Here is a 72,089-nt window from a genome sequence, read left to right as displayed (position 1 = left end):
ACAGCCAATACGCATTTGGCGTTGCCCATAGTTTCGGACGCTTGTGGAGAGAGAGAGGTTTTATGACATCGCATGGTACGAAGATTCAGCACGGACAGCTCGTGAATGATCTTTTGGATGCACTTACATTGCCCAAGCAGGTGGCGATCATTAAATGTAGTGCACACCGTAAGGTGACGGATGATGTTGGTCGTGGCAATGCGTTTGCGGATGAGATTGCTAAGGAGACTGCCCGGAATCTTAGTACTAGAATGTATGTGACGAGTTCGGTTAGGTGGCCTACAGAAACTAGTATGTGTGAGGACACCATCGAGAGTGTGAAAGCGATTCAGAACGAGGCCACTGAGTCTGAAAAGACGAAGTGGAAAGAGAGTACGGGAAAGTTGGATGCGAATGGCTGTTGGATTGATTTGTCGGAGAATAAGAGGTGGATGTTGCCGGATGCTTATGTACTAGCTGTTGTGACGATGGCACATGGCTTGGCACATATTAGTGTGAAAGGTATCTGCAAGTTGTTGTCCCCTGTATGGAAGAATGACGGTATTGCTAAGTGTGCTGAGAGATTGGTTAAGAATTGTATGATATGTATGATGTACAATCCTGGTAAGGGAACCCCTACACCTCCTGGCCATTTTGCTCCCCCTTCATGTCCCTTTGAGGTGATTCAGCTAGACTTCATCCATATGGAGCGATGCAATAACCTGAAGTACGTTTTAGTTGTGGTTTGCGCATTCTCCCGATGGATCGAAGCCTACCCTCTCAAAGATAACACTGCTTTGTCCACTGCGAAAATCTTACTGAAGGAATACTTCCCTCGGTATGAAATGCCACGGATTGTATGGTCTGATAACGGAAGTGAGTTTGTGGGGAGTGTGATGAAGAGTGTTTGTAAGGGCCTTGGAATTACACAGAAATTCCACAGCGCCAATCATCCCCAGTCAGCAGGTTTGGTTGAAGGGTATAATGGTACCCTTAAATTGAAGTTAGCGAAGATTCAGGCTACGACTGGTCTCTCGTGGCCTGACGCTTTGCCTCTAGCTCTTCTGTCAACTAGGGCGACTGTACACTCCCGAGTAGGGCTTAGCCCCTACGAGATTGTGTTCGGCCGCCCTGCAAATGTTTGGGGGGTCCCTAGACCAAGTGTGTATTCTGATCTTGAGTATCCAATGTTGATCGATTATCTGCATGATCTGACTGCTAAACTGAGGTTAATTCATCAACAGGTCTTTGAAGCACTGCCGACGCAGACGGAGGGTCCAGGCCACCAGCTCCAGCCTGGAGACTGGGTGGTGACAAGAAACTTTGGACGGAAGCGCAACCTTGAGCCCCGCTTCACCGGACCCTACCAAGTGCTCCTTGCCACGAGGACTGCTGTTCATTTGGAAGGACGCAAAAACTGGGTGCATGCCACCCATACTAAAAAGGTACCTATACCTTTACCAGCAGACTCGTGGGTGAGGAAGGGCATTGCCTCGTCCGAAGCAGAAACTGTGCCGACCTTCGTCCCTTTTAGCGACGCTCAGCCTGTTGGAGAGTCCTCAGTGCAGCAGAACGACATTGTTGAACATTTGTCATCGAAAAACTCAAGATCCGAACAATTGACTGATCAGCAGAACTCTGCCTCATCGTCGGATCAGTTGTTTGATGAACAGACACGTCCTGGGAGAAGCCGATATTTTCTGCGATCCAATATCAAAGACTAATAAAATTTTTGCTTACTCCCCTGACATCCACGTTACCCCATTGCTACCATTCAGTCTGAACACACTTGTATAATTGTGATTTTTGTAATTGTGAGCCTTTTTCCATATATGTGTTTTTGCTTCCACAGCTAGGAGACTTTTGTACATATTTGTAAATTAAAGATACCTTACATCCGGGTGGACCGTAGGGCCGCGCGGGTACTTCCTTCTGGGTAGTAGGTCTTGACACTAGGTCGGAGACCGTCGGTTCCTGGGAACTCCTGGGGATTGACTACTGCTACACAGAACGAAGTGTGTCAAAAACGTTGCGGACGGTTTTAGAGGATGGCTTTCTCTAAGCTGTTGGATTTGGAAAAAGCACAGGCCCAAAGATTCAAGTTGCAGCAAATTGCTCGTACAAAATGCTTCATGTTTCAGGTGTTCCTTCTGTTCTTAACTGTTTCCTCGTTATTGGTGGGTGGGGTGTATTACATGATACAGTCGTTCTTGCCTTCTGCCTCACCTACCCCTTCTTCTGAACCTAAACCTACCTCCACTGTTTCTCCTCATTCCTTCCACATCCTACCCCAACACGAGCAGGTTAGGCGTGCGGAATTCATGAATAATTCCTTCGTTCAGCTCCTTCATCAGCATCAGTTGGTGGTGAACACTACCAATTGTTGGGTGTGTGGGTTAATGCCACATACCACCGATAAGGGAATTCCGTACTTGGTCCTTCCTTATAGTTTCCAGGGTTCAGCTCGAGCATTCCAAACAATGTTTCGAAGCGCACTAGATTCTTACCCCAATCGAGAGCCACGTTCTCCACACTTTGGTCCCGGTCCGTACCATAAGCCTTTGGCAATAGCGATTGCTGATTTAGATAGGGATATCTATGAGCCGTCGCTCATCCCAGAGGAAGAGGTGCGAGCCTATAGGGATCTGAGTGAGGTTGAGTATAGTGCGCTCGTAGGCGAAAGACAGCTTAAAAGCTCGTCTCCAATATGGATCGTACCCCACCTTGGTAATTTCTGTCTAAAAGGTCGTGGCCGAAGCCCGAGAGCTCACCTTGGAGAGAGTGCTTGCTCTGAGACGTATGTCTTACCAATGCTCTCTTCCCCTGTTCTCCTGACTGCCAAGGGCACGTACTTTGTCTGTTATGACCGTGCATATACATGGTTGCCCCTTGACTTTGCGGGCACTTGTTATATTGCAAACTTGTTGCCACCGACTTTTACAGTCGCCTCCGATTACCACAAGACCAGAGTTGTGAGGGGCGTGATTAGCGAAGAGGACACTGCCGGTCAAGAGGCAGAAGACTTTTTCAAGGGTTTCTTTCCGTTTTGGGGACCTATGGTCAATAGTAGGAACCTGAGACAGTTGACTCGAGTAGTGGAATCGACAGCTAATATCACTGCCAGTGCCCTTGGTAATATCACAGCAGAGCTTCAGGCGGATAGGCTTATGACATTACAAAACCGTATGGTTTTAGACGTTGTCCTAGCAGATCGAGGTGGAGTATGTAAGGTGATCCATTCGAGCTGTTGTATTTTTATTCCAGACAACGCTCCGACTGTCTATCAAGCCATCTCAAAGTTGCATAAAATCTCTGAGTCCATACACGTGGACATAGGGGATTGGACGCTACTTGGGTGGTTTTGGGGCCTAATGTCGACTTGTGGTTGGAAAATTCTGATGATTATCCGGGCTGTTGTAGCATTTCTGTTCACGTGTTGCCTTTGTGTGCAGTGTGGTCCTGCCTTGTGTGGCCTATGTGCTACGACGTGTATGAGACAGCCGCCTGTTACCAAAGGAACTCTGATGGATAGAATTATGTTACAGCAGCATCTAGATCAGGGGTCTCCAACGAGTAGCTCGGGAGCTACTGGTAGCTCACCATTACCTTCAAAGTAGCTCTCAAAGATAAAGCCAAGCCCAGTTTCAAATTCAGAGAGTGAGCGCCTATTAAAGAAGGCAGCACTGCTGATCTCAAGATCCTAAGAGTGACAGCTAGCCAAACCTATGGCAGTAACTTATACTAAACACTCAAACACACAAAGTATCGGTCTTTAGGGCCTGCCACTTGACAGTCTGTATCTAATCTCAGTATAACTAAGCCACAAGAAGATTGACCATCTTGTAACCCTACTTTATTAGTCACAACATGTGTGTGACCAGTGGACCACAAAAGAAGTACAACAGTAGTAGCCTGAGCAGTAATGAGTGCTGACCCATCAAACTGTGGGACTGCAGGAGTCAGAGTTAAAATGTGGCAGTTGGGTGTATAACCAGCTCAAGACCTGAGGAGAACAGGGCAAGATTCAGACCAGAGAAAATGAAGAGACTCATCAGCATTTATGTGCGTCCCTAATAAACACTATTGCTTCTTGAATGCTACTAATGGTGTCAAGGACCACCAAATGTCTATGCTCGCCCCATCATAAGGGTGTTATCTCTGACATAATTGTGCCCATTCCTGGCATAATAGTGCCAATGGCATAATAATGGTCATCCTTGACTATTCGGGGTATTTTTGGTCTAGTTGTGGTATACTGGCAGCCATCATTTACATACTGGGAGAATTACTGGCCTACATTTACGTATTCCTGGTGTAATAATGGTCATGACTGATATATGGTCTCTGCCTTGACCCTTCTGGTTTCAAGCCTTGGCCCAACTGTGGCCCTAGTATAATGGTGGGCATTATTGGCATAATACAGACATCCGTGTTTCTGGTCCAGGGAGGACCTGGCTTGGCAGTTCGGTCTGGACTGTTCCCATGAGGCACAGGTTCAAGACTGATTTGCATATGGCTGGGTCTAATCTGGGGTGGCATGGTGAGCAAAAGAATGATGGATTTAACCCAGAACTCTTGACTGGGGGTGAATATATGATTCATTCAGCATTCCGTCCATCATTTGTTTGCGTAGCACTTTTCACTCTAAGTGGAATGGTTTTGCCCAGACGTGGGTCCCTTGCTCACTGTGCCACTGGATTCAAGTTAGCCTGGCTGATGAAGGGTGACATACCCTGAAACTGGTCCCAGGTTGCTTGTTTCTGGTCCAGGGAGGACCTGGCTTGGCAGTTCGGTCTGGACTGTTCCCATGAGGCACAGGGTCAAGACTGATTTGCATATGGCTGGGTCTAAACTGGGCTGGCATGGTGAGCAAAAGAACAATGGATTTGCCCAAGGTCTCTTGACTGGGGCGAATGTATGACTCATTCAGCATTCCGTCCAGCTTTTGTTTGCGTAGCACTTTTCACCCTAAGTGGGATGGCTATGCCCAGGCGTGGGTCCCTTGCTCATTGTGCCACTGGATGAAAGCTAGCCTGGCTGATAAAGGGTGATATACCCTGAAACCGGTCCCAGGATGCGTGTTTCTGGTCCAGGGAGGACTTGGCTTGGCAGTTCGGTCTGGACTGTTCCCATGAGGCACAGGGTCAAGACTGATTTGCATATGGCTGGGTCTAAACTGGGCTGGGATGGTGAGCAAAAGAACAATGGATTTAACCCAGATCTCTTGACTGGGGGTGAATGTATGATTCATTCAGCATTCCGTCCATCATTTGTTTGTGTGAGCATCTTTGGCACAAGACTGTAATACCTGGGTATTCAAAGTAGTCTGTCCAAATGGGGCATTTGTACATGGGAGTACTTGATGAAAATGATAAGCTGATGTTTTGGGACCGTGCATTTCCTAAAATATGAAAACGGATATTCTAAAGGCAGTTTCTGTTTTCAAAAATGTATTTTCTTCTGTTAAATTGAGTTTGTTTGCCCACAGTGGAAAGTGGTATTTGATAGAAAGAAGTGCACTTTCAGAAACTGATTAATAATAATTTAAGCTGAGCTGGGGAGACCTACTGCTGTATTTATATACTTTGTGCCATAGGGCATGTCTAGATTTGAATGTTACTTCATAAGTCAGGCGGAGGCATTTTATATTGATGAATGTTTTCCTGACATTTCTGATGGTAACCACACCAGGAATACTTGGGTGGTAACTACTGATAATCCTGCTTAGGTTGGTCATAGCGTAGTCACTATTTTACAGTTATAAAGTTTGATAGTAGCTCAGGAAGGCTTTCCTTGAGCAGAAGTAGCTCTCACTACAGAAATCTTTGGAGACCCCTGATCTAGATGGTCTGATGAATATCGAGATCGATTATGATTCCGACTAGTGCTTGCCTACATGAGGGCAAAAGGAGCGTCTGAGGTTCCGTGACGATCGTAAGTGGTTTTTTCGACTCGCACGAATATGGTCGAGTCTGGTATCTATGAACCGCAAATGACGAGTTTAGTGGGTGTACGCGTTTTCACTGTGCTAGCCTAAACCGTTCGTTTGTTTCGTGGGTTTCTTCATCCGAGCCCACGGGTTCCATCTTAGATACAGCATCCATTTTGTTTCTTGCCCTCAAGTAGCCAGCGAACGGACTCTGTCCGCTTCGCGACCCTGGGATTCCCAAGCTCTTGCGGAAGACACGTTTCCTTTTGAAAGTGTCTTTATGATGAGGGGGATGATACTGTAAGGCAGATGGCCCCGCTCGAGGCTCATCTTGCCGTGCCGGTCTATTGTTTTAGTTGTGCATTCATTAGGCACGTCCCCTTTGATGCCTGCAGCTCGTGTTTCCCTGATACCACCCCTTTTACACCTTTTCCGATCTGCTCACTGTTCCTGCCTTCCTCTGCACCTGTTTCTGTCTCTTCCTTGATTTGTTTACTGCTGATTGGAATGTACTAATGGTGGGAAGATGTGCTTTTACAGTTGAGAACTACCAAACGCTACTGTACTTATGTTCCGGGCCCTGAATACATGAAAGCGACCCCTTATGGTCTTTACAATGGGAACCAAGTTGTAAACCTTTGTGTACTATGTTATTCTATGCACGAAAACTGTATAAGAGGAGCGATCCACAGATACAAGTTGAAGCAGTCTCCTCGAACCTACACATGTTGTACTTCCTGTGACTTCTGTGTTCCCTGCAGTAATAAACCTCGAATCTTTGACGCCGAAGGAAGTGTCCCGTGTCTCTGTCATTTGTACGCCGGAACAGGTTACCCACGAAGGTTTTAGGTGTTATCCCTGGCACCACTGGGTCTTAGAAAAACCCAGTCCTTCAACGCTCCGCAGCAGATCGGTGCAGCTGGACTCTCTAAAGAGCTGGACTGCTTGGAGCATGCATGGGTCTTCAAGCACCGACATATCATGCTAAAACAACTCCATTACCAAAACAAATTCCTCTTCTTTCCCTAACTGCACGTACTACCAGCCACCGTGCCAGACCTAAAATGGTGGCTGGTAGCCCAACCTGTCTCTGTACATATATCCCCCATCAAAGTTTAGCCCTGAAGGTGGTGTCAGTTCAATTTGGACAAAACCACATGCTCAAACCTTCCCAAGGGGATAACTCATAACAAATGCTCCCAAGCCCGACAAGGATTCAGTTGTTTAGAGCCTCACCTCTATAAAGATGTATATTGCTGTACCCCAGACTTAACTGTTATTTTGTTTAAATATCCAGGTGTTCATTTAAAGTTTGGCTAAGCAAGTGGACCACAATAAATCAGTGATGCTCCCACCCCACCAAACTTGTGGAAGTCTTGGATTTACTTTAGCCAAGCCTCAGCGGCTCTTCCGGCATAAAGCTGTGATGGCACTCACTTGCGCTATTTATTTACCCAATTTCAGACTATGAAACCATCCTTCATTTTCTATACAAAGGACAGATATGTGAGTCAAGCATTCCTAGGTAAAGAAAAGCCACAATGGTCCACAAGCACAATGCAGGGACAGGAAGTCTTCTGCATGTCTCTGGACAGCGTGCCTCCCCCGGCCTTACGCTGATCATCAGGCAAGTCACTTAAAAGGGGCTGTTATGTTTTCTGGATCCCTACCTTAGTGAGCTTGACAGTGGTGGCACCAATTGATCTATAGTCAGGGGTGGGCTACTAGTTACCCTCCTGATCAAGTCTGTGCAGTCTCCCTTGCTTATGGTCCTGTTGACGGAGTCTGCCTGGGATGTGTGTTTGAGATCCAGTGAGTCTACTGGGGAAGGATGTTGAGTTGAGCCATTGTGTCTAATGTGAGCTGTTCTGCTGGACATTCCAGCTCCCCTGTGCCCCTTCCTATTCCTTGGAGAAGCTTGGTGGGCTGGGGTTAAACACTCATATCTGTTTTTAGCTGCAGTAACTCTGCTAGGAGGGACCCTCTCCCCCTTCCTGTTGATGGTAAGGGCCTCCTCACTAGGAGTTAATTAAAATTCCTCTCTGGGGTATAGCCTGGGCTGGCACAAAGAGCCGGTCCCAGGATGCTTGTTTCCGGTCAAGGAAAGACATGTCTGAACAGGGGTGGTGAAGTGAGCTAAAGAATGATGATGGATTTAACCCAGATCTGTGACTGGGAGTGAGTGTCTCAAAAGTTTCAGTGCTCTGTCCATCATCTCCTTGTGTTACTCCAGTCACGTGGAGGAAGTATTTAGAAGGAGAGTTTAATTACTGTGCTGCCCCGAGCTATATCACAAGTAAGAAGGCTGTTTGGATGCGTGATTGTGCGCTATTGTTTAACTAGTTACCTCATGACGGTTTTTTGTTTCATGACGTTTAGTAGTACCGCTTCTAGTTTCAGGCATAAGGACTCATCTCTTTGGCCCGTTATCGATTCTTTCTTTTGCGCACAGTATTATTTAAGCACGGCAGTGTTACCGCAATGTCGTTGATATTTTAAATAAACGTCCAGTGACTAAAATTTGGGCAGAGGGTACTTATGGCACGCCATTGCACTAACTATTACCCTAAAGTCATCAAGAAGTAAGATGGACTTAATTTAACTGGTCCATATTGATCGTTTTAGTTGCCTGTAACGTCAAGCTATTATAGCACGCCATTGCACTAAATGTTACCCGTAAGCCATCTAGAAGTAACATGGACTTAACTCGCCCATATTGATCTTTTTTTTTGCCCGTAATGTAATGCTATTATAGCAATATTGCCATTTTGACTGTATATGATATGATCATCTTCACAGAGGTAGGAACCGTAAACGAGTTTGGGTCTCTTTTCAGCTCCTGTTATCTATCAAAAGTCTGAATTTGTGCATTACCATTTGTTTGGGTTGGCGCACACATCTCGTTTCATCAGCCTGACTCAAGAAACTTTTAAATCATCTACACGTTTGTGGTTTTTAACTAAAAGTGTAAGTTTTAGATCTTGATAAATATAGCGAAGTATTTATATTAGATATTATGTGGTTCTTTCTTTCAGTATCCTCTCACGGTGTAGCATCAGCGTCTTTGGCTGTATTTCCCTGATGGTGATCTGAATTGAAAAGCTTCTGTGCAGGGGTGTAACAAACACCCCCGCAGCCCCTGCAGTGCGGGGGAGCGGTCTTCAGTACATGAAGGGGTGCCCCCTCAGCTCTTCAGTAGAGAGCTGTGAGACGCTCTAAAGCAGGTGCAGTCTGCAGCCTGCTCTGAGCTCCTCACACTGACCCAGGACTGAAGAGAAACAAAGTAACAACTTACATTGTTTCTCTTCATTCAGAGCCACGAGCCAGGCAGGAAAAGGGATGGGGTTGGGGTCCCCAGAGACAGCAGGATGCAGCACAGAGGAGAGCTGACAGGGGAAAGGTTGGGGTGGGGGCCCCAGAGACAGCTTTCACCACAGAGCACTGCTCCTCTGAGGCAGCACAGAGCTGACTTTGGCCAGAAAGTTTGCCGCTCCAGAAACAGGATCTGCAGGGACGCATTAGAAGGTGAGAGTAGGAGCTACTGATGTTGTTAATGTTAATGTTAATGTTAGTATGTATTTGTTAAGCGCTCGTACGCCCGGGGGCTTCATGGCGCTATAGGAAGGAACGAAGTGCATAGGTCACAGTAGAAAGTAAGCAGCTCAGCAATGCGCCTGAGAGAAGAGCCAGGTTTTCAGGGAGTGTCTAAAACTGAGAATGTTGTCATTCAGTTTCAGATGAAGGGGGAGAGAGTTCCAGAAGCCAGCTGCAAGATGGTCAAAACAGCTGCCTCCGAGACGTTTCCTCTTATAGGGGGGAACGATCAGAAGGGATTTGTGAATGGACCGGAGATTGCGGGAAGGGATGTATCTCTTAAACATGTCTCTAATGAATAGAGGGCCAGAGTCATGCAGAGATTTGAATAAAATGCACCCAGTTTTAAAAGCCACACGCTGCTCCACAGGCAGCCAGTGTAGCTGTTTCAAGCCAAGTCTAACAGACTGCCTCTTGGAGAGATTCAGGAGAAGTCTAGCTGCCTGATTCTGAACCAGCTGAAGGCGTTTAAGCTCTCCAGTTTGAAGCCCAAAATAAAGGCTGTTGGAAAAATCTAATCTGGACAAAACCAGGGAGATGACAATCTGTGTGAGGGCAGCCGGAGAGAAGAAGCAAGCAATTTTCTTGATTTTCTTCAACTGAAAAAAGCTAGCTGATACAACTGCTCCTACTTGTTTTTTTAGGGAGAGGTCCTCGCTGATATAGATTCCCAGGCTCTTAACCGAGGAAGACTTGGATGGAGGGGCTCCCATACTAGAAGGCCAAAAGCTGGGGTTCCAACTGAGTGTACTCTGTCCAGGCAAGACCAGTTCAGTCTTGCCTGGGTTAAGTTTCAAATGATTGCAGTTCATCCAGCTCAAAATGTGGGACATGGTGTTTTGGAATTCTACCACAGAGTCCTTGGTGTTCAAAGGGAAAATGAGCTGCAAATCATCTGCAAAGTTGAAGATGGTAACTTTGGCTTTTCTAAGGGAGTACAAAAGGGGGCGTAAATACAAATTAAAAAGCAAAGGTGATAACGAGGAGCCCTGAGGAACTCCACAGGTGGTAGGTATAGTGGGGGCAGTGAAGGGTCCCAATCTAACAGATTGAGTACGGCCAGTGATAAATGAGCGAATCCAGCTCAACGCAGGGCCCCTGAGACCTGCCTGCTCGACACGGTCGACCAAGATGGTATAGTCGACCGTGTCGAACGCAGCAGAGAGGTCCAGTAGCACCAGAGCCTGATGGATCCCTTCATCCGCATTCCGCCTCAAAGTATTCTGCACCGAAAGAATAACCGCCTCAGTAGAATGGCATGGGCGGAAGCCAGCCTGGTTAGGTGCAAGATACTCTGATTCTTCCAAAAATTTGGAGATGCTGTTACAGACATGAGCCTCCAGAAGTTTGGCACAGCAAGGCAGCAAGGATATGGGCCTATAATTTTGCGGGTCTAGCGGGTTGGCTCCTACTTTTTTTATCAGGGGGATAAGAAGGGCCTTCTTAAACTTGTCTGGGACTTTACCCTGAGTGAGCGTTCCATTCAGCATAGAAAGTATACCCACGGGAATGCTGGTTCCCACTTCTTTCAGAATGTGAGGGGGGCAGATGTCATCAGGGGAGCCTGATTTAACCTTGGCGAGGAGTTTGGATAAAATGGCATTGTCAAGAGGGGAAAGAGTTCCAGGGTCGCAGTGTTATAAAAGGTGTCAGCCAGAAGGAGGGGGGACTGAGTGGTGGGGATGCTTTGTTTTATGGTGCAGATTTTATCAAAGAAAAAGGAGTTTAATGAATTGCAGAGCTCCTGACTGGGGACCTCCGGGAGAGAAGTTCTATCACTGGCGCTCAGATTCTCCACAATGTTAAACAGTTCTTTAGATTTGTTGTGAGCGTTAAGGATTTTTTTAGAAAAATAATCAGTTTTATGTTTCTGAATGAGTTTTTGGTAATCCTTTCGGGCCTTGCAGTAGTTGGCTCTATCTTGTTCTGAGTACGCTGTTCGCCACTTACGCTCCATTTGACGGACTTCAAGTTTAAAAGTTTTCAAAAGAGGCGTAAACCACCTATGAGCGTCATTGGGGCGAGAGCGGGGAAAATTGGTGCAGGGAGCGTAAATGTCAGCTGCCTGAAGTAGCCACCTAGAGAAGGCTTCTTCCATTTCTTCAATGTCCTGATCTAATGGAGGGAGGGAAGAGGTTAAGGTGCCGATAAGAGCAGGGATGTCAACATTCTTCCAAATTCTGGTTTTACCTCCTATCTGAGACGGGGGCTTCCTACTACTTTCGATAGTCATGGTAAAGTTGATCAAAAAGTGATCTGACCAGATGCAGGGCGTGATGGAATTGATAGCCAGGGGGATGTTCTGAGACCAAATTTGATCGAGGCTATGCCCTTTTGCATGGGTTGGGAGGTGTATCTGTTGGGTGAGGTTCATGTCTGAAAGAGTCTCTTTCAGCGCAGCTGCCTGAGTGTCTAACTCGGCGGAGTCTAACCAAAGGTTGAGGTCACCCAGCAGCACAATTTTATTGTGAGAGATTATTAAAGGGGCAAGCTGTTCTGCTATGGATGCCGCGAAAGCGGGCATATTTTGGGGGGGGGGCGATATATGAGGATCATAAGTTATGATCCACTGTTATTATCCATTTTAAAAATCAAGTTGTCTGATCCTGTGAGGTCAAGGGACGGTAGAAGAGAGACTTTATGGGAATTGCGAATAATCGCAGCGACCCCCCCGCCCCTTTTATCAGCGGGTCTGTCAACATGCAGAATATAGTAGTCGAAGGGAACTGCTGCTAAAATGTCGGGCAAGGAGTCTGCATTGAGCCAAGTCTCCGTGAGGAGTAAAATGTCTGGTTGCTCGGTTTGAAGCAAAAGAAAGATGTCCGCGTGATGTTTAACCAGGGACCCAGTGTTTAGATAAATGCATTTAAGAGTAGTATTTAAGTCAGGAGAGGATGAGAGAGATAAGAGAGGGCTAGGCCTAGAGGTTTTGTCAGTAGTATACTCTGACTTCCAAATACCGTAGGTGGCAGCACGTTTTAAAGCATGAGCAGGTGGGGCGGGTCCCGTGTTGTTAGAGGGCCTAAGTAGCAATAACTCAGAGGAGGAGTATTTGTAATTTAGACCAGGGATTCTGGCCCCAGGCCCCGGACTGCCGCGGACGGGTGCAGACGGGCTTGACTTATGCGCGACTTCGGCTCGCATTCGTCGCGCCCGCTGCGCTCCTGTATGCACATTGGTTTTAAAGCCTGCCTCCCGGGAGAACTAGACCGCTAGATCCGGTCCAGCCCCACCCAATATGGCGGCTCGCCTCACCCTCCACACAAACGGCACCAGCCGCGATGGAACAGGGCGGGCTGCAAAGATTCAGTCTGTACAGTCGGTAGGTGAAGATAAAGACTTTTCACAATTTAAAATGAGCGTAACATATTCCTAAAGCGCTGGTGCCTTAATCGCGCCAGAGCTACAACAATATCTACCAGTGACTGCGCTTTTACCAGAAATTATTCACTGAGTTCCGAGAGAGCCAGGTTGCTGCCACCAACCAAGCGTTCTCGGAAGACTCTGTATCAGGAAGCGTTTTAAAGCCTGCCTCCCGGGAGAACTAGACCGCTAGATCCGGTCCAGCCCCACCCAAGATGGCGGCTCGCCTCACCCTCCACGCAAACGGCGCCAGCCGCGATGGAACAGGGCGGGCTGCAAGGATTCAGTCAGTACAGTCGGTAGGTGAAGATAAAGACTTTTCACAATTTAAAATGATCGTAAAATATTCCTAAAGCGCTGGCGCCTTAATCGCGCCAGAGCTACAACAATATCTACCAGTGACTGCGCTTTTACCAGAAATTATTCACTGAGTTGTAATGGACAATGTATTTTACCTATGCATTTTCTGTTTGGAGTGGAGGTAATGTGTTTGGTGTCAAGGGGACATATATGGTTTGGATCGGAATTGTTAGTTATGGAATTGTGTTGCGTGGATTGGATCTCTGTAGTGAAATAATGTGGCATGGTGGGCACTGTAATTATGTTGTATTGAGTTGAGTGGGATTGTGATTTTTGGAGAGGGATTATCTGGAATGGTATTTTGTGTTGTGGAGTGGTATGTAGTAGAGTTTATTTATGTGGTGTGCTGTTAAATATTGTAGCATGATGTGGAATTTTGTGGTGTAGATTGGATGTATGTGGTGTATTGTGCATTGGTGGTGTTAGTCTGAATTATGTAGTTTGTTGTGAATTATGTGGTGTGGAATGGAAATGTGTAGAGTTGAATTGTTCACCTTTTATGTGGTAATATTGGCAAGACGTGAAATATGTATGAAGAGGAAATCTGAAAAACCACCGACGTTTGCTGAGTGATTAAAGAGTGTCATATTAACAAGCGAATCGGACATGGCCTGTGATGTAGGAAGTAGTGATAAGATCTGGACTCTACTGTTGGAATGGAGAGAAAGGACAAGTGGGTCCAATGATTAAGCCAAACAGTGCTGGCGGCTCTGGTGTCTCCAGAATCCTTAAACCGGGCGCACAGTTAGAAGTGGAGATGGGATCAGAAACAGCATGTCTCTTAAAGAGTACTCTTTCTCCTCTCTGCTGGCCTTTACACCGAATATAGAGAGATAGCAAGAGAGTCTCAATATGAGAGTTGGCAAAATGAGGACAAAAAAAAGAAAGTTAACAAAAAAGAGTTGAATTGTGTGATGTGGAAGTTGCTGTGTTGAGTGAAATTATGTTGAGTGGTATTATGAGGCATGGTATGAAGTGTAGCCATGTGGAGTGTTGCTACGTGGCATAGACTGGATTTATGTGGAGTGTATGTAAGCAGTATGGAGTAGAGCATAATTATGGTGAGATTAATTATGTGGAGGTGAGTGGTATTATGTGGAGTGTTATTATGCTGTGTGATAAATTCTGTCGGGGTGAATTGTGTGATGTGTGAAATTATGTGGCATGGTGTGGTGTATAATTATGCGGAGTGGAATTATGCAACATGTGGCAGAGTTGTATTTTGTGGAGGGTAATTATGTGTTTTAGAGTTGAATGTAAATATGTTGTGTGAAGTGTACTTATATAGGTTGAAGTGGAATTATGTGTAGTTGAGTTGTGTGGAGTGTAATTATGTGGTTGGGAGTGGTATTAAGTTATGTGGAATGTTATTCTGTGATGTGGAATTATGTGGTATGGAGTGAAGTGGAAATATGTGGATTTTTAGGATTGTAATTATGTGGTATGGAATGTTGTAGGGTTAAATTATTTATAGTTGAATTGAGTGGCCTGGATTTATAAGGAGGAGCGTAACACAGGCCTCCGGGGCGTAACACAGGCCCCCGCAGCCCTCGCGTTGCGGGGGCCCCATTGCACAAGGGGCCCCCTCAGTGGTGCCACACGCACTACACATCCGTGACCGTCTGGGATAGGTAATTAATTAATATAGGTAGGTTATGTAACTTACTCTTGCTCTAGACTTTTCTTCATAAATTAAATGGTAACATTTTAAAAAGTGGCAATGGAGCACACTGTGCAGCGTGCAGATGTCTCCACCGCTGCATCTGCGCGGTCTTACTCTTCACCCTTAGGGTGGGGCTGGTGACCAATTGTCATGCGCATTGCTGACTGGTGAAGCGATGAGGCATCCCAGAGGCCAGAGTGGAGACAATTGAGAGGTAACGTGCGACTGCGACCACCTGCCATAATTTAATTATTTCTCTGGTTAGCTTTGTTTGCCCTGTCTTCTGCAGCCTGCGCAGGGGAGTCTGTCTGTTCCCCCAGTCTATGCCACCCCCGCATACAAGTGCACCTCACTCAAAATTAATTGCGATGACCTCTTGTGTGCGTAAGGTCTCCAGTTTAGAGTGAAGGCTTTTAGTAAAAGAAAAGTGCCTTGGTACTTGAAGGTTGTTTGGAAAAGAGGGTGGGGTTATGTTACGCATTAAAGATTAAAAGTGGGTGTCATCAGTTTCGCCTGCGATTTATTTTGATTTGCGGATTTTACAGAAAACACAAAAATCATCATTGAAGTTTGTGGGTGCAAGAAAATGTACCCTTCACCTACGAATTTACACCTTCATCTGTGACTTTGGGAGAAGTTTCCAAGTTTCGCCTGACTTTGTCAAGACAAAGTGGTACCCACTTCCCCCCAAAACTGACCCGATTTCTTGTAGCTGATTTCTAGTTGCCGAGTGATGTCAGTTCTGAAGGGGGGGGGGTCCAGCTGAACTGGACATCAGGGTGTGAGTGGGTGGAGTGGGGGGGTTGGGGAAGAGAGGCTGAGGATTGGGGCTGTGGTGGTAGTGGTGCTACATAAATTGCAGCTTGCAGAAAAAATGGGTTCTAGCTGAAACAGATAAAAGTTACTAAAATACAGCAACATGCATTGCTGCACAGTCGAATGCCCTTCGCTAAAACTGACAGGCCACCTTTCAGTTACTCTTTGCTGTTTGGTTGTTAAACTGAGACTGAGGTGAAACATTGTCCAGAACAGTCTTAAAAGGTGCAAAAATAAAAAATAATAAGTATAAGTATCACAAAATGTGCTGCATTAGACCGCATAATTTGCCTTTGCCGCTGCATAAATGAGTACCTGCAGCATAGTTCACATGGCACAACATACCATGTACTTCCCCTTGATTTACTGCTGTCGCAAAGAGCCACCAATCCTACCCAATTGATATGAAAGGAAAAAAATAAAATTTACAGTCTTTCTACGTTATGAAGCATGTTCTACCAGAGGTTGACCTTGACTTCCGTGGAAACAGGCACCAGTAAGTGTAACTCTCTTCTCTTTCTGAACTTCTTTTTTTAACACCAGCTCATCCTACCTCACTTGCGACCTTTGAACTGTGGGGTGCTCCATGTACTTTTCTGCCCTGAAGCAGTCCTACTCGGCTAAGTAGCCGTAAAAGGATCAATATTTCTGGTCCATAAATGGATCCAAATCCCTGACTCTGTGGGTGTGACAAGATCACCCAGCATCCTGCCCCAGAAACCTGCCAGCCCCACAGACCTCCCCAGACTGAAAAACCAGCCAGCCCACAGACCTCCCCAGGCACAGAAACCTGACGGCCCCACAGACCTCTCCGGGCTCAGAAACCTGCCAGCCCCACAGACCTCCCCAGGCACAGAACCCTGCCAGTCCTACAGACCTCCCCAAGCACAGAAACTTTCCAGCCCCACAGATCTCACCAAGTACAGAAACCTGCCAGTCCCACAGACCTCCACAGGCACAGAAACATGCCATCCCACAGACCTCTCCAGGCAGAGAAACCTGCCAGTGCCACATGTCTCCCCAGGCAGAGAAACCTGTCAGTCCCACAGACCTCCCCAGGCAGAGAAACATGTCAGTCCCACAGACCTCTCTGGGCACAGAGACCTGCCAGCGCCACAGACCTCTCTGGGCATAGAAACCTGCCAGCCCCACAGACCTCTCCGGGCATAGAATCCTACCAGCCTCACACACCTCCCGGAGCAGAGAAACCAGCCAGTCCCACAAGCCATCCCAGGCAGAGAAATCAGCCAGTCCCACTGGCCTCCCCAGGCACAGAAACCTGCCACATCCACAGACCTCCCCAAGCACAGAAACCTGCCAGCCTCACAGACCTCCCCAGGCAGAGAAACTTGCCATCCCCACAGACCTCTCCGGGCAAAGAAACCTGCCATCCCACAGAACTCCCAAGAACAGAATCCTGCCAGCCCCACAGACCTCCCGGACACAGAAACCTGCCAGTCCCACAGACCTCCTCAGGCAGATAATTCAGCCAGTCCCACTAACCTCCCCAGGCACAGAAACCTGTTAGCCCAACAGACCTCCTGGGGCACAGAAACCTGCCAGTCCCACAGACATACATGGGCACAGAATCCTGCCAGACCCACAGACCTCGCCAAGCACAGAAACTTGCCAGTCCCACAGACCTCCGCAGGCACAGAATCTGCCATCCCCACAGACCTCTCCAGGCTGAGAGTCCTGCCAGCCCCACAGAACTCCCCAAACACAGACTCCTGCTAGCCCCACAGACCTCCCCAGGCAGAGAAACCTGCCAGTTCCACAGAACTCCCCAGGCAGAGAAATCTGCCAGTCTCACAGACCTTTCCAGGCAGAGAATCCTGCCAGTCCCACAGACCTCACCAAGCACAGAAACCTGCCAGTCCCAAGACCTCCACAGGCACAGAATCTGCCATCCGCACAGACCTCCACAGGCAGAGAAACCTACCAGCCCCAAAGCCCTCCCCAAGCACAGAATCCTGCCAGCCCCACAGACCTCCCCAGGTAGAGAAACCTGCCAGTCCCACAGACCACCCCAGGAAGAAAAACCTGCCAGCCCCATAGACCTCCCCAGACACAGAAACTAGCCAGCCCCACAGACCTCCCCAGGCACAGAAACCTGTTAGCCCCACAGACCTCCCACGGCATAGAAACCTGCCAGTCCCCAGACCTCCCTGGGTACAGAAACCTGCCAGTTCCACAGACCGCCCCGGGCACAGACACCTGCCAGCCCCACAGACCTCCCCAAGCACCCAAAATTTGCCAGCCCCACAGACCTCCCCAAGCACAGAAACCTGCCGGTCCCACAGACCTCCACAGGGACAGAATCTGCCATCTCCACAGACCTATCCTGGCAGAGACACCTGCCAGCCCAACAGACCTCCCCAAGCACAGAATCTTGCCAGCCCCACAGACCTCCCCAGGCAGAGGAACCTGCCAGTACCACAGACCGCCACAGGCACAGAAACCTGCCAGCCACACAGACCTCCCCAGGCACAGAATTCTGCCAGTCCCACAGACCTCCCCAAGCACAGAAACCTGACAGTTCCATTGACCTCCCCGGGCACAGAAACCTGCCAGCCCCACAGACCTCCCCAGGCACAGAAACCTGCCAGCCCCACAGACCTCCCCAAGCACAGATTCCTGCCAGTCCCACAGACCTACACAGGCACAGAATCTGCTATCCCCACAGACCTCTCCAAGAAGAGAAACCTGCCAGCGCCACAGACCTCCCCAAGCACAGAATCCTGCCAGCCCCACAGACCTCCCCAGGCAGAGAAACCTGCCAGTCCCACCGTGCTCCCGGGGCACAAAAACCTGCTAGTCCCACAGACCTCACTCCCGGGGCACATGAGAACGTTTTTCTATTTTTGTGCTGTGGCCAAAATAGAATAAGCTTACTATGGGCTAATTATTGTTGCTATGTCAGTGCAAAATTAATTTGTTCTGTTTTTTAACTAGTGTTAAAGTGGATGTCTTATGGCCCGAAGGTGTAGGTCTGCTGTTTTTCTAATGAGATAGCTCCATAACTAAAATAAGAGGCATTTCTGGCATCTTCACAGAGGCGTAAGAAAAGCCCCCACTGCCCCTTTGGTACAGGGTGGGGCCTCAAGCTCCAGGGGGCCTCCTCTGCAAAAGTGGTAGGGGGCCCTCTCTGTGTACTTTGCAGGGGGATCCCCTCAACTTTTGTTATGCCACTGCTTCTGTGCTGCATTTTCCAGCTATTTGTCTGGCATCCATTGGTTAAGGTAGATACACCATAGAGTTTTATAAATAGTTCGATTTAAACATGTGTTAGTGTGACTAGTTACACACAGTAAATAATTAAAGCTGTAATTTCTCCCATAGAACAGACACAGTAGGTGTCATTATCAGGGATAAAAGACCGACACTTGGCATTGTTTACATTGACCGTTGCAGAACATAGGGTAAGAATTTCATTTTTGGACGTTAGCATCAAACTATAAATAACATGGCAACACTCTAGTTGTCTCTCGTCACCCGTGGCTTATTAGCATGTCATCTGTTTTTTTAAATAATATCACTGAACAACAAACAAGAGTGATATGGTAACACTTTTGGTGTTTAGTTTTCTCTGTTTCAAAAGCATGCCTACGTGTTTTTATCTGAGCACCCTTTCTTTGTTTTTCTCTTTTTTTATTGGCATATTGACAGGATGCCACTTTGGACATTCTTGCCCGGTTCCTGTCTTTTCTTTACTGGAAATGTAGATATATTTATATTTCTTACTGCGAAAAAATGTAAGCAAGTTAATAGACGCCTTGTTTCATCAAGTTAAATATGTACACACATCCTGTCTGAAAGAACCATATGTATTGAGTTTTACATTTACAGATATCAAGTTGTCAAAGCTGTGGCCTCTCCTGACGCAGGCACTTCTGGTGCCAAAATGTGCGTAGCAATCATCGAGGTGAACTGAGTTTGTGCCACACTGTTTGTACTAATGCAAAATCTTTGGAATTTTTTACCTTTATCTGAATTTTTATCAAAATATTTTTCATCATTGGAGCAAAATAGATGAGCTCCTGCTAAAAAATAGAACAATCACTTTTTGATCGTTTTTGTATATTTTGGGGCAGATTTATGTTAACTGGCGCATCCCGAGGGATGCGCCAGTTAACATGCGCCACAGTGCGCCACAGCTACGCCACCCATGGTGCGCCGCATTTATGATGCGGCGCACCATGGGGCAAAAACGGCACAGATGCGTGACGCATCTGTGCCGAAAATGTGGCGCATTGCTGGAGTTGCGTCGCAAGCGCGACGCAGCTCCAGCAATGCTCTGGGGGGGCCTATTCTTTCAATGCTGCCTCAAGCCTTACGCCTGCTTCAAGCAGGCGCAGGGTTTGACGCAGCATTGCCCTGAAAGTGACTGAGTGAAATCTCATAGATTTCACTCAGCCACTTTCAGGAGGCGTTCCTGCGCAGGAACGCCCCCCCTGCGCAGGAACGCCTCCTCATGGCGCAGTGCTGTACAACGTGACGCATCTCCTAGATGCGTCACATTGTAAATAGGGCGCAGGGATGCGCCACGTTTCCGTGCCGTTGCGTCGCGCAACGGCGGCGTAAACGTGGCGCAAGCCCTTCATGAATCTGCCCCTTTGTTTTTAAATTAATTTTTAGATGCGAAGAGTGCATGTGGACATGAGTAAGCTAGTATGAGTGAGTTTTCATTGTAATGCGTTTTCATTACTAACAATAAAATAATGTTTTGTTTTTTTGGATAAAAAAGCATCTTTGGTTCTTTCATTCCATGTTGCAAATATTGTGCTGATGATTTAGTAGTTAATTGCCTTAAATCTTTGCACTAATTCATTGATCCCTGCCTTAAGGAACGTTCATCCTACCAGCAGGGGGCCTCTAGCTCTTTACGCTGCAAGATAAGGAAGCTTGCAGAGCATCAACGGAGACAGAGGAAGACGGGAACACTTGATTCCAGTCCATTATGGGGAGATCACTTTGCCCAGATCCCTCTCCTGTGCTGTGGGAGCCTGAGTGGTATTTCAGTTACGAATGGTAGCTGGTGAAGAGTGTTCCGTGGTACAGGCCCCCGGCCATCCTTTCTGTGACAATTGGAGGTATCTGGGTGTACTTGCACTCTGGCCAGCTACTACCCTCCCACAGCTAGCAAGTGGCTACTGGATGGAAAGGGAAGACCACTCGGTCCCCCCGAACGTATGGATGGGTGCCCCGATCCCCCCGGGAAACCATTGTGGGCGGGGGGCGTGTCTCAGCTGGTATGCCCAAAGCGGCGTACTAGTAGGACACCAGTAAACTGTGCCATGACAACAGGCACCTGTGATCAGATCCCTCCCACCACTAGTGCTGTGCCGTCGCTCAGGAAGGGAGGGCACTTCTATTGCTTTGGGTGGGGATTAAGGGCTAATCAAGAACATTTAACTTCACTTCAGATGCCGAAGCTACCTCATTTCAATGCAAAGATTCGTATCTTGGCTCTAGCGAATGAGAACAACGCTGTGCAACATGGTCTGTAATATGCAATGCTAATTGTGTTTTTACATGTCCCTAGGCTTTGCCCTAGATTTTCCCCTAGACTTTAACCTTTCCCTATTTCTAAAGCTATTTTTGCCCCTGCCCCAGGATTCACCTCCTTTGGAGGGCCTGACCTAGCCGAGACCCTGAAAGTCCAGCTGAAACTCAAGAAAGCTAAGGATTTAGTAGAGGAGAAAGCAAGGGATTTTGAGAGGGAGAAACGAATGATGGCCCTCGAGGCAGAAGAGGAGCAGCGAAGGGCCAGTCAGGAAGAGTGGGCTTGGAAGAAAAAGGAGAGGGAGGAGAAAGAGAAGGATATGGAAAGAGAGAAAGAGTGGATAGCCCTGAAGAAAAAGAAGCTCAAGTTAGTTAGCAGTGGATTGAGGGGTTAGCTCTGTGGATGGTGAGTCCGCTTCAAAGTCCCAAGTCAAGGAAAACACCATCAAGGTACCAAATAAGTTCATAAACATGTATGTTCCAGACACTGATATTCTTAGCTGGATGCATGCTCTTAATCTCCCATGTTAGGCTTAAGGTCTGATTGGTCAGTCCAGAGCAGCGACTTTACTGAATAACCTCCCTCGGGAAGGGACTGAAGTAATTGAAAGGATGCCTGAGAAAGACAGTCTGACATAAGAGGGCATGAAAAATGCTCTGATTAAGTGGTTTTGGTTGAATCCAGCCCAGTACTTGCAGAGGTTCAGCGAGAACAAGAAGGCAGATGGAATTCCTATTGAAACTTGGGTCTGTGACATAGTGAGGGACTGGAATGAGTAGGTGAGAGGGATGGAAGCAAATTATAGCCAGTCTCTAACTCAGGTGATGGTATCAGAGCATCTCCGGGAGGAGTGTTCTATCCCACTAAGACAGTATTTATCTGACCTTGCTGAGAGGGTTCCCAAGAAACTCGCAATGTTGGCAGATAGGTGGCTTGCCAATAGAGTGACCAAGGGGCTGGGGCAACTCAGTTCCAAGCCCAAGAGGGACAAGGTACTCCTAGCTGTCTGGCCTTAAACCAGAGGGGAAGGGTCAGACTAGTTCCCAAGTATCTCAGCCAGGGAAAGAGGGCCTCTAGTCAGCACCAGAAGGGGAAAGGAGGGAAGAGTGCTTTCACTCCCAAGGTGATTAAATGCTATACGTGTGACAGAGAGGGACACTTAAAGCCAGAATGCCCAGCGAAGGATGACGTGCCAGTGGCACCAATGATAGCAAGTGTGCTGTCAGTGAGGACAGACATGAAGGGAGATTCAATTGAGTTTAACTTTGTCACCAGGGATATCTGGGAACTCAACATAAAAGTCCTTAAGCATATTCACCCTAAATTAAGGGGGTATATAAGTGTGGCAAGAATCAATTGGAGAACGGTTCCTACCATGAGGTATACTGGTGCCCACAGGTCTATGGTTGAATGGAAATATCTCAAACCAGAGAAGACCATCCCTAGTTCCAAGGGTTATGGATCCATAGCTAGTGGTGATGACATGTAGTACCCTCTTGCCAGAGTGGAGGCAGAGCTGAACGGCAAGAAGACCAGGGTCAACTGGGGGTGCGAGAGAATCTGGCGCTGGATGCTTTCTGGGGAATGATCTGGTTGAACCCAGGTTAGTACCAGGCACTAAGGCCTATATGACCTGGATTTCACCAGCTGTGCTCACTAGGACACAGTCTGTAAAACAGCTTCCTAATGAATAGGGACCCCTCTAGCAAAAGAGAGACTAGAGGGGAATAAGCCAGAAGAAGAACCAAGGGCAGGTTCTGAAAAGAAAGGCACCTGTTCTGGTGTCTGCTCCTCCTTCTCGGGCTGAAGAGGAGGGTGAGCATCCAGAGGCAGATAGGGTGTTGGATTCTGGGTCCCTGCCAGATCTGCAGGAAATGCTGGTGGCAGGAGGACCGTCCTGTGAGGAGTTTTGTAAGGCACAAGCAGAGTATCCTACACTTGTTGGTCTGCGGACGACTGCTCAGGAACAGGTCTCTACTGGAGTAGTGAGAAATCACAAGTCGGCTTGGGAAGATGGACTCATTTACAGTAAGCCTACTGATCCGGAGCCAGGATCCAGCAAAATGTTGGTGGTTCCTCAGATACACAGGAATTTCCGTTGCAGCTAGCCCATGAAGTAACGTTGGCTGGTCACTTGGGCATCAAAAAGACAAAGGACAGGTTAGCACTTCTGTGTTACTGGCCAGGAATTGGTGAGGATGTGGGGACGTTTTGCTGTACCTGTCTGGTCTGTTAGGCCAGTGGCAAGTTGGTTGGCCAGACAAAGGAACCCTTAGTGCCCTTACTTGTCATGGGGGTATCCTTTAAGAGGGTGGGGATTTATGTAGTTGGCCCTTTTGACTCTCCATAATCCTCAGGCAACAAATACATTCTTGTTGTGGTGGATCATGCCACCAGGTCCCCTGAGGCAGTGGCTATAAGCAGCACTACTGCCAAGGTGGTAGTTAGGGCTCTTCTAGGGATCTTTTCCAGGGAAGTATTTTCACAGACAATGATTACTGATAGGGGGAACAAACTTCATCTCATTTTAAATGAAGGCCATGTGGGAAGAGGTAGGTGTGACTTACCACTTCCCAACTGTTTACTCCCCCCAGACCAAAAGTATGGTGGGGAGTGTCAAAAAGATCCTAAAAAGGACTCTGTCTGATCCCCTCTGGTGGAAGTGGTATCTCCTCTTGCCATGCCTGATGTTTGCGTACAAGGGGATACAGCAGAAAGGAGTATGGTTCAGTCCCTTAGAATTTTTTTTTTGAGCATCCTGTCCAAGGTCCCCTGACTTTGATCAAGGAGGGCTTGGAAAGCAACCTTTCATTTTGAAAAGTTAACCACTGACTTGACATTGATTTTATCAGCTAGTAGTACACTGTGCACTGTATTCTGGGTGTCTAAACCCACCTCACCTCCTTGAGTAAGCCTTGGAGTGCTCTGTGTCACTACCCTGAGGGAGTGAAGTGCTGAACAGGAGTATTGGTTATCCAGGTTTTGGTCCACTAGTATTGAGGCCACGGACACCAGTGGGGAAAACTCCAGTTGATGCAATTGGAGCCTAGTAACCCCTGAGTGCCCTGGTACCCAGGAAGCGGGGTCTAATACACATTGCAAAAGCTCTTTGTGCATCAGAAAAACTGGCTCTTTAATGTCAAACTTTGCTTAGTGGGCAATCAGTCAAGCCACCTGCTATATGATGTTCAATAACTTCGTTCCACTGACATCATAGAGATCAACACCACTAGGCTCCTGTTTGCCCCCTTAATGGTTTACATGTGTTCTATATGCCTCACGGTGCACAGAAGTTTGAACTTGAGCTTCATATCCATTGTGAGCCAAGGAAGCACTGTGAAAGCCTATTTTATGTGGTTGGGCGTTCTGGTGGCCTAGTTTCAAAGCCAATGTTATAAGAGTCTCCACCAGGGCTCTCGTCTGTTCCCCCCCAGAAGTAGGTTGGAAGGAATGACGGAATTCCCCAGAGTAGGGAAAGCGAGAAGTTGATGCCCTTTTGCAACAAGACTGCCTCATTACTCTCAAAGGCTCTTGTAGACAATTCCCACAACTTACTCATCTGAGTCAATACTGTCATTACTCCTGTCTTGGCCAAGTAGTGTTTATAGTGACCAATTATACACCTGCTCCCCAGTCTAGAAAAATACAGAATTCCGATGCTTGTCTTCCGAGGGGCTTTAATATAGGGGTCCAGTCTTCAGCTCTACATTAGCCCTCTCATATCTCTCAACTTCTTGAGCCTTGAAGATGGAGCAGTTTTGGATTATAAACTCATTGAAATCAGCGAAGATTAAAATATTTGTGAAATGTGAGGCTGACTTTCAAGGTGGGTGACCCCACTGAGTTTTTAGGATGCCTTTTGGTTGTTTGAACTTGGAGGGTGGAGACTATGATCTCTTATCAACTTTAAAATACTGAGTATATTACAACATGTCTGAACTTTACAGCAACGCAAGTAAAGGAGCTACGGACACTCTTTTCACCTTGAGATCTTTCTTCACCCTCTGACTGAAAGACAGGGTGAAGACTCTTTGCAGCCTGCTCCGGCTGCATCTACATACCCAGTCAGTGAAAGAAGTTTTATTTATTTATCTATTATTTGCTGTTTTATATAGCGCAAACTCAACCAGATGGTGTTGGAGAGCTTCACAGTCGCCCCACTTACATTACACAAGAACTCATTCTTTTTAGGTCTCGCCTGTCGATGCGCATGCGCATCGAGCTTGCGAGACTATGGGGGCTTATCCACTCTTGAACCAACTTGCAAGGAATCGTGGCGATTCCTTGCAGTGCCCGTGACTTTTAAGCTCAATGCGCATGCGCATTGAGCTTAAAAGCGCGTGCACATCAGTTCCATCAGCCGCACTTCGCATTTCTCCTCCCCCCTCCCCTTATCTGCCTTCTCTCCGTCTGTTCCCTCTCCCCGCTCCGCCCCCTCCCCTGCCCGCCGTGTCGCATTTCTCCTCCCCCCTCCCCTTCTCTCTCTTCCCTCCAGCGCCCTGCAATGCATTTTTTATTTATCAGAGCCGTCCAAGCCGATGCAGTTACATCGGCAGAAATTGGCAAATGTATCCCCAGACCAAAACAGATGACGGTATGCCGCTGGAGTTTTGGTTTCTTCTGTTCCTTTTGAAATTCATTTTATTGCCGGTTGCTGTCACGCAGTGCCCCTCTCTCCCCGGATCGGTTTTGTTTTGTTTCCCGGCATGTGTGCAGCCGGTCTTGCTGTTTTGTAAAGCGACACTCGGGCTCGCCCCCTCCCCTGCCCGCCGTGTCGCATTTCTCCTCCCCCTTCCCCTTCTCTGCCTTCCCCCTCCGTCTTGTTTAGTGTAACCCTCCCACCTTGTTTTTACTCGCCATTTCTTCCTGACGTACTGTTTAACAATACAGCTGCCGATGCAGTTACATCGGCAGAAATTGGCAAATGTATCCCCAGACCAAAACAGATGACGGTATGCCGCTGGAGTTTTGGTTTCTTCTGTTCCTTTTGAAATTCATTTTATTGCCGGTTGCTGTCACGCAGTGCCCCTCTCTCCCCGGATCGGTTTTGTTTTGTTTCCCGGCATGTGAAATAGTCCCTCTACCCGCCCCCCTCCCAAAAAAATGTAGTTCCTCATTTTGTGATGAGGATGCAAAGAAGATTTTTGTCTGTTTTTCCATTATTGTATTTTTTTTAAACCAGGACGTGAGCAGTTGTGTCCATCTTACAGCCGCTGTATGTTATGTATTATTGCAGCAGGTTTCACAGAACATCAGAGCAAAAGAAGGCATAGCCCGGACTAGCGCCTTGAAAGACTTGGAGTGTACTGAGCACTACAAGTGAATTTAAAAAAACTCTACGCCTATATTTTTAAATAATCCTATATATATTTTGTATTCTGTTGGGATCAAAATCGACTTGGTGCTATTACTTGCTTTGTTGGTTTGTAGAAGAAGGACTAACCCTCACCCTCACCACCTCACATACCCTCACTCACCGTCACACACCCTCAAACACCCTCACTCACCCTCACACACCCACACCCTCACCCTCACACACCCTCACACACCCACTCACCCTCTCACACCTGCTGCACTCTCCTGCTCTCTAGAGATGTGGCCTAACGACCAGAGCTGCCATCTATGTCACGTAAATACAAAACATGTTGCATTCAAAATGCTATAGGTGTCACATTCGCGAAAGTTATAACTATTGGCGTTGTAAATGACAAAGCTATCAATTTAGCTATTTGAAAAACCAACAAATAAATAAAATATTTGTCATTTACAAGACCAATAGCTCCAACTTTTCTAATGCGAGACCTATTGCATTTCCAATGCTTGTTTAGGTAGAAGCCTACCACACTGCGCAGCTGTCTGGTTTGCTAAGGCCATCTTAGGGACATTTGGAAAGCTTCCCTGGGAATGCATCCCATCCATTGCTTACCAGTGGAATTATGGTTCGTAACTCACATGTGTTTGCTTTCTATGTGCTGGTTTTACTTGTGTTAGGCTGTCCAGCTTGAGTTTTTCCTTTCCGTGGAGAAAAACCTGTGTACAAGGACCCTTGTATTCTTCCACCAGAACTTCTTTCTGTAAACAGGCCTTTAAATCTTGTTCTTATCTTGTCACATTTGCTGTTCATTCGAAGACAGAGGTCAAATTTCAGGCTCGGTCTTCAGAGGGAGATTGGTGTTTACTTTTTTCTCTCTGACTTCAAAGCGAGAGGATTTATGTAACACTGAAACTGGGTAATGGGGGTGTTCTCGAGAAGACAGTACGATATTGTTTTTTTCTAGCACACTACTAAATGTACATGTCTGTAAATGAACTATGCAGATATTTCAGAATATATCCGAATTAGGAAAGCACAAATGAAGCACATTTTTGGTAATTCTGAAGTTCGTGGAAATAAATATTTCAATACAATCAAAACAAATCTGTACAATAGGTGATGAGATTTCCACATAGTATTGTTTGTGTGCTGTAATTTTTTTTCATTATTACTATATATGTGTGAAATATAATGGTCATTTTAATTGAAATGTGTTTGCTGTAATGGCAGTGTGCTACATTCCATGCATACTTGAATTTATGCCACCCTTGTATGTATGTATGTATAGGCATTTATATAGCGCACTACTTACCCATAGGGTCCCAAGGCGCTTCGACCGCTGTAAAACCCTTCCTGGCTTCCCTGAGAGATGGTCCCTTAATGGGTATCTCCAGGGTGAGACCAGGCATCCCCGGCGGTCTGGTGGGGCCGTTAGTGAAGATGAGGCAAGCTAATGCCCAGAGTTGCCGAGTGTGATCGCTGATCAGAGTGGGCACCGAGGCGAGAGAATTATCGAGTCCGCTGACCCTGGTCCAGAAACCTGCAGCGCCGGGAATCGAACCCTGGTCCCGGGCCGTCCTCTGCTCTCGGGTCTGCCGCCTCTAACCAGTGAGCCACACTACTTCACTACCCTTCTCTACTCCCCACCATTTCACCCCACTTCACTCTACTGTACCCCACTCTACTCTATGCCTCTTCACTCTGAGTCACTGCACTCTACCCTGCACCACTCCACGTCACTTCACTCTAGTGGGAATCAATCTACCCTATACCACTGTACTCTATGCTACTCTACTCCACACTGCTCCACTGCACTCTACACCCCTGCAATCTACACTGCACCACACCACTCTACTCTATGCCACTGCACTCCACGCCACTGCACTCTAGGCCACTCTATGAGACTTCACTCTATGATACTCCACTCTGACACTCTACTCCATTAAACTGTAGTCCACTTTATGGCCTTCCACTCCACTCTATGCCCCTCCACTCTATGCTCCTGTCCCCCACTCTAAGCCCCTCTACAACACTTTACTGTAGGCACTCTTCGCTACGCCACTACACTTTACTCCATGCCACTCCACTTTGACACTTTACTCCACTCTACAATGCTTTCCACCCCTCCACTCTACAACACTCCACTCCACGAAACTCTATCACACTCCCCTCTGACAGTCCACAACACTCTACTTCACAACACTCTACTCTATACCATTCAACTCTACTACACAACTCTATCCCACTCCACGGCCATCTACACCGCTCTACGCCACTCTACTCCGTGACACTCTACTCCACTCAATGCAACTCTCTCTATGCCACTCAACATTACTTTATTCCACTCTATGCCACTCCACTTTGCACCACTCCACGACACTCCACTCTGCAACACTTTATGCCACTCCACTCTACACCATTCCACTCCTCTATGCCATTCCACCCTACAACAATCTATTTCACTCTACTCCCTCTGCGCCATTCCACATTACTTTACTCCACGCCACTCTGCCACTCTACGACACCTGATGCACTTCCACTCTTTCCACGACAATCTGCTCTACTCTACACCACTCCACGCTACTCTCCTTTATGCCAATAACGTTTATCCATGCTGAACAGTATTCACACTGATGTATATAACATGGCTAACACATTGACAAACTCAAAGGCTCTTGCATAGGCGAAACCTATTGACTTTGCCAATGCTCATTTTTGTGCAATGAGAAATTAAGTGGTTTGCCCAGAATCATAGGATGTTTAGCGGATGTCCAGACTCCATTAAAGGATTTGTCCAGAATCACAGGATGTCGCTCCAGCTCCGAGACTCGAACCTGGTTCCCCCGCTCCCAAGTCGGCAGTTCTGTCGATATCCTCCGAGGTATGCACTGTCTCTTTACCTTACCTTAGGTCTTTACCTTACTAGACTATAGAACTCTGGCTTCTCAATCGAGAAAACACAGAGACGTTTCCTGCCTCTCCGCCGAGGCTCCTGCGGGACCCTGCGTCTACCCACCCCATCGAGAGCCCGAGCGGTTTCTCCGCCTCCATCCTACCCCTTCTCCCGGTGCGGCTTCATCAGACAGGCTCCGTGAAATCCACCCTGGCGGCGCCGCCTCCCACGGGCTCCGGCGTCCGGGGATAAGCTCGTCTCCTCCGTGTCGATCACGGGCGGATTTCACGGTCCAGGCACTGTGGAAATGTCGGATTCCACGCCTGTCACGAGATGAATGGGAAGGGTGCGCTAATGGAAAAGGGCTCTTCACGGGCAGCGTCCCCTAAGCAGACGCTTGTCAGACACCAGGCCGGGGGCGGGACGGCTGTAAAGGAGGCGAGGCGCGGAGCCGGCCGAGGCCCAGGACACTGCGCGTTATCAATTGTAGGTGCACGTGAATCACGCTTCCTCTGCATGAGGTCAAGAGGGGTCCCTGAATGAGTGAAATATCTTATGAATGCACAGACTGAAGGCAAATTAACTTGCAACTGGTGTTGCAATGTCCTCGTTACTTCCTGAAAAACTGGCTGCACTATACTTCGCTGCCTCCCTGCGGTGTGACCCATATTTGACCACATTATGTCTGTTCTCTATTGCATTTCGTCCCACTGGACGGATCACCTGTCGAGGCGGCCATATACACTGAGGTTGACCAACCTACCTAGATCAGAAATGGAGTATGTCTGGAGAGACTAACATCTGTTGACCAATTTCCAACTTGCAACCAAAAGTTGAGTAAATAGATATGCGTTTTATAGAGACCCAAGTACTGCCTCGTCGCCAAGAGGGAACTCAGTTGTGCAAAAGAGAACCTACGCTTTGTAGCTTTGAAAGAGCAGTTAAAGTTTAGCTGGATGTCAGGGGAGTTGCATAGTCTGCATTCTTTGGCCCCTATTCAATTTTAAGTTCTTCATTTGAATGGAAGAGAAAGGAAGGAGAGAAAGAAAGTAAAAGGAAGGAGAAGAAGAAATAAAAAAGAAAGAGTAAAAAACAAAATGAAATGTGTGCAAGAAAGAAAGAAGGAGAGAAAAGAAGCAAAAGGCAATGAGAGAAAGAACGTAAGGAGAGGAAGAAAGAAATGAGAGACAAATGGAAAGAAAGGAACAGACCGATAAAGCTTGTGACAGAGATAAAGAGAAAGATACAAAATAGAAATGCAGTGAGAAAGAAAGAGGAGTGAATGGGAGACAGAGAAGGAAGGTAGAGAGAAAGATGGGGAGAGAGCTTCCAAAATGGAAGGAAAAAGAAGACATAGGAACAAACGAGGAAAAAGGAAAGGAAGAAAGATGAGGACAATAGAAATAGAAACAAAAAGGAGAGGCTAAAGAAAAAGATTAGTGAAGGCAGAGCAAAGAGATAGAATAACAAGAATAAGAAAGGAAGACAAAAAACATATTTGAAACAAAGAAGAAAGGAAAAAAGGAAAAAGGAGCAAAAGAAAGAAATAGAAGTGAAAGTAGATGAAGAAAGAGAGATAAAGAAAAAGGTAGAAATTGATAAGAAAAAGGTCAGAGCAAGTCAGAAACCAATGACCAGAGAAAAGAGAAAAGGAAAGCAAGTAGAGTACAGGCCGAGAAGAAAAGAGGAAGAAATAGGTAAGAAAGAAACAGTTGACTAAAGGAGAGGATAAAATAAGAAAAAAGATGAAGAAGGAAAGAACAAACAAATAGTGAAAGAAAGAAAATCATGAAAGGAGGGCAACATGAGAAAGTAGTGTGTCCCGTCTGGAATTCCTTTGCTATGATCAGAATAAAGAAGTTAAACTGTGTACAGAAAACAAGAGTGTGTAAATATAAAAGATACCCACAGTGAATACCCAGATCTGGAGATTCCTTTACGTTGTCTGAAAAAGATCCACAGTAAGTCAGTCATTGAGGAATCCAACATGATGGACGCAAATCCAAGGAACTGCAATTACCCTTCTGTTTGCCTTCCTTCAGCACAGCTTAAGACGCTAAAGTGCATGCACGAAGTCCGCACTGCGCACTTCAACCCTCACCCTGAGAAAACAAGCAGTTTTGACTTTGCATTTACCTAAGAAGTATTTTTGGCCTTAAAATAGTTTCCGCCCAGGAATATTCCTAATTTTTGTGTTCCCACAGTGGGTATTTCCTCATATTAGTAGAGGTTCTTCGAGGAGTAAGCCTTAATATTTGTCTACGAGAAAGTTATTAGGAGAATAAGTAAGTTACGAAGATTACCAACATGAACAATAAGTAAGTGACCCTTCATTACTTTTGTAAAGGGACATAAGGTCAATATAAGAAGCTCGTCAGAGAAATTCTGAATCTGCGAGAGACTTTTATAATTCAAAAGACTGTGTGTGTATATATATATATATATATATATATATATATATATATATATATATATATATATATATATATATATATATATATACACACACAGCACCTAAATAGCACCTATTTTACAATACCTACATTTTCCTCTGATGACTAGCCTCTCTGTGATGTTTTTTTAAGTGTGTATATAGAGAGACCTGTTGCCCTTGAGGACTTGCCAGCGTTTTCAAAAACTTTATCGCCGTTGCTGCAGGAGCAGCCTTCCTTTGCCCAACCTGCCGGAGACCCTGTGAGTGGAGACGCGAGGCCGCAGCGGAGGTGAGAGGCGCGGCCCGGGGACTGCGAGGGACAGCGTCAGCAACATCAGCTGTTCCCTCTTCCCGCGTGAGCCGCGCCCCCTCCCAGTGCCCCGCCCCCTACAGGGTGTTTAAAAAGCTCTCGCGGCCCCGGCTCTGCGGGTGCCGCTCACTAGAGAGACCTGTTGCCCTTGAGGACTTGCCAGCGTTTTCAAAAACTTTATCGCCGTTGCTGCAGGAGCAGCCTTCCTTTGCCCAACCTGCCGGAGACCCTGTGAGTGGAGACGCGAGGCCGCAGCGGAGGTGAGAGGCGCGGCCCGGGGACTGCGAGGGACAGTGTCAGCAACATCAGCTGTTCCCTCTTCCCGCGTGAGCCGCGCCCCCTCCCAGTGCCCCGCCCCCTACAGGGTGTTTAAAAAGCTCTCGCGGCCCCGGCTCTGCGGGTGCCGCTCACTAGAGAGACCTGTTGCCCTTGAGGACTTGCCAGCGTTTTCAAAAACTTTATCGCCGTTGCTGCAGGAGCAGCCTTCCTTTGCCCAACCTGCCGGAGACCCTGTGAGTGGAGACGCGAGGCCGCAGCGGAGGTGAGAGGCGCGGCCCGGGGACTGCGAGGGACAGCGTCAGCAACATCAGCTGTTCCCTCTTCCCGCGTGAGCCGCGCCCCCTCCCAGTGCCCCGCCCCTTCCGGACACCTCACTTACTTAAACAGGGCCCATCACGCGCATCGCGGGACGCGCGCGGGCGAAGACCGGGCAAAGGGCGGGCCCTCTGTGGCCCTCAGGGGCCTGAAGTGGCCGGGTCGGGCCACCCCCCTAAGCTTGCCCTTTGGTAGTCACAAGCCAAACCTAGGCTACACCCAGAGGAAAGTGGCAGTTAATACAAGTCAAAGATGACTAAAACCTGCAAAACCCCGATGGCCACTCGATCAACCAGCAGACTAAAAACAGTGAGTACACCTTTGCCCACTATAACCGCTATAGATAAAATGCTCCAAAAAACTATCAACGTAGTGGCGGATGCCATTCAGGATACCGAGAGGAGGCTCTCTCTGACGCCTAATCTATGTTTCCCAGACTTGTCCTCACATACTAGTGCAGAAGACCCAAATATGGAGGACTCAGCCTCATCACAGGAGTCCCTTCTCATGCAATCATTTTCAGAACTACCAAGATCGCACATCAAAGAAAAACCTTCTAACTCTTCTTCCACGGACCTATTAGCAAATACCCTGGATAACAGCCTTATGATTCTAACTAGTAGTGCAAATAACATCCAGCAAGAAAAAGACCCTGCTTCCGCACTGAAAGTTCACACCGTGGAGATTGCCCCATTAGCTATTGCTATAACTGAAACCCAACCATCTAAACAATGCAATACTCCAAAATTTAAGAGGAAAAAGTCCAGAATCACACTTCCTAAAAGGAATATCCACCATATATCAGGCAAACCCAAGCGATCGCTCAAAGACATGTGGCAGAAGAATAGTCTAGAGAAACTACCTGTCACAAAGCGGGGTGGGTCCCTATTAAATTCCCCACTAGTCTACGATGCAAGTGGGAATACTAATTCCAAAACTGGTATCTCTCTAGTTAATGAGGAAACAGGACATATTGAGAAGCAGAATAGTGTAATCTTGCCAACAATGAGAGAGATCGAAGCCCTAATTAAAACAATTCTACAACCCATACGCCATCAGATTGACAATATAGAAAGAGCGCTGAGTAAATTTGAGAGAGCACAAAATGATATATCCTCTAGTATCCTTAGATTGCTTAAAACAGCGAACACGCCCTCAACCTTTGTTCCATCTTCATCAACCCTAAATGTAAAAAACTCAAAAACAGTGAAAAAAGCAGATAACACATCAAAGAATATAGGAAAGCCAAACCATTCACAACTCCAGAGCTTACCCTTAACTGTTCAAACACCAAATTCTCAATCAGCTCCTACCCCCACTGTGATCCCAAATACACCTATGCTTAATACACCTAATACTCAAACAGATGAGGATGATAGCGAGTGGGCTGCAGAGGGTCACCTACCTAGTACCAACGTAGGTATATCTGAGGATAAAAGTCGTACGGCTCCTCCCAAAGGAAACACCCAAACCAAAGACACAGGAATACAGCCCCCCAGACTTATTACAACACGTCCACTAACACATATTAATCTGCCACCACAGGCCAATCCATATACAATAGTTATGATTGGGGTGCCAAAAGTTGCTGCTAACAGGGAAGAAACACGGGAGGAACTGAGGAACAAAGCAATGCAATGGCTTTCCATACATAGGCCTCTCCCCTCAAATATAATAGGCACCATTCATCATGTCAAAAGAGTAGAGTGGGTGGGTACTCGCTTTAAATCTACAGAGGGTGACTGTATTATGGTCACCTTCAAATATCTAGGTCCAGCGAAATTCATCGCAGGATGGAGAAGCACTGGGACAAAAAGCCTGATTCGAACCATGGGACTTAGCTACTTCTACCCAGTCCGCTCAGATCCCTACAGGAATAAAACAAATTACAACTATACCCAAGAAGGATCTTACAGGACACAGCAGAACAATCAACCCTGGCTGACCTCTGTCCCACCCTGCCCAGATACGCCAATGGGCCTAGACCAACATCCATACCCTCACTTATGGGGAAATAATGCCCACAACTATCAACCAATAGAAACAGCTGAACGCCATGGGCATGGTTACCACCGGGCCTTTAACTACACCAACTCACAATATAATGACTACGGGTTCCCTACAGCCAATCGTTATGATGCCTTCCTCAGCCACGACCTACTGGAGGAGGTTGACTGACTGCCATTTGACCTGTTTCCAGTTTCACTTTCTGCAAAAACAAACAGTCTGGTAGGAAATATGAAGACTCTACCTAAAACATCTAATCCCTCAGTGGTCGTCATTTCTTCTAATACCACCTGCACGACGAATTTAAAACATTTGGTTAGCCCTAAAGTAAACCACGCTCAGTCCATCTTAGAAGACGTGGCAGGTATCACTCCCTTACCAACAGCTTGTAAACCTCATGTATCACCTGTAAATCTAAGGACGAACACCGGGATAAGGGACAACCCAGATCTGTGCTCTCCATCTGTTATAACACCTACATCAAACTTAGCACACTATGCCCCTAACACAATCAAGATATTGTCTTGGAATCTCGCAGGATTGGCCTCAAAAATTATTGACCCATCGTGGGAAGTTTTTGTCAAAAATTACACCATCCTGTGCTTCCAAGAAACATGGCTAATAGATAACAACATCTGTATTGAGGGTTTTCAAAGTTTTTTTGTTCCCGCATCTCCCTCCCCCAGCGGCAGAGCAAAGGGGGGACTGGCAATATTCATTAGTCTGTCTCTTAAAATGCAGATCAACCAAGTGCAGCTGGATAACAAGAACATGCAGGTACTGACTCTTAGAAGGGGCAAGAAAGCTTTAACTCTAATTAACTTTTACAATTCTGTCGCAAATCTGAACGATTGTAATCTTGTCAGACTTGAAAGTTATCTAAATGAATTTGGTTCAAAACTACCACAGGATAAAATTCTTCTTGGTGACTTTAACACACACATCTGTGGTAATCCTCTCTCAACCACCTTGGGATCCTTGGGTTGTGGACTCAGAACAGGTCCCCACTTCACGCACTGCCAGCGTGGAACTAAATTAAACACCCTAACGGACTCCATGAATTTGACCATGGCGCTATCTATGAAAGACGACTCCTTCTCCTTCAAAGTTCCAACCTACAAAGGATCTGAGTCAGGGTCTTTTATAGATCATATTCTTCTTTCTGCTGGAGTTGCCCAACAGGTTTTAAATTTTGACATCCTTGAGAGCATCCACAGTGATCACAATCCTTTGCACCTTGAATTGCAATGCGGCCCCTCAGTGCTCCAAAAAAACATTAAGGACCCTGGGGCACTTAAGTTGATCAATAATAACCGCCGCTTAAAATGGAATCTGGTAAACAGCGACAAATTGTATGAGGAAGTTGCTTTACACTGTGAACATGAACTTAAGCTCTGTGCCACAAATTCCGCTCCTCCAGAATCTATTCTATCCGCCTTTGCGGTTGTGTCCAAAAGAATAGAGCAACTACTGACGGTAACATCCAAAGGTTCCATTGCTCAACATCCCCGCTGGTTTGATCACGCTTGTTCCTCTGCAAACCGCAAATTAAAAGCTGCTCTTAAAAATAAACCGAGAGACTCTGCACTTATTAAGGCCCTTCGGACAGACTATAAAAAGGCCCTTGCCTTACGCAAGAAGTCAATTAAAGCCAAAACATGGGAATCTTTGCTCGACCCCTCTACTTTGGGCAACAGTTCAAAATTCTGGAGCATAATAAATAAACCACCTTTTGGCAGTCCAAATGATGAGAGTCTTGGTACAGTTATACCGGAGGAAAACTTGATCACTCACTTTGGAGCTATCTTCAAAAGCGACGCCCCACAATCTCCAGAACCACTTCATCTTCCTGAAAGCAACCCGCTACAATTTTCGACTAAAGAAATTGAGTTAGGGATACTTGGTCTCTCCAGTAACAAAGCCCCGGGCCCCGACGGTCTCCCACCTGACCTATTCAAGTCTAACATCACCTTATGGGCTCCCATTCTTACATCTGTCATCAATGCCGGGGTCGAAGTGGGGGCTCCTAAATCTTGGGGAGCATCTACCATCGTCCCTGTTTACAAAAAAGGGGACAGAACAAAAGCGGCCTGCTATAGACCAATCTCCCTGATAAACTCTGTTGCGAAGGTAGTGGGTGGGATTCTACTAAAGAGGCTGAATGCATGGGCCAAACAACACAACATAATGACCCCTGCACAATATGGATTCAGGCCAGGTCATGCAACAACCACACAGTGCCTGAATCTGTATCTAATTAGTGGTAAATACACCCAAGCAAGAGAGGGAACTGTGTATATGGCCTTTATGGACCTTTCCTCTGCTTTTGACTGCGTCGATAGGAGCAAACTATGGGAAGTCCTGCAAAAAATGGGCGTAGAAAATAACTTGATCAACTTTCTGGCCGACTTACACAACGACACCCGAGCAAATGTGCGTTTTACAAGAGACATGAAAGTAACAAGAGATTTTAAAATTAACCGAGGAGTCAGGCAGGGCTGTATATTAGCACCTTTTCTTTTTAACTTATATATTAATGGACTTGAAGACCACCTGGTAAAAACAGACACGGATTACCCTCGAATTGGTAAAACAGGCGTACCGGTCCTGTTGTATGCGGACAACGCTGTTCTTTTATCCAGAACTGCACTCGGACTCCAAAAATTACTGGATTCTTTTTTTCAATTCATGTCCTCACGTGGCCTAAATATTAACAATTCCAAATCTTTTGTTATGACGGTTGGTTTAACTCCCAAAAAACAATACCCCTTCTCAGTTAATGGAGAAAACATACCACTAACAAAAACATTCTCGTATTTGGGTGTACTCTTCGATCATAAACTTAACTGGGGCCCTGCCATAACTAAAAAGAAAGGAGAAATACTGAGGACCAATTCTGGTATAATGGATTTCGCTCGCAAATTGGGTAACACTCCAGTGTCTGCCGTATTGAAGCTTTATCAGGCAAAAAGTGTTGCAGTGGCATGTTACGGAAGTGAACTGTGGGGGTTCTTACCAATAGATACCCTAGTAGCTCTCGAAAACAACTTTCTGAAACAGGTCATGAGCTTACCAAAGAGTACCGCAAACTTTTCCACACATGAGGAACTGGGCATCCCTTATCTAGCTGACAAAATTGCTGCAAACCCTTTGCTCTGCTGGTTAAGCTGTTGGCGCAATACAGCGATTCCATTGACCCATAACATCTTAGCTGAAGCCCTTACTTGGGAAGGTCAACTCAAGTTACCCTGGATGAAATATATTCGCAATTGCTGTAAAGATCTGGGCAGATTAGACCTCTACTTAACACCCCAGAATACCACCAAGCAAGATGTCAATTTTGTAAAAAATACCTTTTACATGAAGCGACAACTCCTCAGGGAAGAAATTGAGTTCAAAAAGTCCAGCGTAAGGAACCACGTACTAACAAAGACCTGTGTGTTCTCTGAACCTTACTTATCGTGGAATATATCCAGATATGAACGCTTCCTGCTGAGCAGATTTCGATTTGATCTCTACCATCTGCTTTTAGCTGTACCAAGTGGAGCCCACAGAGGCCAAGTGTTGCCAGCTTGCGGCTGCGACAATAAGTCTCCGCAAGACCTGGCTCACTTTTTATTCCTTTGTTCTTATTATTCAAGTCCACGTAATATGTTTTTAAAACCGTTGCTCAAAAAGATGAATTTTACACAAATTAAGCCTGCACTTCTATACCTTCAAATGTTGCATGAAGACAGCACTTTTTTTATCTGTAAGTTTTTAAAAACAGCTCTAAAGTATAGATTAAGTATGGAAGGATGACTCCAAACTGTATTATGTTACAGATACAACTCCGTCTTGATTAAGTATATGCACATAGGACCACTGTATCATGCCTCTTTAATAATCGCTTAATACTTTTTTCTCTTAAGACTAATGGAAGATAAACTTTTTTCTTTTTATGAACGAATTGTATATTATTGTATTGTGTGCTTTTATGACTGCTTTCCTGTCAGTCGAATAAAGAAACTTTTGATTTGATTTGATATATATATATATATACACACTTAAAAAAAAATATATATATATATATATATACACACTTAAAAAAATATCACAGAGAGGCTAGTCATCAGAGGAAAATGTAGGTATTGTAAAATAGGTGCTATTTAGAAAAGAAAGAATAAATATTTTCTATTAACCTCCCCCCCCCATCAGATAACCTTGCAACAACGAACTCACCACCAAATACAACTCAACAATGTCCTACCCACTGGACCAAGGAGCCCCTCTGAAGCTGAAGAGAGTGTGCAACACACCCTTGTGATCGTGGTTCAATAAAGACCTGAAGACATAAAGTAGAAAGCTTAGAGCGGCAGAAAGACACTGGTCTTTTTCCACAGCCCACCTGGAAAAACTCAGATGTGAACACAGGAAATACAAAAAACATATTATGATTTAAAAAGTCATTTCTTCCACAATGATATAAGCAAGGGCACAAACTGCCACAAAGAACTTTCCAATATCATCAAACAACAAACCCAGAGCCTTCCCAAGAAAAAACCTCAGATCTCCGAAGAACGATGTGACAACTTTGCTAATTTCTTCAATGACAAAATGAAAAAGTTTTGAGCTGTCCCTTAATGATAACAACCAGTCATCCAAAGGGAACCCCCCTTCCAGAAAGGAAGATAACAACCTCCCTTCTCACTTCATGGCCTCCCTATCAATGATCACTCCTCAAGACAATAATGGGAGCAACCATATCCGAGGGCCCCACACATCTCGTAGAAGCTGGAAGGTATTCAACCCAATCTCTGAGGCGGACATATCTGCTCTGATGACTGCATCCAAACCCTTCTCCCAACTTGCAGACCTCCTCCCAGCATTCCTAGCAAAAAAGCTCAATCACACCCGAACCCCCACTGGTGAAAGATTATAAATAGCTCCTTGATGACTGGAGTGATGTCAGACTGTCTCCAACTCGGTCAAGTCATGCCACTGCTCAATAACTTCAGACCCGTCTCCAATCTCACCTTCCTAGCCAAAACTCTAAAGAGATGCGTTATCTCTTAACTAATCCAACACATCGACAACAACAAACTCCTGGATCCTCATCAATCGGGCATCAGAAAAGGTTGTAGCACAGAATCAGCGATTCTGAGAACCATAGAGGACCGCTACAAATCCCTGGTTACAGACAGATGCTGCCTGCACATACTACTAGCCCTTTATTCAGCCTTTGACATGGTCAACCACAAGCTCCTCTTTGAGTCCCTCCAAAAAAGGATCACCACCGAAGAGGTGGTTCTACACTGGTACACATCTTTTCCACAAAACTAATGTCAACAAATAAATATAAACCACCTGACCTCTGACACAACAGCAATTACCCGGGATGTACCCAAAGACTCGGTCCTCTTGCCCACTTTGCTTAATATCTCCATGAAGCCCCATCCAGTCATTCTCATTCAAGAAAGTATCTCCTTCCATCTATAAGCAGTTGAAACCCAGCTCTACTTGGAAATCACCTCACTTGAAGATGTATTACGGTTAAATGTCACCCTCTAAGAAGTCCAACACTGGCAAGCCTGCAACCACCACCTAAACCTCAACCAAGATAAGACTGTAACTCTCCACATATCAAAGACAGAACAGTCCCCACAGATGCAAGAATGGCTAACCTCCATTGATACTATCCCTAGCTGACTCTGCCAAATCTCTAGGAATTACACTGGACCTCAAAATGTGGATGAAATATCATATCTAAAATAGTGCGAAGAGTGCCTTCTACAACCTGAAACTTCTGAACAAAATCAAACCCTACCTACCGCAGAACGATCTTATATTTGTCATGAAAGCGCCGGTGTTGTCTAGATTAGACTATCGGAATGCCATCCTCACAGGCCCTGCGAAATCCCACCTCACCTCCCTTCGAACCGTCCTGAATGTAGCAGCCAGAATGATCACAGGAAGAAAAAACTACGACCACGCCTCGTTGGCCTGAAAAAACTGAACTGGATCCCAACTGAAATTCTCGGCAGCTTTTAGAATGGCCTCCCTAACTCACAAATCCCTTCACACTGAGAAACCAGCTTACCTTGCCTCAAAACTCAAAAAGGCAAGTCAAAAAGGAAACCCAAGGAGTTATAACACCCTACTCCTCCTTTTGCCGAAAGACCACAAACAAAAAAAAGACTCAGTCTTCCTCCTTCTTGAGCAATGCTCCAAAAATCTGGAACTCCATTCCAGTACATATCAGGACTAACCCCTCCTTCCTGAGATACAAAACACAACAAAAGAATCTCCTCCTAATCTGACATCTCAACTAGCAGAACACCACTCATCCACAAAGACATGACCTCAACCCTTAATCTCCTAGTAGCCCTTCACTGCTATTTTTCCTCCATCATGCTCAAACCTTGCCCTTTCCTGTTTCGATTCAACTGTTTGGTCTACACTCTTTATTTACTGGACATGCACTGATATAAAGTGCTCTGATACCCCATGGTATTGCCAAAGCAATATAAAACTCTTAAATAAATAAAATAGATAAATGCTGTTAAGGATATATTTATATGTGCATTGCATATGTTGAATGATAACTCAGTAATTGTAAATAAATGTTTGTGTTTAATCGCAGATGCACACATCACCAGCTCACCAAACTTCTAGAGTGCATACGCTCCGGGAGAGTGAAACATAGAGAAGGTGAAGAAAAAGAAAATTCTGAGGATAGCATCGCCATCTTCTGAGGCAGTCTCTCTCTTTCTCCCCATCTCCTTTCCCCTCTGCAGGTGCATAGCATATGAGTTGTACAGACAATTTTAGTTCATGCAACTGTGGAGAAGCATTGGGAGTTTATCTTCTGTTCCTCTGTTCCTGTGGAGGCCGCTGGCACAAGGTTAGTCTGACAGAGGGAATAAAAAGGGGAAGGGGGAGGGGAGGTAAGTAACAACGAAACAGAAGGGAAGAAAATAGAGAATTAGAGGAAAAAAGGAGAAAAGAAAAAAGTGAAAGAAGACAGTAGGAAATTGAAAGAGAAAGACCAGAAGAATAAAGAAAGGAGACAAGGAAGGAGTGGAGAAAAGGTGAGCATAAAAGAAGAAAGAATACGATAGGAAAATAAGTGAAGAGAAAAAAGAAAGAAGTGGAGAAAAGAGCTGAATGAAGTGGGAGGAATAAAAGAACTTATGAAATGGAGATAGATGGACAGAAGAGGAAACGGAGACCATTGAGTGAAAAAATATAACAAAATTGACTTATCAGCCTTCTTTAGCCATGGCATGTTCGGAAGTGTTATTCACATTTTGGAAGATCCCTCTAGAAAAACATTTTTTGTAAAAGTGTCTGTCAAATACATATTTAGTTGCTTTTGTTACAATACCTGACCTTGGCTACCAGTTGTTTAAGTTTGTATAGGATGGTGTGAAGTCTTTCCTTTGTGAGAGCCGGGCAACAATTATTTCTAGAAGGCAGCTGCTGAATTTCTGGATGTCATGTGAAACAAGAGAGCTGAGACGATACAACTGACAGTGGCCTGTCATCTGTCTTGTAATTTTTTATGGTGTCGCTGAAATGTTCCCATGTGTAGCATGGTCAAGACTGACTTGCATATGGCTGACTCCAAACTGGAATGGTGTGGTGAGCAAAAAAATGATGGATTTAGGCGCAATCTTTGTACTGGGGGTGAGTGTTTGACATTGTTCAGCAATCCGTCCATCATTTGTTCTATTTGCATGTGGCTTGAAAATGCAGCTGTCACCAGACAATTTTGTGAGTATCACTAGAGATGGCTTTTGCTCCATCCACATGATGAGAGCAGGAGTACATATTTTGATTGGGCATACGTTGTGTCCTTCCACAAAAAAGTGCTTACCCTCCACACAGCTGTGATAATTTTGTTTATTTATCCACTTGCTTGAGCTTGAACTTTCCTGGGCACACACATGACACAATGCAATTAAAGTGTCATAGATAACTAGATAATGTATGTTGCTTTTCTCTGGCAGCAGCACAGATGGGAGAAGGGCAGTCATTATCTATATGGAGGTCTCCGTCTGACTTGACAATGCCATTGTCATGTGACCTTTTAACCTACAACAATATTATTCTACTGTTCATTGCTTCCACACAAATACATATCCATCCCTATGCTATTTATTTGTAATGCTTCCCATTACCGCACAGCATTTCTTTAAAACCAGACCTCTTGGCATTGCCAATGCTTGTTCTTGTTTGGGGTTGATATGGCTCAAAGACTAGAGGCTGAGTTTTATTTTTATCTTCAAAGAAAACGTAGTTCCTGTTCAGTGATCAGAGGTGTCTGCTTTCCTGAAACTGCATTGTCAGATCCTGTAATTTACCGTTAACAACCCTTGCTGGTTTCTTTTGATTTCTTACTTGCATATCACTTGGGTCCATTCTTCCAGGCAATGTTTAGTATGTATTCTACATAATTTGTAGGTTTTCCTTAGGTCTTGTTGGATAATAACCAGTCCGAGACTTTGTCAATCTGATTTCCCTTTAGCTTTTAGCTGCTCAGTTTAGTGATAGTTTGTTTTTTTCTGTCTAATTATGCTTCTTGCTTGATCCTTTGTTGTTGTGTTATCTTAGTCTTTCTATCTTTATTATAGCACTTAGACATGCTAGAGTTCTCTCTGCCTTTTTCGTCTGTTCTCAGCTGTAGTTGCCAGTGGCGGCTCCCCACTGTGGCGGAGGAGTGTTACCCCCCTGCAGCAGCTACAAAAACGGATTTAAAAAAAAAATGATAAACCAGGTTTGTTATCATTTTATTTTTCTCTCCCGGGCAAGTGTTGGAGGCAGGGCTATTGCAGGGCAGTGATGGTAGGGGGAGTGGTGGGCACTATTCTTAGTGCGTATGTGGGTTCGGCCAACTGTCTCAGAATGGCCAAACCGAATGGCCAATCGAGATGCGCACTGAAGCTGTCTCCAACCCCAGCTGCGTTGCCGGTTAGGAGACAGCAGGCCCAGGCTCCCAGACTCTGGGAGCACAATACGAGGATGCTCAGGCCACTTCTGAGGCTGCTTTCATGAGAGCAGCGTCAGGAGTGGACGCAGGGGATTCTGAGAGGTTGTGCTGGTGAGGAGCAGAAGAGTGATAATGTGGCAGGTAAGTTATTTTTGTGTTTGTCTTTTTTCGTTCCTCACCCCCTCCCCGCCACTCAGCCTAGACAACAGCTGCTACTGGTAGTTGCACTAGCATTATTCCTGTGCCTCTATAATCTAGCTGCTAAATGGGTCCATGTCTTGTGTGCACTACCATGTGTCCATGAGTCCATCCTGTCTTTTAGCCAGTCATACTATACTTTCTAGGGATTTGCAATTTTGCATGTCTGATTGTGTGCAGGAGTAAAAAAAAATCCTTGTTTATAAATAGGGCTCCCGGTTTTACGGTATTTATTTTTTTAACATTTCCGTCTGTATTTATCCATATTTATTTTTTGGCCATTTTATCTGTATTTTTCCATATTTATTTCGTGTTTTGCGTTTAAATGTAGTTGCAAAACTGTACATTTCCATATTTATTTAACTGATAGGTCCGCACTCATACTTTGATGTCTGTTGTGTTTTAGCTATTTAAGCTGTCAAATATTACATAAGAATACATCCACTGGTAAATACTAGCATATACCATAAATGTATGTTGACATATGCCATTATTTAAGCACATTTCATCCTCTTTTTTAAATTTCCAATGCTGTCCATATGCTCAGCTGCTGGCCTATAATTCATGAAAGACAGCATGGAGAGTCACTTGAAAGGAGCAAAATGTCTGTATTTATCCACTTTTAAAAATAAATACAGACAGAAAACACATTGTTTTCTGTCTGTATTTATGTGTAAAAATCCGTAAAAACGGAAAACAGGGAGCCCTATTTATAAAGCACTTGCAGCAGCTAAATCCCATGTGATATTGATTGCATGCTAGTCACATATGTTGGTCTCGGTATTCCACAGAAAATAGAAAAGACTAACTGTAAATACTGTGGTAGCAAACCGAGTTATTTGTACTTAGATATTTTGTGCCGTCATATAACGAACCAAATTTTCCTAGGTATGTTACACCTGTCTAATGCCAGAGGTATGTGGAATGGAGTAGTAACTTTCATTATGGTAGTGTTTCTTAGCTTTTTACAGTACCCTCAAAGTAGCCTCTCAACTCCAAATCATCTATCAGGATGGTCGGAAATGTGCCTCCTAACATGAGCTTTTTTAGACACATTTGTGATGCACCAAGACAATATTAAAGGCCGCCCATGTGTATATTAGACACCTAGGCCCTGATTCATGAAGAATAATCATAAATTTACACCCACACATGAATAATCATAAATATACACCCACACATACTTGTAAGCACTGGTGTAGATTTATGACTTTCGGCTAATGACAACATTTACGATTACATTCGGAAAGCTGTGCCAGTCGCAGCTTTAGAGGTGCACTCCTGGTAAAATCAAATTATATTTTTGGAACAGTAGCCTTTGGTCAGAACTAAATTTGAAGCACAGTATTATTCCACATTGTAGAAAGGCTGTGCCACAGTGCAACTCCACATTTCATCTTCCTTTTCTTTTTTCTACTCTATGGGGAGCAACCAGGCCTTTAAGTGGGCCGGGTCCCCCAGCGTCTCTGACCCGAAAGTAATTAAAAATGGACATGGAAATGGGTCTCTATCGGGCCCTGTATATATCTTTTTTATAAGTGATACTAAAGGTATATATATATATATATATACCTTTAATATCACTAATAAAAACAATGATCAATATCTTAATAATACATGTAAAAACTACTTTAAGGTAATTCATGACAGTGATTTAGTTAATATTTATATTTCACGTTTTACTTAAACTTGCATTTCCTTAGAGTGTTAACTATTTCCACTGCGTTGTATTTTTGAATTTATTTCACATAGAATATTACTCTTGTAAGTTGCACACTCTGAACTGAGTCGTCTCCAGGTATTTGTAACCGTCAATGATTGAGAGATCTGGAGTTGAGGCTGAAGGCAGTGCAAGTTTATTACAGTGTCTGTCAGTAGGTCGAAAAGATGTTCAGAATATATGGTCATCCAATCATTGGCCTCTCTGTAGGCACAGAGCAATAGTCAAATATTCCAGTTGCAATTTTGATTCTGTGAAAATGTGTGTGAAAAAAGTACAGAGCTGTCAAGATATTGACAAGGTGAAAGTAAAATAAAATGTGGGTGAGTGGTGTTTTTAGGGATGGGCAGTGAAGGAGATGCATTGACGTGTATTCAGGAGATAGTGTAAAGAGGGTGCTGAATAGGAAAGATATTAGGTGTGAGATATGTCGATGGATGAGAAGTGGAGAGAAAACAGGTATACATGTCTAACATAGAGTGAACATTATAGGAGTGATTGACACTCTGAAGACCACTACTCCTTCCACCAACCTCTGTAATGTTTAATTCAGTCATACAACTACAGAATTGAAACATTCAATATTAATTATTTATCACAAAATAATTGTTGCTACTCATTTTTTAAACAGATAACACCACTGACAAAGCCAATAGATTTGGCTGGTTTTAGAATGTCAATTTAGTATGCCACTTGTTTATACCTCTGGGCGCAATACCAGAAAGCTCTCAAGTGGATCACCTCATTCCTCCCAGGTTACACACAGAGCTAAGCATGGGCGAATTTTGCGAATCTCGCGTTCGCGAATTTTGTGGATTTGCGAATTCGCAATCCGCAAAATCCGCGAATTCCCGCGAATTTGCGGATTTTTTTTGTGTTCGCCCGTGTTTCTGCCAGTTCGCGAGGGTTTTTACAATTTCGCAATTTGCGAACTTACCTGTCGGGTCGCAAGTTTTGCGAACTTGTTGTTTCTACGTGTCCAGCCTGTTTGGGACACTCTTCTTCATCACTGCCACTCTCTGTCACCACTGCCACTCTCTGACTACTCATGCCACCCTCTGGCCCACCCATGCCACCCTCTGTTTCATCACCACACCCTCTGGTTGTCCAGTGTACATTATTTTCGGCAAAGCAAAGCACACCTTCCCTGCCTCAAGTGACCTGAATTAATTTGGGGCTGATTAATGTGTCACAGAATATTTTTTTAGCTGGCACCTGCTTCCTTAGTGCGCCCTGATTAGTGATCTTTTGCACTTGCTAAGTGCTTTCATTGTTGCAAAATTAGTTACAACACCTGCCCTGCCCCAACTGACAATAATGAATTAGGGGCTGATTAATGGATTTTAACTTCCAGCCTGGCTCCTGCTTGTCTCCCTTAGCTGTAATTCAGGACCTTTGTGGCATATGTGTAACTATTCTGAGGTTCAGAGCAGGGTCACATAATAGTTGCAACTGGCAACTGAACTCTGGAGGGGCCCCTCAGGAAGCACTACAGGAAATGGCTACTAATGATGAGCCTGAACTTTTGAACCTGGTAAGTAGTTTCAGTTTTGTTAAGATCGTATTTCTGCAATTTAGCACTTATTCGCGGGGCGCGAAGTTGTACTGGGAAGCCGCGAACTCACGCGAACAGTGCGAGCAGTGCGAGCAAAATCCGCTGCTCGCGGATTTGCGGATTTTGCGGGAGATTCGCGAATCTCGCGGATTGCGAATTTCCCGAAAATCCGCAAAATCCGCGAGCGAAACGGATTTTCCGCCCATGCTTACACAGAGCATCCAACTTCCTTCCTTCACCTCCACTCCCAAGGACACCATATGCAGCATGCCCCAAGGATCATCCCTCAGCCTCACCCTGTTCAACATCTACATGCCCCCCTTGCAGACATCATCAGATCCCACAGACTCACATTATCTCATTTGCCAATGACACCCAGCTCATCCTCTCACTCACAGAGAACCCCTTCAAAGCCAGAACCAATTTAGACAACATCATGACCCCCTGCATCCATCGCAGCCTCAGCAGAGGCCGCTCCTTCTACTACATCGACGCCAAAACCTGGAACCACTTCCATCGCCAAACAGCACCCTCCTTCAGAAAGCAACTCAAGAGCTGGCTCTTTGACGCAGACGCGGTAACCGCAGCACCCAGATACCCCTAGGGGTGATAGTGTTGCGCGATACAAACACTGATTGATTGCTTGCTTGATTGATAGCTCACAGAGGCAGCAAAATATTGGTAGAGTGCCACACAACATGACACTGAAAAATGTTGTTTGTGTTTCAGCCACTCCCTTAATTACGTAGGCCACTCCCTTTTTAGAGACCCTCCTTTAATTAAAGAGCTGGGAGTAACCCCTTCACCTAAACCCCATAATGTTTGGGGGTCTTTTGTTTCCCTTCACAGCCTGGAAAGGAATTTATTCTAACTATTGGTAGGAGTAAATCTCTGACCATTTCAAGTGTGGAAAAGGGTCAGGGAGTAGTTTGTGAATTCCCACAAAGTGGCATGTTCCTTGTTTGACAATGTGTGAAAAAGGAAAACACAATTGATGATATAGCTAGGGAAAAGGACACTATGTAAGGCACAACAACCAATTAAAAATTACAAATCCGATTTATTCATAAAAATACATCATCATTTTTTGATGCTTTTTATTGTTCGCCACCAATGTTTTTTATGTGTTTTTTTGTATAACTGTGTTACAAATATTTCTTTTATACATAATTTTGTGTATTTTTGTATAAACATTGTATTGATTGTTTTTTAAGATGATGATGTATTTTTATGAATAAATCGGATTTGTAATTTTTAATTGGTTGTTGTGCCTTACATAGTGTCCTTTTCCCTAGCTATATCATCAATTGTGTTTTCCTTTTTCACACATTGTCTATTTCCCTGCATTACAAATTCAGTATTTGAACAGGGGGTCCTTGTTGTTTTCATTGATGTTCCTTGTTTGAACCGCCCATTCACGTCCCCTTGCAGGAGATTTAATCCTGCGGAATATTTTTCTGTTCTGGTGCATTATTCATTAGGGGTAAATGGATTTTAAAAGCTAGGTCACCTTTTGTTATTACCTACCAGTACTAAATCCGGCTATTTTCGAACTTAAAGGTACTTTTTTTTGAAAGGGAACTGTCTGCGAATCTGGCCCCTCGAGCTACCTTAATTTCCAATATCGCACGTATCGCTATTACGAGTTACCTGCTGATGTTTATTGTGGGGAAAAATGCCCGGTATTAATCAGAACATGCCGGTTTTGGTGTACTAAACATCAAAATCTACTTTATTCCCCCAAACTCATAATCGGGCGGTATTTATTGCACCTGCTAAATTCTGAGTCAGCTGATAAAAGCCAAATGTTATCAGGGCCTCAAGGTGCTGCTTCTGAGCTGTTGTGCGTCAGGAGAGTTTCATTGCGGCTTCCTGTGCTGTAACTTGGGGAATGGGATACGCGTGTATGCGTCTTGCACCGATTTGGCCTGTGCTACACGATGTATGTGCTCGCTTGCGTGAGTGTGCGTCCCTTGTATCTCGGGTGCGTGGGTTTGCGTGGCTTGCGGTTCGCTTGCTGTCGGCCGGTGGATCTCTGCATGCCTTGACTTTATAGGGCAGTAATCTCTCCACCTCTTCATAGACAGAAAATTCGCACACCACTTTTAGTGCGGTAGGTGGGAGAGAGTTGGGGGGCGGGGGCCTTTATACCACTCGTTGCAGCATTTTAAACTGGTATTATTAATGGAGAATGCCTTGAAGAAAAACTAAAAGCAATATAATTCCAGTGGCAGGTCTTTATCGACAATCTGCCAGAGTGGATTGTCAAACATGCTCGGATTGTCACAGATTTTGCTTTGGAACAAGCAATCTCCCTGTCAACAGCTTCGATGTTGAGAGCAGGGAATAGCGGAAAAATTGTTCTGGAGCAAAGCATTGTGGGTAATGCAATATATTCCATGGATGAGAGGGGAGCCGGGGGTGAGTGTTTGAGTAACCTGCAAAACATACCGACTGGGGCACGGATTATGAAACATGCCCACTCCAGACGCGGGCAAGGTACTTGCATCCGCTCGGATTTTAGCAAGCACGCGCGGGGAATGTTATGGATTTTTTCAGTCGTGTTCACGTTTGGCAAATGTTATTTCTTTTCAAACTCAATTATTCTCAAAAAGAATGTCATATTATTTGGTGATCGATTACGAACAACTGGAAAACCCAAAGCAAGGAAGATATGTGCGTACAAACGTGCAACACACAGCCCATCTGTAATGGTCGTATCTAGAAACAACGACCAAACACCTGATATTTGGCCTTGTGGTGTATTACGTCACCATTTCATGACGTCAACAGGCCTTGATGGGCAGCGGCATGTTACAAATCCTCTATATAGTGCATATAAGAGTGCCTTGGTCCATCTGAAACTCTCCAATGAAAACCATTAAAGAAACGCCTCCAAGGGAACCAAACCAGTAAATTCACATAACGGCGGGGGCGCTTGAGAGCCGGCTAGCAAAATGGCTGCACACTGGCAGTGGCGGTTCGTCCATTGGGGGCGTTGGGGCGTAGCCCCACTAGCCATGGACGACCGTCACTGCTGTCACTGGTCTGACACACTGCACACAGCACACTGCGCAAAAAGTAAAAAGTATAAAGTACAATTATGAGCGCGCACAGAATAAACGACAGTGCAGTCATAATTGAGGCCGGAGTCACAACGTGACATCATCGCGATCGTGGGGGGCGGGCCTGCGGCAGTGCAGCGTGTGACTCACTGTGAATATCAGCGTCTGTGGCAGGCAGCAGTGTGCGCATTTAGGACACGTCATTATTATGACTTGCCCACGCATGCGCACACAGGCAATAGCCCCTTCCCTCCTCCTCCTCCCTTAGCTGTCACACAGACAGAGACCCGGGGGAGCCGGGTCTCATTATGGGCAGTTTTAGCCCTGCACTTTAGCCAATCCTGGTGCAGTGGCGATGTTATGCTGCGCCAGGATTGGCTGAGTTAACGAGGATGATGGTGCTGCCGTGCGTGGGTTGGAGGCTGACTGCCCGATCTCTGGTGAACAGAAGGCAACGCGAGGATAGGAGAGATCTTTTGAGGCTCCAATGTTCGTGACCAATCACTGCAGGGCTTTAATATGATGCCTTGCAGTGATGGACCCCTACTCCTGTTGCCGCGCTGGAGTTTAAATCTACTTCCAGCTCCTGCGTATATTTGCCTCCAGGACGACGAAGATCGAAGTGTGGATGGTGCAGGTGCAGTTGAGACGAGTGGTGGTATTTATTCCTCATTCCCAATCTGACCACCACCATGTCACTCGTCATCTCTCTGACTACATGCCACGCTCAGGCCCGGGCCTGGCCTCACAGCAAGCCCGCAGCAAGGCAGCACTGTCAGTGTTGGCCTAATGGCCTCAGAGACGCTGAAGCAGGCAGCCGCCCGTGTGTAAAAATAGAAGGTAAAAAAACCACATCAAAAGTGTACTGTTTACCGTTTCAAATCCCTGTTGGGTGGGATTGGGCTGTAATGCTGTTTACTTTGCACTATAAAAATTGCTGTAATAAGGGTATATAAATATGTGTACTGTACGTGGTTAAACTTCTGCCGCCCTTGGAGCTGGCCTGACGTTCAAACTGTCTGTGCCGATTCCTTCGTTCATGACAGCTGATGTTCCTTCCCCATACCTGTGCAGCTGTCTCCGGTCACACTCCCTTCTTACTACCAAACACCTCTGGGAGGCCAGACCATGAAGAGACTAGAGTGCGCGTGGGCAACACTAGGTTTGAATTCCTCTCGTGCCACACTTGCAGCGGAGTTCCTATGATTTTTGCCCCAGCAATTTGTCCGTTAGTGCAATTTTCATGATAGTGTTTCCTTACTGAGAATATGGCAGAAAACAGGTATTTCTATTTTTTAAGTATATTCTCAGTTAGGAACCGTTTGAAATGTTAACTAACTGATGAAAAGGTAATCTGCACACCAGCGCTGATCATAAAAAAGGGTTTGTGATTAGAGCATAAATCACATAAATGCACCTGCAGAAAACTGTTTTTGCACAGGCTCGCATTGTTCAGGATACAACCCTTGTTTGCTCTCTCGCCCCCTCTAATATTGCTTTCTCACCCGCACAGTCTTACAGCGCAGTTAATTAGAACTACTGCAGCGGTAAACTCATTGCTCGCTCGTGTCTTTTATTTGCTCTGAACATGGTTCCCGTGCTGCAGGTGCTCTTCGCCATTCTGGCCCAGGAGATCAAGGTGCTGCAGGACACCTTGATATGCTTGGTGCACTGGGAGTTGGGGTCATACTGTGCCACAGGTGTGTGGAAGTTAAATGTACAAATCAGAGAGCTTATTAGTTCCGTTTCTTTTGCGAGTGGAATGTAAACAAAACTGCAGTTACACAAACCTGCACGCAAGGACTTGTTCTAAAATACCACAGAGAGAATTATTTAAAAATTAACATGGTGTTGTCACATGGTTTGTTTTCCCTCAATGATTCTAGTTTATGCAGATTATTGAACTTTAAGAGGTGGGGTGTGCGTGTGCAGCCTTGGTAAGGACCCAGCTGTGTGATGTCACTGGTAGTGACATGTTCTGCGAGGTGCTCGGATGCTATGGACTGGAGTCGTACCCTTTAAATTAGCATTTTAGTGTTTCTTTCATGGTTGGTAAATTCATTAATTTCGTTCATGAATGTCTTTATTACTGTTTTTTGTTTATTCAGGCACTGCTCTCTTCATCTGCTACTAATTTTGCATGTGTACTACATTATTGCTGCATCCATGCTGGGTGGTGTTCTTGGGTCACATAGGATGCCTTGGGGCTTGTTCCCTGCATATGTTGCCTGTTTTCAGGCTGTCAATCGCCCCCATTCCTTTTGATGTTACCCACAGTGGCCAAATACCTCACATGTGCATGCATTGTGTGTCTATCCATTACCGTGTGCGCTTCGGTAGTCAGGGCACCATCTCTGTGCAGTGTTCACCATTGTCACCTGGAGTTTTTTCAGATATTACACATCGGCTTAATCAGCATCTGAATACTGATAGGCTGGGTTAGCTTAGCTCTGGGGATAGTCAGTTTGATTACAAAAATGGCGAGAAGGACCCCACAAACCCACCTTATGGCAGTCAGACTCACTCACTAGGCTCACTCGCCACCGAGCACTCACCTCAAACTTTTACGCCCCACTACTTTCAAATGTCACCAGCCGCCACTGCACACTGGTGAGGCTCCTGCTGCCCAGGAAAACAATCCATCACAGTCCTGCCCATCAGGCCACCGTAACGAGCTGAAAATACAGCCCTGAAAAGGGGATACTTTGCACTAACAGTGTTGAGGAGTAAATAATTGCTGTCAGTATCATCTGGACATATACACAACATCAGTGGCGGCTGATGAAATTTGAAAGTGGTGTGCCGTAAAACAATTATCGTACTGCACTGTGGCGAGCAAGCCTGAACCACCTATGGGAGGTTTGGGGGGGAACTTGCCCTGAGAAAAATTTGAAAAACAGTGGGCAAATGGTGCATTTTCAAGCAAATTTGAGAAACCAGGAAGGTTGAGCAGCACTCCTGCTAGGCTTAAAATTTACATTCAATTTGTTCACAACCGCAGTACAGAGATTTGTCTGGTGCCTTCTGTCACAGGATAAGCGATGGGCTTTGTGTCCTGGCACATATTGTAAAACTTATTTTATTTACCTTAGCACACAATACAATATCGGACTGTTAGGATTTAGGGGCACTGTGTAGGAGGTAAGCACTGCATCCCCTTTGGCATAAATATTATCCTGGTTTGCAGCCACCTTTTCATACTGGTAAAAAGTTGGAGAGACACATTTTCACAAAGTTAAGAGTTTTTGGCGCATCTACGAATCAAATCTGGAACCTCCCATAATCCTAAACAAAAAGACAGCTTTCACCCATGATCAATAAAACCGTACATCTCTGCAATATTTCACTTGTAAATATACTGCACTGCAAAACTGTGGTTGCTGGATAATGAAAATGTACTCAATGTTAATGACAGTGCGCTATGCTACTGCACCATCAGTTAGTACAATATTTGTGCCAGTGTGGCCCAAATGCCCCACCAACAACATACTGCACTCTTACTACACTCATGCTAAATGAGTGGGGCCTGTACTATTGCCTGAACCACTACAGCGTTATTGACTTTTACACTTGGGCAGCGACACATGCTTCAGTACAACAAAATCAGCCTGCCACAGAAAAAGGTCCTATACATTTTTTGCCTCATTATAATGATCAATTTTACACCGCGCTATGGCCGCTGTGCTTAATGGGTGCTAGTGCATGCCATCTTGAGTTCACATCCTCCTGAGTTTGCTAGTATGTGCCTGGGTGTGCTCTTTGGTGTACTAGTGGGAAACACTGTGTAGTGCACATATGTTTCTTACTGAATGCACTTTTTCCTGAACCTGCAGCGCATGCCTGTGTTCTCGGGTTCTGGACGAGCGAGCGCACAATGATGCCTGACAGATGGGAACCCCTTTGTCTCTGATCCTGACTACAGAGCACTAGAGTAGTGTGCGTGCTCTTGCAAGTGTAGTGGGTGCATTATTTTTTGTGTTGCACTGCCTGAGTCTGGCTGTGAACACTCTGTCCTCTACATAATTTTGTCTTGTGTGGGTCAACATAAAATATTCCCCAGCATCATTAATAACAGCCTTTCTCCTCGTGCTTGTATGGCTACTATTAGGGCCTGGTTCACTTCTTTTCACTTTCTTGTCTTTCTCCTCCCTGGCTGAGAAAGTGGCTACTTTCAGGTGCTATGGCTTTCATTCGCTGCAGGTTGTGGGGGGTTAGATGTAAACTTAACCAGGGAGTAAAAGACGGGAAGGCCAGACAACTCTCCTAGCACGTCGTCCCACTCACTCAGCCTCTTATCTTTTGATGTCCCCCAACCCCATCATTCTGCTGTTATTTTCATCTCTAACAGGAAAGTAGTAAAACAAACTTATTAGCGACATCAAAGGCAGGCTGCCACATCACTGCCCAGCCTTGTCTTTTAGACCTGGAGTGTTGGCTAAACTTAATACGATGTTGCACCATCAGGGTTAGTCTACTAAACAACCATAACCATTCCTGCTATTTCCACCATTTGCACTTAGAGCAAACACATAATACTGCAAATTTCACTAACCACATTTATTACTGCTTGCCTCGTAATATACATTTGTGAATGCAATTATCAAAGTTTTGCACATTTGCATAACTAATGCTGACAAGGATTTAAGCAACGGCAGTGCATACCGTTCCTAGTTAGTCCTGGGCAGCAACCGTGCATCCACATATCAAGATTTTACTTATGTTCCACAAGCGAATGTGCAAAGCACGCACTGATACAGAGTCTGGTCGTCGTGACCTGTACTGGACCTCCATGTTAAGCGTGTTGTTGACCCTTTGAAATAGAAAAAGAAACGCCAGGACACATTTCTTACGTACACTTTTAACCTGAGTGACGCAGCTGAGCCTTTATGACTGGAGGGAGCTCTTAATTACTTGAAACACACGTTTTAGGGAAAGAGACCTGTCTGGGGCCGTGGGAGCTAAATTTTGCAGGAAGCTTAGTTAAGCTAACGCAAGTATTGAGAGGAGTTTAAAAACAAAATAAAAAACTTACCGGGTCCACGCTGGCTGCTGCCTCTGCTCCGGGGTCCCGTTGGCGCCTGAGGAACAGCCGTGTCTCCGTCACTGCTGGCAACACCTCGCTCTCAGCCAATCTGATTGACTTAGGGCAGTGTTACGCTCTGCCCATTAGGAGACTGAGGTTTGAGCCTTTGCTCAACCCTCGCTCTCCTAAAGGGTATGCGCCAGCAGCACAGACACTAGTGCGCATGAGTGGACACGGAGGAAAATTCGACCTCCGTCCCCACTCATGCGCACTTGTGGTGACAATCATGTCAGTCAACATGACGTGGACCGTCCACCCCTTCAGACTCTGAAGGGGTGGGCGGTCCACGTCATGCTGACTGACATGATTGTCAGTTCAACCTCGGCGTCTTTGAACTTGAGTAACCTGAGAGTTTACTTAAGTTCAAAGACGCCGAGGGAGCTGTGTGTGCGGGCGGCGTGTGGGGCAACGCCCCAGCGCCCTTAATGGACGCACCGCCTGCGACTTGACTCGAGCAGCGCCGAGGAGGCAAAATGGCGGCTGCATCTGCACAGTAAGATCGAAGCTGGGCCTGCAATTTAACTGCAATACTGATACAAAAGCTAGTGAATACTGTAATGAAGCTATTCCACCTATAAGGAACCACAAGTGAGGCAGGTGAAGGGGAACCTTATTATTTATTTATGTTATATCACATATAGGAGAGCGCAGGCCGTACGATGTGCTCCGGTAGTTTCTCCGCCGTTTTCCGAGATTCGCGCATGCGCCGTGTGCTCCAAAATGGCCGCTGTGCGCTACGCCGTGACGTAGCGCGCATACACTAGAGCGCGATTCTACATATCTCCCCTTTTTTCCATATCAAAGGAAAACGTACAGTCTCTGTACATCTGGAAGCTATTTAGCTTTTCCCAGTTCAAAGTCTCGGAAACAGGTGGGCCTGACCACCACCCTGCCTGCTCGTGTGCGTCTTACCGGAGTAGAGGGAACTTCCCTGGGGCTGTTCGTTGCAGGGCCCACCATCTTAGTAGTGGAGAAGTGTGGCTCAATGGTTAGAGCGGCAGACCCTGATGCAGAGGTCTAGCCCGGGACCAGGGTTCAATTCCCCGTCTTGGGCTCAAAATTCCACGGACCTGATAATTCTCGCCTCGGTGCCTATTCCAATCATGGAGTCCCACTCTGCAACTCTGGGCAATAGCTTGCTTAATCTCCACAACGGCCCCCACAACACTAAGGATGCCTGGCCTCCACCTTGGGGGTGCCCAGGAGTGGACGCCTCACAGGGAAAGCCAGGATGGGTTCCACAGCGGTATTCGTACAAGCGCCTTGAGACCCTTGCAGGTGAGTAGTGCGCTATACAAGTATCAAATTTACATTTACATTTCTTATCTCCTTGGGTACAGGGTCTTTCTCTCCATGGGGTCACACTCTCCTCTCCCGGCTGTTCCTCTGCCACCTGGTTATCATTGTCTTCCAACTCCTCGCTGTTTTCACTAGCTCCATGGTTTTTTTCTCCCCCCAGGTGTAATTTCCTCATTTTCCCATTGCCTCCGGTCTTGCGGTGTCTTCCCATTATCCTCATGGGACCATTGTAGAATCTTATTGAATTTGGCCATGCGGTCTTGGGACCATACATTTCCATCACTGAGTAGCGCTGCCCTGTCATATACTTCTTTTACTTGTAGGGTTTGACTGTATTTGCTGTCCCCTTTTTGCCTTAGTACCGCTAATTTGACTCTTACCCATCCCCCTCTCTCCAGGGCTGTTTCTTTCACATTCTTTCTTTGGTTGTAATGTTCGGTATGTATCCTTTGGGCTTTCTCTAGATTGTGCTGCACCACCACAGGAGTCCACTTACTTGTTACTGTCTTTTCCCTCCATGCTAAGTTGTCTTTGGTGAAGGGGTGTTGCCCTCTCAGCAGGGATGTGCAAAGTGTGCACCTGCACAGGGCCGCCAAACCCCAGGGGCCGCCATGACGACGAGGATCGGATCTATCGGATACCAATCATACAATATTCGTGGCACTGGCGGCCCCTGACAGGATTTGGCGGCCTCCGACCCCGGTTTTTTACTAACTTCCATTCCAGTAACTTCCAACAAAAGCCTGAGTCACCCCTCACCCTCTCCTCCTCCACCTTTTCACTTCCCTGCTGGCCTCTGGCAGTGGCCCCGCACCGACCTCTGTTCCCCGTTCCTGATTGGGCAGCAGGGGCGCCGGGGTGTTTCAATCATGCACAGATGCGCCGGAAGCCAAGGATAGAGTGATCTGCGCGGCAGCGCGTAGAGTGCACAGACTCAACTTAACCTCTAGTGCTTCCTGTGCGTTGTGGTGCCTTGGCGTATGTGAGTCTCTCTCTCTAGTCTCTGCAGTGCAGCCATTTCTGTGGTGTGGTGGTGCCACTGGTGGTAGTCCTAAAGCTGAGCTCAGAATAAGGTAAACTAAGTGAAGTAATAGTATAACGCACCTGGCGCGTGGGGGGCAGATCTGAATGTAATCGATTCTGATTCTGCAGCAGTGTCACTGACTCTGACTGACTGCTGCGTCAACACCGTGAATGAAGGTGTAGGTGGGTTTCACATCTTGGCTTTGTCAGCAGCGGCCGAGCTGAGGCCCGCAGCGCGAGGTCGGATGCCTTTATTGTCCTTTCTTAACTTGTGCAGTAACACAGGGTAGTATAATTAGGGGGCTGCAAGAGACCCTTCAGAATCTCTGTTCACAATCACCCGTCCAGGGGTTATTTCTGCTGCCCCAACACTATTACCACACAGGACTCCACCATGCTTAGCTACCGCGGAGCCGGGCTACCCTGACCTGGAAGGTGTGGGTGGGTTTCACATCTTCTTGGCTTTGTCAGCAGCGGCCGAGCTGAGGCCCGCAGCGCGAGGTCGGACGCTGAGTGCAGAAACAAACTAAGCGCCTTCACTCCGGAATGACCCCTAGAGGGAATTCGCACCCAGACCCGGTCACAGATGTCCAGGCTACACAGCCTTAATGGCGTTTGTTGAAGCAGGTTAATGCCTTGCTTGTCCTTTTGTGCAGTAACGCAGGGTAGTATAGGGGGCTGCAAGAGACCCTTCAGGTTCAGAATCTCTGTTCACAATCACCCGTCCAGCCAGGGGTTATTTCTGCTGCCCCGGGCCCGACACTATTACCACACAGGACTCCACCATGCATAACTACCGCGGAGCCGGGCTACCCTGATGACCGTGATAACATTTTATGTTAAAACTAAGTAAGATTGAAAATATGAACACATCCAAAATAAAGGAAAAAATCCAATGTAAAAATCCAGTTTTTTCCAACTTTTTGAGAGTTGGGTGAGGCGTCTCTCTCTGTTATTTTGTAGGGGTTCTGTCCGCCTTGTAGAAAGCCTTAAGCATCATTAGTTTTCCTCTCACCACTGATGCCTGCCCTTTTCCCTGCAGTGTTCTGTGCACTTTAGCATTCTCTAGATTCCAGGCCATAGAAATTGTATTCCATGAGCACCCATATACAATAATATTTTTTTCAAATCTTGTACAGTGATATGACCACCGAAGACCAGGATTTTATATTAAAAACAGAGATTGGGACTATACCATTTCCAACTGAAAGGCAATATTTCTCTCCATGCAATCCCATACCAGGCGTTTTTCACGTAGTTTGGTGCTTACTTTCCCTCCATGTTAAAGAGCAGTAGATATTTCAGCACCCAGTTCTACATAGGTAAATCACATATAAGGTCCCAAAGGCGAGAATATTGCATTGCAAATGCTTGTTTAAATTGTTCTAACTGCAGCCACGGCGGGTTTTTGCTCAGATAGAGGCCCTGACAAAAGCACATTTTGAGCCCCTTCTGATGCCCTCCCGCTCTTGCCCCCTCCAAGGTTTACATTTCCGCCTGTTCTAAGCGCTGTATGTATTGTAGCAGGGGGTTGTATTCTGTATCACTGAGTGACCCTGGATGGGAGTAGTAGTACTGTCCTTATTCCGGCTGCGCGCAAAAAGGAGGAGATACATACCCTTAAGGCATCACGACACCTTTTCAACAACTAGTAAGGAAATTGTGTGAGCATTTAAAATCTGTGCTATCACGTAGCTGGTGTTCTAATTTACAATAAATATTTGAGGCTTCACTTTATGTTCAAACCAGTTGTTTCACGTGACTTAGGGTGCTGGCTTTCATTCTCATGTTCATGCATGCATGCCATGGGATAAGGCTAGACCTATTGTTATTATAATTTTGTGGACTGTTGGAGGGGGCGATGAGGAAGAGCCACCGATTATTTCTCTGTGGGGGGTTGTGGGGGTCCGGTGCCCCACACTCCTCACTATGATGCTCCACTGTATGATCCTCCACTGCACTCTACGACTTCACTATGGTGAAGTAGAGTGGAGCAGCTGTGGAGTGGTATAGAGTGTCATGGAGTGGAGGGGCTTAGAGTGGCAAAATGTTGTAGAGTGGAGTGTTGTAGAGTGGATTGCCGTATAGTTCATGTTGTAAAGTGGAGTGGCATAGAGTGAAGTAGTGTAGAGTGGCATAGAGTGAAGTGGCATGGAGTAGAGTGTCAGAATGTCGTAGATTTGGATAGAGCAGAGTGTTGTGGAATGGAGTAGAGTAGCATAGAGTGGAGTGGCATAGTGTGGAGTAGATTGTCGTAGAGTGCAGTGGAGGATCATACAGTGGAGCATCATAGTGAGGAGTGTCAAAGAGTTTCATAGAGTGGATTGGCATAGAGTGGTGTAGAGTAGGATGAAGTAGAGTGCAGTAGAGTGGAGGGTCATAGAGTTTCATAGAGTGGTGTAGACTGGAGTGGAATAGAGTGGTGTAGCATAGAGAGGCATAGAGTGGAGTGGCATAGAGTGGAGTGTCTTAGAATAATGTAGAGTCGTAGAGTGGAGTAGAGGCTTAGAGTGAAGTGGCATAGAGTGGAATAGATTGGTCTAGATTTAAGTGGCATAGAGTGGCGTAGAGTGAAGTAAAGTGTCTTAGAGTTTAAAGGTGTAGAGTTGAGTGGCGTAGAGTGGAGTAAAGTGTTGCAAAGTTGAGAAAGTGGTGTAGAGTGAGGTTCATAAAGTAGAGTGGATTGTATTGGAGTAGAGTGGAGTAAATTGTCATAGAGTGGAGTAGCATAGCATGGACTGTCGTACAATAGAGTAGGATGGCATGGAGTGTAGTAGAGTGGAGTGGCATAGAGTGTTGTAGAGTGGAGTGTTGTAAAGTTGCGTATCAAAGAGTATCATGTCATACTGTGTAGCGACAGAGTGCAGTAGAGTGGCGTAAAGTGGAGTGGCATAGAGTGTCATAGCGTGGAGTGCAGTAGAGTGCCATAGATTGAAGTAGAGTGTCAGAGTGTCATAGAGTGGGATAGAGTGGAGTGTCATAAAGTGAAGCAGAGTGGGCTTGAGTGTTGTAGAATAGAGTGGCATAGTGTAGAGTAGAGTGTCATAGAGTGGAGTGGTGTAGAGTGTCATAGAGCAGTGTGTCATAGAGTGGAGTGGCGAAGAGTGGAGTGATATAGAGTGGCGTAGTGTAGAGCAGCGTGGAGTAGAGTGAATTGGTATAGAGGTGGAAGGCAAAGAGTGGCCTAGAGTGGAGTGCTGTAGTATGTCATAGAGTAGAATGGAGTGAAGAGGCATAGAGTGGCGCAGAGGGAGTTGTGTAGAGTGGAGAAGAGTGTCAGAGTGGAGTGGCATAGATTGGAGTAGAGTGTCATAGAGTAAAGGGCGTACATTGGAGGGCCATAGAGTGGAGTACAGTGTTGTAGAGTAGAGTAGATTGCCGGAGAGTGGAGTGGCATAGATTGGAGTAGAGTGGCTTTGGAGTGGCATAGAGTGGCGTGTCATGGAGTAGAGTGTCATAGATTAGAGTGTTGTAAATTGGAGTGGAGTGGAGTGGGGTGGGGTGGAGTTGAGTGTCAAAGAGTGGAGTGTCGTAGAGTGGAGAGTCATAGAGTAGAGTGGAGTAGAGTAGATTGGTGTAGAGTGGAGTAGTATAGATTGGCACAGAGTAAAAGAAAGTAGGGTGACATAGAGTGGAGTGGAAGGTCATAGAGTGGAGGATTACATTGAGATAGCCAGAAGGAGACCTGGGAGTAGACCCATGCATGTGGGAATGTGTGTCCATGTCCATAACCCCAATGGTGGTCGTTACCGATATGGGAGTGCCCAAACTTATTTCAGCAATACCAATCACACAGTTGATCAAAACCTCCAAGGGTAGAGAGACATTAAGCTAGCTATAAGTTAACACATTAATGTGGCTAATGGTCATGCACATCACATATGATTCCACTTTTGGTAAGGTTAAGCAACAAGAGCAAAATGTTTTCAAATATGTATTTGTACGTTTATTCAAGAGAATTGTTGTATGGTTATCATCACAACATTTTTTTTTTACAATCATATGTATAAAAAGTTAGCACAGTTGATTAAAAACAAAAACAGTCAAAAACATATACAAAAATACAAGGTTGGTTAAAATGTTCACAAGAACAGGGGTCGACGCAGCGTTTCGGTTGAAAGTGACAATTAAAAACCTTCTTCAGGACCAGTTCTAGAAGAAAACACACAATTACTATTTCATCATTAAGATCCGTTTATTTAAGACACATTTACATCAACAATCTCTGTTGCTCTTACTGCAGTGTTGTCCTATCTATTAATAGTTAGCTCTAGTGAAGACCCATGTTATTGGTAGGTTACTCTATTGGTATTGTTGAAAACAGGTTATAGAAGGGCACAGTTAATAGGCACCAGGCTCAGTGGAGAAGTGTGGCTTACTGGTTAGCGGAGGCAGACCTGGAAGCAGAGGTCAGCCCGGGACCACGGTTCAATTCCCGGCTCGGCGGGGTCTTGAGTCCTAAAATGTCCATGGACTCGACAATTCTCGCTCCGGTGCCTACTCGATTCACGGGTTCACACTCTGTGACTCTGGGCAATAGCTTGCTTAATCTCCACAACGGCCCCTCGCGGCGGGATGCCTGGCTTTCACCTTGCGGATACCCTGCCGGGGTTATCTCACAGGGGAATACCAGGACGGGTTCCCTAAGCAAGCGCTTAGAAACCGCTCGGTGATTTGCGCTATATAAATTCCTGTACATTTACATTTACATTCTATAGTTCTGGTGGAATAATTAACCCCAGGTAATAACGACATCGCTGCACATATTTCGTGTACCAAGCATATTAACTATAATGTTAATATAGACCACCTGTAATTGTGTGTTTTCATCTAGAACTTGCTCTTGTTGCTTAACCTTACCAAAAGTGGAATCATATGTGATGTGCATGACCATTAGCCACATTAATGTGTTGACTTATAGCTAGCTTAATGTCTCTCTACCCTTGGAGGTTTTGATCAACTGTGTGATTAGTATTGCTGAAATAAGTTTGGGCACTCCCATATCGGTAACAACCACCATTGTGGTTACCTTAAGGGACCCTTCGTGTTTCCTCCCACTATTCCCCTGGTCCCTGACCCAGAAGATAAGGGGGCCTCCTTTATTTTATATCATGTCCATAACCCTGCTGCACCCTTCTCAAAGGGTTCCTGTAGCTCAAGCCAGTGCACAGCGTTTGCCTCCTCAGTCTGTCCAGCGCTCATGTTCCTTCACTTGAACAGACGCCTGATGCTCTCTCGTAGGAAAATGGAAGGTATAGCTAGCAGTATAGGGGAGTACGCATAACTTTTGTCCACTGAGGAGATCATGATTTGAAAGCACCACGATTGGAGCCCTTCCCTTTGTGTGTGGTGCCAGCAAGCCACACATTAAAGATTAGTGTACATGCACTAACAGAGGCTCCTGCAAGAAATCCCTCTTATTGCACACTTGAGTCAGACCTTCCCTCACAAGCTTTATGCTTTACCTCTCCATCCACTCACTTTGGGGTTTTCCAGCTTCAACCACTCTAGGGAAGTGAATATGTAAAATGCCAAACTCCTTCAGTATGTGAAGGATTTATGTTTGATGTTCCACATGAAACATAATTTAAAAATTGACCAGGCCACCTTTAACAATTCTAAAACATAGCTGTCAAGTGAATCTGTCACATGTGCAACACCTTCACTCCAACCCAGTGCTTATTTGGCTAAAAACAAATGTGCGCTGGTGAACGAAATGTTTCTTTGGAGATTGGTATCAGCACCATCCACAAACAGCACAGTGCCCAGTGACATGGTGAAAGGCAGACTTCTCATGAAGGGAGCAATAGGAATGGGAGAAATATGCTATAAAGTTTGCTTTAGTCGACGTAGTTACTGCCTCCTGCGTCCACACCCTCAAAATATTCAATGTAATCTTCAAATGGCTCCCAGTCAGCAGATGCAGGATGGTCACCCAGGCCCTCATCACCAGCAAGATGAACTATGGCAACACTCTTTGTTGGAATCACTGTCTAACTGCTAGAAGACTTCAAACCATAAAAAACCCATAGGCGAGACTCACACTTAGGCTTTCCCCTGTGTTCACATAACCCCGCGCTGATGAAGACCTCCACTGTCTCCCCATTCACTAACCCGCATGCAATACACTCACCAGACCCTCCTGAAAAAACACAGCTGTCACATACAAAGAACAGCTTTACCCTACCTCATGCCCAAAGCCTGGACCAACCTACCCCAACACATTTGAGCTGCCTCCTCAGTACTTGAGCTCTGCAAGAAACTGAAAACATTGCTCTTCACTTGGACAAGATACAGTCGCAGCTGACATAACCCCTGCTTTCTCAGCTCCAGGATACGCTCCAGGGGGAGCTATGGACTTCACAAATATTCTTAACATAACATAAAGTTTGCCTTACCATTAATGTTGTGGTGGTGTTAATACATCTCTCACTCCGGTGTCTCCTGTTTCACACTCAGTCTCTGTTCTTTTACATCTCAGTCACACTCTCCTAATGTTTATATCACCTTCCTGTCCATATTCGCACACATGCTTAATTCTCTTTCTCTACTTTCTCTCTCTCTCTCTCTCTCTCTCTCTTTCTCTCTCTCTCTTTTTCTCTCTTCGATCACTTTCCTCACTCCCTTCTCTCTCACTGTCATCCTCCCTTCCACCTTCTACTCCCTACTCCCTATCAGGTAGATTAACCTGGGTGACAGACGTGTGATACTCCCACAGAACATTTTTAGCTGGTCCTAGTTTCTCAGGTCCCATGGAACCTCGGGTTTTACATTATAGGAATGAACGCTGAAAGAACTCAACTCTGGCTGTGAACTGGCTCACCACTATCTACGTCTGCACAGGGGCACACCACTGTCTCCAATTGATCTCAGCTGCATACTTGGAAGTGCTCAGCTCTGTCTGCCCAGGGTCGCAGTGCTATGTATGCAGGAAAACAGCTCCAGCTCAATGAAAAAAAGTAACTACGGGTATACGGTCTCTGCTCTCTGTGCATGGGTTCAGCATTATGTATGCAGAGGCTTTACTGTCTGCAGAGTAGTGGGTTCAGCTCTACAAGATGATAAGGTTTTTTTGGATATACGTTGTTACAACGCATGCTTTTACCACGCATGCTGTAACAACGCAAGTTTTAAAACGCATTCCATTACAACGCATTACACTGGGGGGTGCTGGATAGTGAATAGTTTAATTTACTATTCCAACACCAGTCCCCGTGGACACTAGGGAAGGAGTTGGTTAGTAAATTAATACTATTCCCTATCCTACAGCGCCCCCCAGTGTAATGCGTTGTAATGGTTTTCGTTTTAAAGTCTGCGTTGTAATAGCACTGCGTGCTAAAAGTTGCGTTATAAAGGTTGTTCCCCGGTTTTTTTGTGGAAGAGCTCCAATTTTTGTGGAAGAGCTCCACTCTCTCTGTATGCACAGGAACCTATATTTCTCTGTGGAATGCATGTCTTCTAAATGTTCAGCATATCTCCAGAAGAACAAACAACTTCCTCTTCTTAATAAAATAGGCACTGAAATTAGCTTCTTGATACCGAGCAGACTTCACCCTTTTGAATGGTGATTCTTTTTATTGACTTTGCACTGCAAGAGTTTGGACACATAGTGATAATCTCTGTTTACCCTGTCTTCTTATCCCCTCTTAATTTCATTCCCTCTTCGTTCCATCTTCTTGATGCTCATCACTTCTATGACATTTTGGTGTGTCCTTTTTGATCTACATTTCTAGTGGGGATATATAAAAAGAGCTGGGAGGACCAGGATGCAACAAGGAGACAATGTTCATTATGGAACGAGACAAAGCTGAAATATATGGGGTGGAAAGAGGCAGGAAGAGAAAAAAAATGAAAAGGGAGGATGACAGGGAATGAGAGAGAAGGCATCACCATGTGGAAAGAGGGACATAAGGCAGGATATAAAGTACTGAGTTCCAGGTGACAACCTATGGGCAATGCAATAGAAGTGAAACTGCACTGTAGCACATGGGAAGGAAAGAGTGGGCCTGAGCACAAAAGCAAGATAAAGAAAAAAACAAAGAATGTGAACTCTTGTCCCGGAGCACCAAGTTTGACTTTAAAACTGGTAGACTCTGAAGAGAGGGAGTCAGGTGGACCATGTCTCTGAAGTAGGTGTGTTAACCCACGGGACTACACACACCGGTTTGAATCCTTTGAGATGTGATGTGTCTTGGATTAGGAGCAGGCACTATTCCCTCTGTGGCGTAAGGTTTTCCAACCACCAACCTCCACTTGCAGAGATGGTAAGGAAGATCAAGAGGTAGAACATATGCGGGCAGAGCAATCTGGCAAAAACCGTGCTGCTGTGGCAGGAAGCTTTTGTGGTCGCAGCGCAGGTGCAGTCTATCCACAGTATCATTCTGATCCACCTCTTCAGTCTATTGTATGTCTGTCCACCAAACATAAAGGAGCAAGAGGCACACAAGGACCTTCTGGGAGGTGGACTGCAAGATGTCTGAGGGGCGTAGTTGAACTATGATCCCCTAATAAAGGCACAGTCCATTATATTTAGCACACCTATTGCACATGCCTCAGGCAGCACAGTATATCTGCTAAAATGGGGCTGTCAGGGTACACATCAGTGCATCACTGAAACCAACAAAAAGCTACAAACTGCAATAGGGGTAGGATACCCAGTTCTAGCCCAGCGTCTTAAAGGCCTGTGCTTCCAGTCCTATCAACAGGGCCACTGGAAATATGTGACTGTGTGGCTGCTGTGATTTTCGCTTAATTATGGTTTTGCTGCAATTGCCACATAGTCCATCATCTGATGCATAATCTCCAGATTTATATTTGTTGTTTCTTGCTCAAATGGTTAAACAAGCATTTACAATGCAATGGTCTCAGCATCATTAAAGGTGAGCTATTGGCATTGCTCATGACATTTCCTTTTTCTTTTTTAAAATCATAAATAATTGGCATTGTCACTTACATTGCCAATAGCTTAATCGTTAAATAAATGGCATTGTCACTTACATTGCCAAAAGCTTAATCGTTAAATAAATGGCATTGTCATTTACAATGCCAATAGCTACACCCTACACAGAGCCACCCTCACACAGACAGAGCCACACACACATAGAGCCACTTACAAAAAAGATAAATGGCATTGTTATTTACATTGCCAATAGCACAATCAGGGGGGCAGAGGCAAGAAAAATGGCACAATTAGGGGAGCAGAGGCAAGAAAAATGGCACAATCAGGGGAGCAGAGGCAAGAAAAACTAGTGCAATCAGGGTGCAGAAGGCAAGAAAAACGAGTGCAATCAGGGGGCAGAAGGCAAGAAAACGAGCACAATCACTGGGGCAGAGGCAAGAAAAATGGCACAAATAGGGGAGCAGAGGCAAGAAAAATGGCACAACCATGGGAGCAGAGGCAAGAAAAACTAGTGCAATCAGGGGGAAGAAGGCAAGAAAACGAGCACAATCAGGGTGGCAGGGGCAAGAAAAATGGCACAATCAGGGGAGCAGAGGCAAGACAAAACGAGTGCAATCAGGGGTCAGAAGGCAAGAAAAACAAGTGCAATCAGGTGGCAGAAGGCAAGAAAAACGAGTAATCAGGGGGCAGAAGGCAATAAAAAAACGAGTGGGAGGATGGAGAGTCAAAACAGTGGAACTGCAAAAGGTGCTTTCTGCGTGGGCTTCCACTGGGTGGTACGTGCATGCATGTTTGCGTGGGTGTGTGGGTGTGTGCGTGTGTGTGTGTGCGTGGGTGTGTGCGTGTGATTAACGTATTGATGTGTAGAGAACTTGTGAGTGTCTGTCACTAAGTGAAGAGTGTTTTGCACTCGTTGCTATGCACATGACTGGTGAGAAATTAGGTGAGCGCAGGAAAGTGGCTTTGTAATTAAGACAGAATGTATGAATGAGAGCCAGGTCTCTCGAGTCTAGCTGATGGCTTAGAACAATGCCTTGTCTGCATTTGTTGGTTGGTTTGCGGTTGGAGAGTGAGGGGTTTGCTTTTTTTAAGGGCCTCATCAGAACAGGCTGTACTGTGGCGCCCAACCACCTCTTTTTTTAAGACTAGTGGCAGCGTATTATTTCCTCTCCGGAATTCACGTAGACAACAGGCACGGGGCTGCAACACTTTTCTGGCAATTCGTATGGTTAGTGTAGTACTTTTAAAGTGGCAGCGCCCCATAAACAATTTCGATCCAAATGTGACCGCCCTATAGCTGTTTGCAGCCTCTGTTGTACCTTTAGACCACAAAGGGGGCTCTCTGGCTGCTGCAATTGCTCAGAGGCTGACAAGCAAATAGATAAGGAACAAGATAGATGGCAACCATTGGGAGGGACAGCCCCTGTATTAATTTTCATTTTCCTTCTCAAAGGCAGAATCGAAAATAGTGCTGGGGCCAAAACAACATTGAGTTCTTAAGAATCAGAGAGAAACACTCGTCCGAAGCGATGTCTGGCTTCCCCGCTCAACACACATGTGCAAAATCATACAAGCAAAGGATGACAAAGAGACCCACACAGTCCTCCAACTGCCTCGCCTCCACCCCCAGCAAGGCCCGTGGTAAAAGGGGTAGGTGCGTGAGTCTGGAGGTGTACGCAGTGGCAGTGATGCCCGAGGGGAAGATAACACAAATACTACTTTCTTTGAAATATGCGAGCTGTAGTAGCGCACAAAGGCACGCGGGCGTACAGACCCTCGCACTGGGGACCTGTGTGATCATTTCAGCTGTGGTAGCTCTCATTTTAGTGCTAGCGGGGGATTTACTCGGAAACTATAGCAATAAGACTCACGGGTCCCGGTCATCCCACAGGAGGCAAAGCAGGAGGGCAGGCCATGGGGGAAGCGGCAGAAGTCAAACCCGGAATGCATCGGGTTGGGAGACCTCATCCTAGGCTCAGGATGGTACGGAAAAGCCCGGGAGCACCACAGTGCCGAGTAGGTTCACTAAAACTGCACTCACATGTCCCGGATGTCCCATCGGAGGAGAAGCTGGAGGGCGGGCAGTAAGGGAAGAAACTGCCGTCGCGCTCGGGGTGCCAGGGGATGATAAGGAGGGGGTCAGCCTTGTCCCAGCTCTTCACCAGCCTCCCAGGGAGCTTTGCAAGGGGTAATCACCGTCGAGACTGGCTACTTCATCAGCCGAACCATCAGCGATTCACCGGTGTACAGGGGGAGGGAGACAAGCAGCGGAGGAATGATGGGAACTTGGAATACACACAAAGCAACGGCTCACCTTCACTGCGGGGAAAAAAGTGGCGGGCGCAAGCTTCCAAACATTTTCAGATTTGGGGGCGTGTTCGGCGTTCTAAAAAGGGGCGTGGCTAAAAGTGGAACGAACAGCACGAACACGCCCCCAAATCCGAAAGAGACGGAGCTTCTTTCGAGGGACACCTCTCTCCTCCAATGGCTGGCCTCTGTTTAGGAAGCCAGCCAATGGAGGAGAGACAGAGGAGAGAGGCGGGTTAAACTGCCCTACTGAAGATCATTAAATCTCCGACTTCCGGCTGGCAAGCCAGCCTTCGGTCCTCGACCTAAAAATGACTAAAAACCCAGAGACATCTGTTAATGGATAGCAGAATTTCCTTTGCAAAGGTTGGCTGGGCACCTGTCTGCTGGTTATTGCTATTTTTAGGGGTTACATTGACACCAAGGAGGTGCAGCCTATGCCCAGAAAGTGTTAACAAGTGTGCAAATGACAAAATTATGAAATTATATTACCATAAAATGTGGCGCGTTATGGCGCATCATTTTGCTTTTCTTGCTGCATAATTTAGTCCCCTGACGCAAAATTCCAGTGGCCCTACCTATCAAGAAGTTGAGATGGGTATTGAGGTGAATCTTCCCCTTTTAAATTCTGCCCCTGCTGCTCCATCTGGCTCCTCATTGGGGATCCTCGTTGCTAGTTCCAAAGCACAGCACCAGATTTCTGCTTTGCTGCTGTTATGGAGCCTCCAAGATACCAGCTAAGTAAGCCAGGTAAGTAAAACCAAATGTATTTCACTATGCGTTTGTGTATTTGTTTGTGATTGTGTTTGAGAGTGCCTGAGAGTGAATGGGATTGAGTGAAAGTGTGTGCGTTTGAGAGTGGCAATGAGCGTGAAAGTGAGAATCAGAATTTGGGAGTGTATATGAATAAGTGAAAGTGAGTATGAGGGAGTGAGTGAAGGAGTATGATTGTGCTACTATGTGCTGTTGATCTGAGGTTGTGAGAGGGAGTGGAAGTGAATTGGGGGTGTAGCTATCAGTGGTGCAGCCATTGCAGTTGCACCAGGGCACAGAGTTAGTGTGCGTAAGTGATTTAATAAGTGAGAATGAGAGTCAGTGAGAATGAGTATGTGTGGGTAACAGTGAGTGGGAGTGAGTATGAGTGAGAATGAGCAGGTGAGACAATGTGTGTTAGAGTTAGAGACAGGGAAAAGAGACTAAGGCCCAGATTATCAAAAACTTTACACAAAGCAGCACAGCACCCCAAGTTGCAGCACTTCATGAGAGGGAGAGCCCATGAATGCACCATAACTACATAGATATGACACCATCCTGCTCTCTCCCTAGTGCTGACACAGAATTAGGCTACCAAACGCCTCACACACACCTTTTTGCCATGGTGCAAAGGTATCAGGCATTGTTTTTGTACACAAAGGGTGCAGTTCCAGTACAAAAAACCATGCTTTGACTAATTTTAAAACTTTTCGTGCTTCAGGTTAATGCTGTACAGTCCAGTACACATGCAGAGAGGGAAAAGTTAAGAGAAAAATAAGCATTTCTTCTTTTTAATGATTGCTTTCAAGAGGCATTTATTTTCTGATGCAAAGCACTGTCTGCTACTGTTAGTAGATAAGGTTTTATGTCAACAATCATGGGTGGTTGCATGGGGAGGGGCAAAGAAGGCCAGCAAGTGCCAATGTTCTGGGGTAGATATGGGGGTATTGATGCAAAGGATGGATGCAATGGACGAATTGTTAGCGCTTTTGCGCCCACCAGCCCACAGGGGGTGTAAACACCAGAGCCAGGTTGCAGTAGCGCGGCAGCACCGGTAGAGAGACCTAGGAGGCCAGGAGTTCTGCCAATAGCGGCATTCCCACCAGTAAAAAAGCAGGTTAGGAAACAGGTGCCAGTTAGTGATGGAGGGTATGGCTCGCAGATTGGTCAGGATGTTGTTATGGGAGGCTCTCTAAGCCACATGGAAGGTCAGCATGGTTTGCCGACAGTGATAGTGCCTGCCACAAATAATAGCATTGTGCAGAGTGGTAATAGTTGCATGGCAATTGGGTAGACACCAGTGATTAGCATGTGGCAACCTAATCTGGTAGTTAACTAAGCCAGTGTGTTACCCTAGTTATCAAAACTGGGGATGTTAATGTCACCCCATATGGGGGGCTCATTGGCAGGAGTGGCTGAGAGAGATAATATTGAAAGGGCCAGGAGGTTGATGGCCCATTTGGACAGTGCAAGCGGGCAATGTATTCAAGGTCAGTAAATAGGAGTGGCTAGGGTTCCTGCTGTGGTTGCTGCGGGGGCATCAGTAGTTACACAGGTAGCGCATGCCCCAGTGGTTGCTGGTGCTAAAGGCACAGGCAGTGTGGCACTGGCAGAAAGGGGGGCCCCAATCCCCAGCCAAGGATCCTACACCAGCAGGTACGGTTACACCTCTATTGAGTAGGGGATGTGCATTTTGGACATGATCAGTTGGGCAGGCATGTGCTGATTGAGGTGAAGGAGAAGATTTGGAAAGGGACGCATGTTGTTGAAATATGCTAGCTAATTTCAGATATGCCTGAGTGGGAGGAGAGTAAACATTGTAAGGAATGTTCGCATTCCAGGAACTCTGCAAATTGGCCATACAGAAGAAAAGTGGAGGAAACATTGATGAATTGGTTCAAGGAGTTCACAAGTTTTCGAGCGATCGTGGGCGAGAGATTACCGACAATTGAAACACAGCTTGGGTTCTACCAGAATAGAACTGTGTGCGCACATGATGAGTTTGGTGCAACTGCATGAAGGACTACGATAAAGAATTTAGGAGGATAAAGGGCACCAGACCCATGTAGCTTGGGATCATAGAGACATGAATACATGGTTGTCCTTCATTAAGGTACAGAAGGTTGATGCTGCCCCAGGCCAGCCCTTTCAGGCGGCTTCAGGTGCAATAACCCACTCGGGGTAGGATCTAGAAAGGAGTCTTGCTGGGATTTTAACAAGAGGTCGTGTTCTAGAGCCCCGGGACATGCACGTTTAAGCACTGTTGTTCCTTCTGTGGCCCTTCAATACACCCAGAGTCCAAGTGCTTTAAAAAGTTGAAAGACAGGGACCCAACACAGCATGAATGAGCAGCCTCGGTTGGTCAAGGCCATATCCCCAGTTAATTGGCAGTCAATGGTGAGATGGTTGAATGCCTACAGTAACATAGCAGTGGCTCAGTCATTATATGAGAAT

Source organism: Lissotriton vulgaris, chromosome 2_1 (assembly GCF_964263255.1).
Source record: "Lissotriton vulgaris chromosome 2_1, aLisVul1.2, whole genome shotgun sequence".
Lineage (NCBI taxonomy): Eukaryota > Metazoa > Chordata > Amphibia > Caudata > Salamandridae > Lissotriton > Lissotriton vulgaris.
Note: the sequence above shows the minus strand (reverse complement) of the source record.